Source organism: Miscanthus floridulus, chromosome 11, assembly GCF_019320115.1.
Source record: "Miscanthus floridulus cultivar M001 chromosome 11, ASM1932011v1, whole genome shotgun sequence".
Classification (NCBI taxonomy): domain Eukaryota; kingdom Viridiplantae; phylum Streptophyta; class Magnoliopsida; order Poales; family Poaceae; genus Miscanthus; species Miscanthus floridulus.
Window position 1 is genome coordinate 48,692,603 of NC_089590.1, and position 72,089 is coordinate 48,764,691.

General features: G+C 41.8%; 2 protein-coding genes, 1 long non-coding RNA gene and 1 other non-coding gene across 7 annotated transcripts; 3 read left to right on the forward strand and 1 right to left on the reverse strand.

The window, feature by feature from the left end:
- Positions 1 to 23,207: 23,207 nt before the first annotated feature.
- On the forward strand, positions 23,208 to 24,048 carry LOC136491325 (zinc finger protein 2-like). The gene has a single exon (XM_066487593.1). It carries the CDS (start codon positions 23,415 to 23,417, stop codon positions 23,967 to 23,969), a length of 555 nt encoding a protein of 184 aa, XP_066343690.1. The 5' UTR covers positions 23,208 to 23,414; the 3' UTR covers positions 23,970 to 24,048.
- A 3,702-nt stretch (positions 24,049 to 27,750) lies between these two features.
- On the forward strand, positions 27,751 to 30,334 carry LOC136493366 (uncharacterized). 2 transcript variants are annotated; one of them, XR_010768347.1, is made up of 5 exons: positions 27,751 to 28,034; positions 28,112 to 28,279; positions 29,007 to 29,086; positions 29,653 to 29,718; positions 30,035 to 30,334. It is a non-coding gene; the product is annotated as an uncharacterized lncRNA (long non-coding RNA). The 2 variants fall into 2 exon arrangements; XR_010768346.1 differs by having other exon boundaries at positions 28,142 to 28,279.
- A 5,521-nt stretch (positions 30,335 to 35,855) lies between these two features.
- LOC136490623 (calmodulin-binding protein 60 D-like) lies at positions 35,856 to 42,260 on the forward strand. Of its 3 annotated transcripts, none has more exons than XM_066486832.1 (9): positions 35,856 to 36,097; positions 36,182 to 36,352; positions 37,916 to 37,991; positions 38,075 to 38,142; positions 38,239 to 38,732; positions 38,817 to 38,977; positions 39,072 to 39,275; positions 40,702 to 40,936; positions 41,472 to 42,260. In XM_066486832.1, exons 2-9 carry the CDS (start codon positions 36,234 to 36,236, stop codon positions 42,071 to 42,073), a joined length of 1,959 nt encoding a protein of 652 aa, XP_066342929.1. In that variant the 5' UTR covers positions 35,856 to 36,097; positions 36,182 to 36,233; the 3' UTR covers positions 42,074 to 42,260. The 3 variants fall into 3 exon arrangements, with proteins under 3 accessions (XP_066342929.1, XP_066342928.1, XP_066342930.1); XM_066486831.1 differs by having other exon boundaries at positions 36,194 to 36,352; XM_066486833.1 differs by having other exon boundaries at positions 36,194 to 36,352; positions 41,475 to 42,260.
- A 14,435-nt stretch (positions 42,261 to 56,695) lies between these two features.
- Positions 56,696 to 56,805, reverse strand: LOC136494988 (small nucleolar RNA R71). Its single transcript, XR_010768778.1, has one exon. It is a non-coding gene; the product is annotated as a small nucleolar RNA R71 (small nucleolar RNA).
- Positions 56,806 to 72,089: the final 15,284 nt, after the last annotated feature.

A 72,089-nucleotide genomic window follows, 5' to 3' on the forward strand; every position in this document is an offset into this window, starting at 1 on the left:
GTTGTAAGTGGCTTTAGGGCCGTATATGTGGAACTGTCTGGTCTCACCCGACATGTTCCGTTTTGATATTTAATTGTTTTATCCCTTGTTAGTTTTCAGGTCAAACTGACTGGCACGCTTCCGGATCACGAAGCACCTGGGAACCCGATTGAAGCCACGCTTTCCGGCTTGCTGTGTGTGAGGCACAGTACGTCACATTTTGTGTCAACACACTTTTTGGCACGCTCGGTGGGACAATCTGTTAGTTCAAGATGATGTTTGAGATCAACAATGATCATGTTCTGGATGTAAGCATGACATAATTGCCAGATAATTACAGGGATTTAGTGCTACAAGCATGTGAGCAATACCAACGGAAGTGTTTGATGTCTTTTTCCAAAAACAAGAGCAATAAAGTGTTTCAAAAATAGTCAATGCCAAGGGTTCTTCTTCCGCATCAGACTGATTACACTGAAGAGGAGGATGCTCAGAAGATGGCAGCCCTGGTCTATAAAGCCATGGGAGAAACCATGACAAACCATCACACAGCTTTTCTGAATACCTTTTGGGCAATCATGATCAGTACTTTTGGCCCAATGGTTGATAAATACTTTGAAGAAAATGTTGGCCCACTCAGTGGACCGACACTTTTCAATGTTCCAAAGCATCAAGAGAAGCCTATTGGAAAAGAAATAGCGTCGACTTCAAATATAGGTGGATTGACCCACACTGAAAAGCAATCACATCCCACCTATGGCCAGGTGACATTTGGTACCACAGGAGAAGTGCCACCTTCAGCTTATAGAGTTTCTCCAGCATCAAACAGGTTGTAGAAGAATATGTATGGAGATGGGTATCAAGAATTTACTGATTACAATGCTATCAATGCTGTACCAAATCCAGGGTATAGGAGTGTTTCAGGATTGCCTTCTGGAGTGCAAGTACAAGGAAATCAGGATTCAGATATTGATGTTTTGATGCACAGGATGGCTGATATGATGCAGAATCAGTTCGGCTTGAAGCCAAAAAATCAATCCTATTCATACAAGTCTCCTTATCCAGAGTGGTACAACAGAGTTGCGTTACCTCCAAGGGTGAAGCCTCCAACGGATTTGACCAAGTTTTCTGGTCAAGATGATACTAGTACCATAGAGCACGTCAGTCGGTACTTAATGTAGCTTGGAGAAGCTGCTTCAGATGAAGCTTGGAGGATTCGATATTTTCCTTTGTCTCTTACAGGACCAGCTTTCACGTGGTTCACGTCTTTACCAGCTCATTCCATTGGTACGTGGGCAGAGCTAGAGCAGAAGTTTCATTCATATTTCTACACAGGTACTAATGAGAAGAAGTTGGTCGACCTCATGAATCTGAGGATGAGAACAAATGAGACACCATTGGAATATCTTCGCAGGTTTAGGGAGACCAAGAATATGTGTTATTCTTTGAATTTACCAGATGATCAACTACCTGGAATAGCTATAGCAGGAATGCTGTCGAATATCAGGGAGAAGTTGTTCGGCATGGAGTTTGATGATCTTGGCCAACTTGCACAGCGTTTAGCAGCTATGAGTAATCAGGCCCAAGGATTCAGGAGAGATAACCGCTTTCAGAAGAACAATGCCACTAATGAGGTGTATCAAGGTTTTCTGGATGAAGCGACTGAGTATATTGATGAAGATGAGATAGCTGCAGCTGAGTTGAATTGGGCAAAGGAGCCTACTCAAGTTAGTCAACATTGGTTGAAACAACAAAAGGGAACCTATGATTTTGATGTTACTAAGGTAGACAGGCTTTTTGCATTATTGATGAAGGAAGGACGCATCAAGCTGCCAGAAGGACATCCCATGTTACGTCCTGAAGGAGTGAAAGACAAAAGGTATTGTGGCTTCCATAACACTAATTCTCACTCTATCAATGATTGCCGAGTGTTCAGAATACGAATCCAGAAAGCTATCCAAGAGGGACATTTGAAGTTTGATGGCAAGATGAAAATTGATGATCAGCCTTTTCCACAAAATATGATTTCTTTCTCTGTGAATATGGTCTCTGCCAATGATCTCAAAGGTAAAGGCAAGGTGAAGGTGTTGACTTCTGATAGAGCAAAGGAAAGTGGTGCTGTTGACCCGGATCGGCAAATCACCAGTAGAGAGCTGCAGCAACGAGTTCGGTTTCAAAATAGCCGAACCGAGAAAGGTCAAACTTCCAAACCCAGAGTTACATCACGTATTTTGCTAAACAAGTGGCAAAGAGAGCAAGAGAAGGAATACTATAAGAAGCAATGGTTTATGGAAGAATGCCGGAGGTATGAAGAAGAGGTACACCGAAGGGAGCAAGAAGAATACATGACAGAACAGGAGCAGTCTCATTGGGGTTGTTCGTTCTTTAGACATTGTTGGAATGAAGGCTTGAGGTTGCCTGCAAGAAATAATTGTCCGGAGTGTAGTGCTCAGTACTCCGAATATAGGCAATCTCGAGTCAACCGCCGTCCCGTCTATGAAAGACTTGGAACGAAGGTTCTTGAAGATGATCGGCGCCTAAAAATAGATGATTTTGAGAATCAGCAAAGGAAAAGATTTGCAAGTCAAGGTTGGATACATGATAGGGTGCATGATGAAGAAGCTGATTCCTATAGATACGTATGGCAAAAAGAACAGTGGTGTCCTCCAGGCCTGAAGAAAAGTTAGAAAAGAAGAGTTCAACGGCTGAGGAATAGGGAGTTGGAAAAGGAAGTTACTGAGACAAAGCAAATATGGCGTCCTAAGAAGAAGCCTGATGGATGTGGTCCTTCGGCTGATGCTTGCATGGCTTTCTTCCTCCCATCAGAGTTTATAGCTCCCGAAAGCCAAGATGTCCAAGAAGAGGTGTACTCTGATTTTGATGAAAGTGAATGTCAGGATTTGATGGCTCAGCTTGTATTAACGCAGCAGGCTATTTTTGACAAACCAATCAAGAATCGTCACTTGAGACCACTCTATTTAAAAGGATATGTCAATGGAAAGCCTTTAACCAAGATGTTTGTTGATGGAGGGGCTGCTATCAATATCATGCCTTATACTACCTTCAGAAAGCTTGGGATGGCTAATGAAGAATTGTTGAAAACTGACATGGTGCTTAGGGACTTTGCTGGCAATCCTTCCGATACCCGAGGTGCTATCCATGTCGAGCTGACTATTGGGTTGAAAACTCTGATTACTACCTTTTTTGTCATTGATGGCAAGGGGGCATATAGTCTACTCTTGGGCAGAGATTGGATCCATGCTAATTGCTACATTCCTTCAACCATGCATCAAATTCTCATTCAATGGATTGGAGATGATGTTGAAATTGTACATGCTGATGATTCGATAAGTGTTGCTGCCACAGAGTCTACCTACTGGGAATATGAAGGCATTGATTGTTTCTCTAGGAAAGTGTGGAAAGAAGGTCCTGTAAATGTTTTCAGCGAGGGCCAACAGCCGATCCAAGCAGTTGGCTCTCATAGTAATTTTTAATGGGAAATCCTGTCGATGGCAACAAAGGAAAGTTGGGACGTGGTTTTATGTCGGCTGATAAGTTGGAAGAAATTGATGTTGGTGATGGTTCTAAGCCAAGGCCGATGTATATTAGTATGAAGTTAGACCCAGAATATAAATCAAAGTTGATAAATCTGTTGAAAGAGTTTAAAGATTGTTTTGCTTGGGATTACACGGAAATGCCTGGATTGGATCGTTCCATTGTTGAGCATCGATTACCCATTAAACCTAGATTTCGTCCTTACAAACAACCTCCATGGAAGATATACAAAGAGGAGGTATTAGCCGATGTGAAGAAGGAGGTTGAAAGATTAATAGAAGCAAACTTTATTCGGCCATGCAAGTATGCAGAGTGGATTTCAAATATAGTACCAGTATACAAGAAAAATGGAAAAATGAGAGTTTGCATAGATTTCAGAAATCTTAATAAGGCAACTCCCATGGATGGTTACCCAATGCCAGTTGCTGATTTACTAGTAGATGCAGCAGCAGGTTATGAAGTCATTAGTTTTATGGATGGTAATGCTGGCTATAATCAAATTTTTATGGCAATGGAAGATATTTCAAAAACAGCTTTCAGATGTCCTGGTCATATTGGTTTGTTTGAATGGATAGTCATGACGTTTGGGTTAAAGAATGCTGGTGCAACTTATCAAAGAGCTATGAACTATATTTTTCACGAGCTGATCGGCAAGATTGTAGAAATCTACATCGATGATGTAGTAGTCAAGTCTAGAAATCATGAAAGACATTGAAGTTGGGAAAAAGAGCATGGAAGCAATAGACAAAGTTGTGCCGCCAACTAATCTCACAGAATTACAATCATTGTTAGGCAAAATCAACTTTGTAAGAAGATTCATATCCAATCTATCAGAGAGAGTTTTACCCTTTTCTCCTTTATTAAAGCTCAAGAAGGATCAAAAATTTGTATGGGGTGACATACAACAAAAGGCTTTTGATGAGATCAAGCAATATATGAAGGCACCACCTGTGTTGGTACCTCCACAACTTGACAAGCCTTTTAAGTTGTATGTGGCGGCCGATAGCCTAACGATAGGGTCGGCCCTTATGCAAGAATTTGAAGGAAAAGAAAGAGTCATAGCTTATCTTAGCCGAAAGCTGCTAGACCCGGAAACAAGGTATTCGGCTACAGAAAAACTTTGCTTGTGTGTGTATTACTCCTGTATCAAATCTCGAAACTATTTGTTGAATGCCGAATGCGTGGTAGTTTCTAGTTTTGATGTAATCAAACATATGCTATCGATGCCAATTTTGAATGGAAGAATTGGCAAATGGATTTTAGCATTGTCAGAATTTAATTTAAGGTACGAATCGGCAAAGGCGGTAAAGGGTCAAATTATTGCCGATTTTATTACCCAACATCGGGATCTTTCTGTTGAGGCGATAAGCATTGTGCCTTGGGCCTTGTTCTTCGATGGATCATCTTGTAACAAAGGTGGTGGTGCTGGTATTCTCTTGATTTCCCCACAAGGAAAAACTTTTGAGTATGCGGTTCCTATTGAATTTCATGTTACTAATAATCAGGCAGAGTATGAGGCGTTGCTTAGAGGGCTTCGGCTTCTTATAGAAGTGAAGGCCGCTGCTGTTGAAATCTTTGGGGGTTCTGAGTTGGTGATTAATCAATTGAATGGTCAGTATGAATGCAAGAACAATGTGTTAAGAGAATATTATGAGGAGTGTAGAGAACTTTTGAAGAATTTTCTGGTAGTAACCTTGCATCATATCCCTAGAGAGTGCAATGAAGAAGCAAATAAGTTAGCTCAAGCTGCTACTGGATATCGAGAGAGTCGGGAAGTTTTTGCTATAGAAGAAGGTGTTTTAAATACTGATCAAGTAGATGGTGATTGGAGACATGAAATTACCAATTATCTGAAAGGTCTATCTCAAAAAGTTTCCCAAAAACTCAGGTACAAAGCTCTCAAATTTGTGTTTCTTGATGATCAATTATTTTACAAGTCCATCGATGGAGTATTGCTAAAATGTTTAAGTCAAGAAGAGGCCAAGAAGGTGATGTATGAGGTTCACGAAGGATTGTGTGGTGCACACCAGTCAGCTTATCGGATGAAGTGGATAATTAGGAGAATTGGTTATTTTTGGCCGACTATGTTGGAGGATTGTTTTGAATATTACAAAGGGTGTCATAATTGTCAAAAATTCGGCAATATTCAAAAGGTTCCAGCATCTGCTATGAATCCCATAATCAAACCTTGGCCGTTCAGAGGATGGGGTATAGATTTAATTGGTTAGATCAATTCTTCTTCTAGTAAGGGACACAAATTTATACTCTTGCCCACGGATTATTTCACCAAGTGGGTTGAAGCTATCCCTTTGAAGAAAGTAACATCAGAAAATATGATCAGTTTTGTTAAGGAACATATAATTCATAGATTCGGGATTCCTCAAACTATAACAACTGATCAAGGAACTCAGTTTACTTCTTTGGAATTCTGTGATTTTGCCAAAGATATGGGGATTAAGTTGTATAATTCTTCTCCTTATTATGCACAAGCTAATGGTCAGGCAGAAGCATCAAATAAAATTATGATTAAAATCATCCAGAAGAAGATTGATGAAAGACCAAGGAGATGGCACTTGGTTCTTAATGAAGCATTGTGGGCTTACCGAATGGCTTGTCATGGGTCCACTCGAATGTCTCCCTATGAACTGGTTTATGGGCATCATGCTGTATTACCATGGGAATTACGGTCAGGTTCAAGGCGAGTTGTGTTACAGAAAGAATTGGTAAAAGAAGATTATAAGGATCTGATGATGGATGAATTGGAAGATTTACATTTGATTCGTCTCAAGGCGTTGGAAAATATTGAGAAAAATAAAATACGCGTTGCCAAGTATTATAACAAAAGGGTTAGGCTGAAGCAATTCGCAGAAGGAGATTTGGTTTGGAAAACTATATTGCCAGTTGGAACAAAGGATAGAGCGTTCGGCAAATGGTCTCCAAATTGGGAAGGTCCTTTCCGAATAGTAGAATGTGTACCTGGCAATGCATACATATTGAAGACTTTATTTGGGGAGGAGTTTACCAGAGCTATCAATGGAAGATTTCTTAAGAAATACTACCCCAGTGTTGAGGTTGGTTCATGAATGTAGATCAGAAAAGCCGATAAAGAGAAAATCGCCTTTAGCCTAAAAATCAGATATAAGACTGAGAATAGCCGATATTGTTCATATCGCCTTTAGCACAAAATAGCCGATGCAGTTTGCATCGCCTCTAGCACAAGAATGTTTATTCAAGACTGGGTTGTTTTCAGCATTTTTCTGACAGTCGCAGGCAGAATTTTACCGAAAAAAAATCAAAGAAATAAGTATTCTTCCAAAAGACGAGATTATTCATAAAAGTCCATCCTAATACAAACTACTCCTCAAATAACTTGTTGAGGACGGACTGGGGGTTTGTGATTTCGGCAAGGGCAGCGGCATGATCATCGTAGGCCTCCAGACGCTCATCGATGTCGTCGATCTCGTCCGGGCGTCCTCCAACGAAGCCAACTGGCTGGAAGGAGTAGTCCTCGTTGGTTTGGGAGGTCATTGCCGCCAGCCCGAGAGAAGCGCCAAGGTGCACACCTTGGATGACGGCCTGATCAATACGGCCATCCACAGCATCAAGGTGTGCCTCGGATGTCTCCCCCTGGGCATTCACCTTGTCGGCAATCTTGTTCGCCGCCGCCTTCAGACGGTCATTCTCCGTAGAAAGAGCTGGGCAGAAAAGAAAAAAATGGATCGGCAAGCAAGGGAAGCCAGAATGATAGAACCAAATGAAGATATCAAACCGGTGATGGCGTCGCAGAGTTGCTTCCGCTGGTCCTCCCATTCGGCTTGATCGATGCCGAATTTCTTAGAGACGTCGCCTAGCTCCTCCCGGGCTTCGTCCCTCTCCTGGCGAAACTTGAGCGCCTCCTCGTGAGAGTATGGATGGTGTGCGTCTGCTGGTTCTGCCGGGCCCCAAGGATTGGAATGATAGGAGCTTGAAGAGCTGGAAGAGCTGGATGATGGAGTTCCCGGTTGAGCTGCTGTTGCCGAAGGAAGGAGATGATATTGGCTGGAGCTGATGACCCTTATCCTGATGAATGAGGAAGAAAAAATCGAAACTAAGAGATGAACAAGAAAATTGCAAGGGGGCAAAAAGCCGAATCGTACCCACGACGCCGGCAGCTCGATGCTCTGCTTCCTTCAGCCTCCCCGTCGGCAGGACGCTTGCCACGGTCGCCACTATTCGCCATTTGCTTTGGTGGAGGTTAGGGTTTTTCTTCTGGAATGAATCAGACGAAGGAAGTGGAGGAGACGGATGTGAGAACGCTAAAGCGAAGATAGCGATGAAGGCTAATGGAAGGGTCTATTTATAAGCCGGAGCGAAGAGTCGTGGCGAATTCTACGGAATCGTGGGGCGAGAATGCCGAGCGGTGGAGTAGGGTTTTTCCCTTTCAGCTGGACCGCTACTGGGCTGGGCCAGGCATGGGTTCAATCGGACGTCGCTCGACTGTCTCCCTGATTTGTTGGAGCCAGCATTGTTCGGCTATACCCTCATAACATTTAAATTAGGATTCGTTCGGCTATTGGAAGAATGGAGACAATCGGCTACATTCTAATCGAGTAATTTAAGGGAAAATGGCCGATTGCTTTTGTCGAATGAATAAAAATAAGTAAACATAAAGTTGGTTGATCAAGGGAAAGAGGATATCACACTTAAGTTTATTACAAACCCAATGTCTACTTGTTCAGAAGATGATTGATTGCCTCTATGGCTTCAGTCCTGATTCGGCTAACATTATCTAGCACTTTTTGATCTTCATCTTCAGAACTCTGGATGCTGGATAGCTTGGTTTTGATTTGATGGTCTTCTTTGATGGTCAAAGTTATCTTTAGTGAAGCTGCTTCTATGTCCTTCGGCAAATTGGCTATATGGGCCCTGTGAGACTGAATTTTGGCATTCAGCTCGGCTAGTTGAGCTTCCAGTATGCTTTTTTCATCCTCCATGGCTTTAGTTCAGGCTCCAAGGTTGTCAAGGAATTTCTTGTAGTCTAGATATGAGAGTGAAGATCTTTGATCTCCAGTTTTTTCAAAGATCTATCCTTCTGCAGAGTAGCCCTCGAAGATATGTTCTTGGTTGCCCTTCTCACCATAGCAAAGTGGTCATCAAGATGGGCTGTAGATTCTAGGGGGGCCTTGAGAGCAGAGGGGATATCTTGATCAATGAGTTCAAGGAGGTCTTTTATCTGGTCTGCATCCTGAACCAGACTAATGGTATCCTTGTTCAGCAGAATGATCACCTCTTCTAGCCGAGCCTAATTTTCTAGTGATAAGTTTGATGAGAAGTGATCTCTTCACCTTTCTCAATGATGTAGTCCTTAATAGAGAAGGAGTAACTGGTGGTCGGTTTAGTGATGTTCTTCTAATGAAAAGAGAGGAAAGAAGGTGTTAGCTGATTGGGTAATTTTGCTAAAATATAGTGTAAGACAAGGCATTACCTGCTGAGCTGATTGATCATCAGGATGGGTTATACCCTGGCTTGCTGGAGAACTTGGCTGAAGGTTCGAAAGGGACGGGTTTGGAGCTTGATCAGGAGAAGTCTCCCTTGCCAGTTCATCTAAGATTTCATCTATTCTCAATAAAGTAAATGATAATGAGCATAAGAGATAGATGTTATTAAAAAGAAAAAAAAGAGAAAGGAGAAAAAGAGAATTGGTTGAACAATGTTACCTATAGTCTCATCAGATTTATGAGCCTTTGAACCTTCAGTTTCATGAGTCTCTGAAGTTTTGCTATCATGGATTTCTTTATCTTCAGTAGAAACTTCAGAGGTTGGTTCTATAGGTGCTGAGGTATTGCCTAGTGTGGGAATTTCGACTTGTGGCTGCAATGGAAGTAATGAATGTAGAGGTGGTCAGGTTTACTGCTAAGTGAGGTTGGTAATCTGATAGAGAATAAAAGGTTCATACCTTAAGAGATAATTTGGCTTTCTTGGTCCTTGGTTTCTTGGGTAAAAGAAAACTTTCAGGTGTTTTCCTTTTGTTTTTTCCTCTTGGAGATGCAGCAGCTGAAGTAGCAGGAGTTCTCATGAATGCCTTTAAAGGTGCTGAATCCAAAGTTACAGGGGTTTTCATGAATTCCTTTAAGTTTGGAGCATCAAACCCCAAAGCAGGCTTGGGACCAGCCGAATAGTACTGGATTGCTTTGGCTAGGGGAGTAAACTCGAGATCCTGTGCATAACCAGATGTTAAAATAAGAAGTGGATTCAAGAGCAAGAAATGATGAGCATAATGAAATTACCTCACTATCAGAAGCAAAATCAGGTTGCAAGTTTTTGCATAAAGAATGTACTGATATATTAAAGATATGAGCATGCCATTCTTGCCACCAAGAGACAAAGAAGGGATGAGCAACATCTATTAGCCCAAATGGAGATGGTTCGTATGTTGGCAACTCCCATCCTAATTCAAAGATTTTCTTGGCTTCCATTCTTTCTGTTATTACTTCCCTTGACTTTATGATTGTTGAGAAGAGGAATCTTGGAGGCAGTTGGCCACATCCTAATTGTCTGGCCACCATATTTGGGTAATAGAATTCATAGGTGGATTGCACTAACCTCCCATGATGAAATTCGGCTGGCAGAGTGCAAGGTTTGATAAAGGAGTTGAAAATCTCTGTGGATTCTTGACCTGAACAACCAATTTCATAGCTGAACTTGCAGGGCAAAGTCAAATTTTCATTTTCTCTATAAGGAAACCAGAGCACATTGCCGAATCCTTTGAAAAACAGCTTGAAGAAATGACCGACGTCTATGTCAATGCTTATAGATGATGCTGCTTCTCCATAAGTCTGACAAGCTTTAACCTTTGCTGTACTACCTTCAGCATAGTTAACTGAAGGAAAACTTAGATTAAAGAGGCTCACAGAGGTTATCTGATGCATATATAGCTGGAGCCACATTTGAACTAGCCACCAGGGACCATTCACACAAGAGATTTCTCCACCTTGGCGCATCTGAAGAGTAATCTGATGCATCATATGATAAACAGACCCTAAAAGATATTTGCCTAGTGGGATCTGAGTGCCTGCAGCTAAGTCTTCAGCCATCACCATGTGATTCAGGGTTGGTTCATTGGATTTTCCACAGAAGATGAATCTGTATAGCCACATATTCATAAAGGCTTTCAACTCTTTGTCAGAGATAGTGCCAGATGCATTCATGTAGTTCTGGATGTGTTTGATCCATCCACATCCAGAGCTGACGGCTCTTTGATTACTTTTGCTCTTGTACTTATAGGGGTATACTAGCAGTGACACGTTCAAGCCAGTCATTATGAACACGTCGGCTAGAGTGATGGTCATCATGCCATGACCAAAGATGAAGGCATTGATAGTGTCAGACCAAAAATGGGAAGCTGATATCAAAAGGGAATCATTTCTGGGTGTTTCTTGCTAAGGATAATTCCAGACAATGACTGATGTCTTGACTTTCTCAGTGGCTGCTGCTTTTCTCCAACATTCTCCTGTACCAATTCCGCCATCCTGTGATTGGGGGAAATGGCTAATTCTTGAATGTGTTGGGCCATCGGTTTGGCGAGGTGATCCCAGATTTGAAAGGGATTCTTTGGGTTTCCTTCTCGATAATTTCGGAAGGGTCAGGATTTCCCATTGGACCGAGGAAATAGGAGTCGAGGTTGGCAGCATAGGGGATCAAAATCTGGTTCTTGTATTCCTTTAGAAGGTGATTGAAATCAAAGAGGATTAAGCCAAAAGAGGAACGGGAGGATCAAATGAAAATTGCCGAATATAAGTAAAGTTTACCTCTGGGATTTCATCCTGGGTCGCCATTGAAGATTCAAAGTAGGTCCGAGGTTGCGCTGAAAACTTGAATTTTTGGGCAGCGGCTGCGGTGATGAACGGTGCTGACCTAGGAGGAAGAAGGAGCTTGTGGTCAATTTCAGAATAAAACAACTTTTATCCCGAAATTGAGGGGGCATGTGTTAACACTAGATTTTGGTCAATTCTGGAGGATGACAGGTGGACCCACATGCGGGAAGAAGGGTGTTCGGCAAACAAAACAAGCGGTCGGCTAAATGCTTGTGCGGTCGGTTACTCTAGAAGGCGGTGACTCCGTTCGGGAAAGCAGAAGATGGCAGGCAAGGCCGATCGAAAAGATGAAAGTTGTAATAATAAAGGACTCTGAGAGTTTAGAGTAAGGAATCGTAAGTTTCCAAGTTTGTTTAAAAGTTCCTTTGTAAATCGTAGTCTTCTAGGACTCGTGTTTTGTCTAGGGTATAAATATTGACCCTCGACCATTGTAATAGGGGTTCACAACCAAATCAATACAACCGGCCCCGTGCCAACTTTCGAGTCCTTTTGTCATGTCGTCGAGTTCTTCGAGAGGAGTCATCGATCCGTCGACCTCCGTAAGTTCCGACAACCTTGTTATCATGTTTAGTATCATGCAGTGGATTTAGACGTCATGCAAGTAGTCTTGTTTGTTTTCAATGATCGTGCGGCGGATCTTTGCTTGACAATCAAGAAGTCTTTGCTTATGCTTTGTTTATGAGTAGACACCGTGCGGCAGGCGTTTGCTCAATATGCTTAGTGAAAGCAAGATAGTTATCGGCTCTATTAGATATGGCAAATCTAAGTAGATTCATTAAGTTATCCAGTGTTGCATGTTTTAAATATTTTATATATTTGTAACACACTTTTGCCCAATCTAGATTGATATTGTTCGGCCCTCTCTTATGGTTTTATTCATGCTTCGACGATCATTGCTTTTTATATTACCTTTGCAAATAGATAACGCGCTCATAATGGCTGAATTATTTTAATCTAGATTGTCACATGTCGCGGGTTCATGCATGTTAATCATGTTTAAGCTTTAACGAAATCAGGTGTCGTGCGGCAGATGCAGGTTTTAGATTAGTTTAATCATGTTTATTTGCACGTTCCTTCTTCATGGACCCCAATTCGGCTGGACTGCCGAGCTTGGTTATGCGTTAACTCATAATTAATTTCACTTGTTCAAACATGTCTTCCCATGCACGTGCATTCGGCAATTAGGTCTTTACGTGCATTCATCTTACGATTAGCTGAATGGTTTATGAACTTGTTGGCAGACGGCTCTCTATAGCCGTATGTCGTTGTAAGTGGCTTCAGGGCCGTATATGTGGAACTGTCTGGTCTCACCCGACATGTTCTGTTTTGATATTTAATTGTTTTATCCCTTGTTAGTTTTCAGGTCAAACTGACTGGCACGCTTCCGGATCACGAAGCACCCGGGAACCCGATTGAAGCCACGCTTTCCGGCTTACTGTGTGTGAGGCACAGTGTGTCACATTTTGTGTCAACAAATACCATGCTTAAAATGTTTGTTCAGAAATAAAGACCATGCAAAGTTGTTGCGGTGGTATAAAGAAGACCGTAAGGTAGACAATATGCTGAGACACCCAGCTGATGGGTCCCAGTGGAGAGCGATAGACAGGGAATTTCCAGAGTTTGCAAATGAGGCTAGAAACTTAAGGTTCGCCTTAAGTACAGATGGTATGAATCCTTTTGGAGAGCAAAGCACTAGTCATAGCACTTGGCCAATTACTCTATGTATCTACAACCTTCCTCCATGGTTATGCATGAAGCGGAAGTTCATTATGATGCCAATCCTCATCCAAGGTCCGAGGCAACCTGGCAACGATATTGATGTCTATCTGAAGCCATTAGTTGAAGAACTTCTAGTTTTATGGAACAAACCAGGTGTACGTGTCTGGGATGAGTACAAACAAGAACACTTTGATCTACGAGCAATGTTGTTCGTAACAATCAATGATTGGCCTACTTTAAGTAATCTTTTAGGTCAGACAAACAAAGGATATAATGTATGCACACATTGTTTTGATGACCTTGACAATATATATTTGAAAAGATGTCGAAAGGTCGTGTACCTTGGCCATCGTCGATTCCTTCCGTTGAATCACCAAGTAAGAAAGAAAGGGAAGCATTTTAAAGGTAAGCCAGACCATTAGAAGAAGCCTCATAACCGAACCGTGGAAGATGTACTCGCAATGGTCAAGGATGTGAAAGTAGTATTTGGAAAGGGACAAGGCAGTGAATCTATTCCCAAAGATGCTAAGGGACACGCACCCATGTGGAAGAAGAAGTCCATCTTTTGGGAGCTACCCTATTGGCAAGTCCTAGAGGTCCGCAACGCAATCGACGTGATGCACCTAACAAAGAATCTTTGTGTGAACCTATTAGGATTCATGGGTGTGTACGGGAAGCCAAAGGATTCACTTGAAGCACGCCAGGACTTGCAGGGCATGAAAGAACGAGACAACCTTCATCCAGAGAAGACAGATGATGGACGTCATTACTTAAGTCCTGCTAGCTATACGCTTAGCAAAGAAGAGAGGGATAGCATGTTCGAATGTCTAAGCAGCATCAAGGTCCCATCAGGATTCTCCTCCAATATAAAGGGTATAATAAATGTGCCAGATAAGAAATTCCTAAACTTAAAGTCCCATGACTGCCATGTTCTTATGATGCAATTGCTTCCAGTTGCTTTAAGAGGAATTCTACCTCTACATGTACGTCTAGCCACCGTGAAGCTATGTGCATTCCTCAATGCAATTTCTCAGAAGACAATCAATCCAGTGGAACTAGCTACTCTACAGAATGATGTGGTTCAATGTCTTGTCAGCTTTGAGTTGGTGTTCCCTCCATCCTTCTTTAATATCATGACACACATCCTAGTTCATTTGGTGAAGGAGATTAGTATTCTTGGACCTGTGTTCTTACATAACATGTTCCCCTTCGAGAGGTTTATGGGAGTCTTAAAGAAATATGTGAAAGTCTGTTCTAAGCCTGAAGGAAGCATCGCCCAGGGCTATGGAACAGAGGAGGTCATTGAGTTATGTGTTGACTTTATTCCTGTCCTTGCCCCGATTGGCGTTCTCGAATCACGACACGAGGGGCGACATAGTGGTAAAGGAACTTTAGGGAAGAAAACATATATCGGCATGGAAGACGATTATTTCAATAAAGCACACTACACAGTTCTTCAGAACTCATCATTGGTGCATCCGTACATCGAGATACATAAGGAGTTCTTGCGATCCAAATTTCTAGGGAAGACTGAAGCTTGGATTAGGCGTCAGCACATGAAAAGTTTCAGTGGTTGGTTGCGAAAAGAATGTCAAGGCGATGACAATATTAATAAGCAACTGTATTTGTTGGCTAGGTAGCCATCATGGCATATCCTCACGTACCAAGGGTATGAGATAAATGGGAATACATTTTACACAGTTGCCCAAAATAAAAGGAGCACCAATCAAAATAGTGGTGTTCGCATAGATGGAATAGATCCAAATGGGAATATACAAACATATTATGGCCGCATAGAAGAGATATGGGAACTAGACTACGCACCTAATTTTAAAGTCCCTTTGTTCCGATGCCAATGGGTGAAGCTGACCGGAGGAGGGGTAACAGTCGACAAAGAGTATGGAATGACAACAGTGGACCTCAATAATATTGGGTACAAAGAGGAACCATTCATCCTTGCTGCCGATGTGAGTCAGGTGTTCTATGTGAAAGACATGTCTACAAAATCAAAGAGAGGAAAAAACGAAGACATCAACTCAATGATCAATGAGCCAAAGCGCCATATAATTCTTTCTGGGAAAATAAATATAGTGGGAATTGAAGACAAGTCAGACATGTCAGAAGATTACGAAAGAAATGTCCGAATTCCACCCTTCATAGTGAAGAAAGATCCAAGCATCATGTTAAATGATGAAGACACTCCATGGTTACTACAAGATCATAACCAAGGGTCATACGTCAAGAAGAAATTCACTGTTGTACCCGCATGATACAACGATGCATGTTTAATATATTATGTTTTAGAGACGGATATTATGTAATATGTTATGACTTCACAATTGTAGATCTTGCTGAGATGATCAAACTAGGTATTCAGAGTTTTTTCATCTGAGGTCATTTAGTGTCTCATTTGAGCAAGTTTGACCAAGTCAAATTTGGTCAAATACAAAAACAACACTTTGACTCTAGTATTATGAACTCTAAATGACTTCAAATTGAAAAGTTTTGAATACCAAGTTTGTTAAACTCAAAAAGATCTACAATTGTTGTTTTCGTCAACTTTCCATTTGAGAAAGTTTGGACGGTTCAAATTTGTGATTTTTAAATTTCGACGTCTACAAACTAGTTTTCGGGACCCTAGATTGTCTCAAATTGAAAAGTTTTGAATACCGAGTTTGTTAAGCTCATCAATATATACAATCCTTATATAGGCCATTTTTTTATTTGAGAAAGCTTGAACAAAATGTAGTTTAAATTTCACAAGTGTGTGACATAGTTTTAGAAAGTATATATGAGATTCAAGAAGTTGTGACTAGTGTTTGATAAAAATTTCTCAAATGGGAAAATGAGCTATGTAACAATTGTAGATCTTGCTGAGATGATCAAACTTGGTATTCAGAGTTTTTTCATCTGAGGTCATTTAGTGTCTCATTTGAGCAAGTTTGACCAAGTCAAATTTGGTCAAATAAAAAAACAACACTTTGACTCTAGTATTATGAACTCTAAATGACTTCAAATTGAAAAGTTTTGAATACCAAGTTTGTTAAACTCAAAAAGATCTACAATTGTTGTTTTGGTCAACTTTCCATTTGAGAAAGTTTGGATGGTTCAAATTTGTGATTTTTAAATTTCAACGCCTACAAACTAGTTTTTGAGACCCTAGATTGTCTCAAATTGAAAAGTTTTGAATACCGAGTTTGTTAAGCTCATCAATATATACAATCCTTATATAGGCCATTTTTTCATTTGAGAAAGTTGTAGAACAAAAAATACTACATTTTCTCTATTTTTATAGGTTCAACAAAAAATTCCTGTCAATTTTGGTCAAAAACCGAGAAAAAATTGAAACATTGACGTTACAATAATGTGATAATAAATTTCCTATCGAATAATATTAGTTTTATTAATTTTAAGTTAGAAATATATTTTTGCATTAACAAAATACTTAGTATTAGTAACATTTATATTCTATATTCATAAAAGAAATTAAAAACTTTAGGTTACAAAATTTTCCTATTTACAATAAATAATTAGTTAATCAATAGTATTTTTTAAAATAAATATTGCAAAGTATTGAAGTTGCTATGGAATTAATTGATTAACCTAGTATTAAACAAAAATAAAATCCCAGGCCTTTCCAATTACGCTGGCGGGTTGGCAAATTTTTCAGGGCTTCAGTCCCGGCCCAGACCAAGAACCGGGACTAAAGGGTGGGCGGCAATTTCGGTGCCCGCCAAAAAAATACCTTTAGTCCCGGCTGGTAACACGAGCCGGGACTAAAGGCCATTTAGTCCCGGCTGGTAAGACCAACCGGGACTAAAGGGTTGGACCTTTAGTCCCGGTTGGTATTACCAGCCGGGACTAAATGTCCTTTAGTCCCGGCTGGTGTTACCAGCCGGGACTAAAGGGTCGCGGGCTATATATATCGAACGTCTGTTCTGTTCATCTTCGATCTCGTCTCCGTCGCTCAGCCCCGCCTGGCCGCGCCATCCGCCGTCGTCGAGCTCGTCTCTGCCGCGTCGCCGTCGTCGTGTACCCCCGCCCGGCCGCGCCATTCTCTAGGCCCGCATCGCCGCATCCCGTCTCCGCCGCCGCACCCGACCCCCACCCTCCGTCGCCGACGCTTCCCGCGCGCCCATGCCGTACGGCCTCCGTCGAACTCGCGATCTTGATCTGCTACTCTCGATCGGCCAAGTTTTTTAGATTTTTTTACAAAGTCTCGGCTGTACGTTAGATTAAAATGTATTCAATTTTAATTAGTAGTTTATTGTTAGTTTTTAGTTATTTTTAGATAGTTTTTGATATATTAGATTTAAATGTATTAAAATTTAATTAGTATTTTATTTAGATAGTTTTTTTAGATAGTTTTTTATTATAGTTTTTGATATATGTTAGATTAAAATGTATTATCTTACTAGTTTATCTAATTTCATGTTAGATTTATTTAATTGGATTTAGTAATTATATATTCTATCTCTCTATATATATTATATCTAGAGAGAGATTCTATATATATGTATACATATGTACTTAATTATTTCTATATGTATATATACATGTACTTATTTTCATGTGTTGAGAGAGAGAAAATTGTATCTAGAGAGACATATATTCTATGTGTATCACATGCATATCTAGAGATATAGACATATGCACTTATTTCTATGGGTTGAGAGAGAGAGAAAATATATTGTATCATTCTATGTGTATATATATACATGTACTTATTTCCATGTTGATGAAATATTATATGTTATTATATTTAATTGGATTTAGTAATTCTATATATGTTGTCACATGTACTTATGTTATGTACCATAGTAATTCTATCTATGTGTTATCTTGAAGATACAAATGGCTGCTCCGAATGATAACTTGAGTGATGACATAATGGCGGATATTATCAACGCCGGCACCAATGTGGATGTAGATGACACGAGTCAGTACTTTGCTGATTATGAGGATATCCTGAATATGCCGGTGCTTGAAGATCAACAAATTGTCGCGCAAGAAAATACTGGCGAGGTATATTCGATTATCTATCATCTCTTATAGATGCATGCGTACGTATATTTGTTGTTAATCGTTGTGTTTCTACTCATGTAGCCGGTCTCTAGATCTACATCAACCACCGACAAAAGTAGGAAAGTCTGAGGGCCAAAAAAGCCATTAGAGGGCCGTTTCATAATATCAGAATTCGACACCGACACCGGCAAACCATTGGGACCCCATGCTCAGACATATGTCAATCAATGTGGGTTCGTTGTAAGGGATAGGATCCCAGTTAGTGCTCGTGAATGGAAGCAGAAGATATCCGCTCCTAATGTTAGTTTTGTATCTGATCGTGACAAGAACCTAGCTTAGAGAGATATCACTCAGCATTTCACATTACAAGCAGATGATGCTTTGAAGGAGCTAGTGAGGGATTGGACAATGAAGAAGATGGCAACATTGTTCCAGAGTTAGAAGAAGACATTGTATAAAAAGTTTATCTTGAAGAATGCTACACCGAATTTCAATGCTAAGGCGTTTGTCAAGTTGGAGTCCCATTGGGATGCCTTCGTAGAATACAAGACATCCCAAGACAGTGAGGAACGTGTGATGAGGAATCGGCAGAATGCTCGACAGAAGCAATACCATCATCGCATGGGATCAGGTGGTTATAAGAGTGCTATTCCCAAGTGGCAGAACCTAGAAGCAGAGATTACTGCCAAGGGAATCATACCTGAAACAATAAAGAAGAACTGGCCTCAACGCGCGAAGAATTGGTTCTACGCTCATGGGGAAAGCCTAGACCCAGACACTGGCAAGCTAATTTTTGGCCAAAAAATTGAGAGAGCAACACAGAGACTAGCTCGTGCTAGGGAAGAAGCTGATAGTGGTGTTTTCAAGCCCAACAGAGAGAAGGATGAATTGACATATGCCCTAGAGAATCCCGAACATGGTGGTCGAACAAGAGGCTATGGGGCGGTTCCGTGGCTACACGCATTCCCAGCAGACAAGGATACCTACAGAAGCCGCCAAAGAAAGAAGGATGAGGAGGCAGAACGAATCCGTGCATTGGAGCAATTTGTTGATGAGTCACGACAAGCATTGCTTGAATCACTGTGAACGAGAAAAATCTCTTGAGGCAAGAATGCAGGAGGAGATCAAGAGGCAAGTGCAGCTAGCAATGAGTCAAATGCAATCGCAATCAACGCCGAGAGTCACCATTAGCCCCGTTGGTCAGATGAAAAGCAGTTGTGCTTCTACGGAGCTGCCAGTTATTCAAGACGACGCTGGGTTGCACTTCCCTGTTGATGACATTACCAAGCCTCTAACAACATGTGAGCTGCACATTCCAGATGGTAATAATGCATCAATCATGGTGGCTGTCGGGGTTGTATCTCCAATAGACCGAACGAAGACACCAAGAATCCATGGGTTAGTTATTCAACCTGGATATGCTAGCATCTCGGTCGATAGAGTGCTCAAAGGTTACAGCAATGTTCCTCTTGACATTGAAGGCGGTGATGGGGAGAAGACACTAGGAGAAGCAGAAAAGACATTTATTCAATGGCGCAAACGCTTCATCATCATTCCTGGGGTGCCACCGCTTCCCCTACCTCACCCTAGGTACGAATGAAAGTGAATGAAATATTATTTTCCATTAATTTTCTATTGGCTTAAAAAATAATTGACATACAACTTGTTTTTGTAGCAGGGTCTCCCTCCAACCTAGCCTAATCATTCATTCCCCATCTCATCATAGCGTCGCGGGGGGCGAGACGACTTCATCCCCACGGCGATCGCCAACTCCTACACCAGCCCCATCGCCTCCACAATGATCTCCAACTCCTACACCGGCCCCACCGCGGCAAAGAAGACCCCGAGAAAAAGAGTTATTTCTCAAGAAATACTTTCTAAAAAGACTGATGAGCAAATAGCAGCTGAAGAAAACAAAAAAGTGAAAGATTTTTTTATAGATACCAAAAAGAAGAGTCAAGCGAAGCTTAAGGAGAAGCCGTACTTTTACCTACCACAAGAGGTGCTGAGGCAGAAGGTCGATGCTCACAAGAAAAAGATGATTGAACTTCGTAAGCCTTCGCCACTATCAGACTATGACCGCTCCCTCGTGAAGTCACATGATGCAGATAAGAAAAGAAAAGAGCATCAGGGAAGGATGTCCCACAGCTCGGACAACAGAAGCAACCAATGCAAAATCTTGTTGTTGCTAATCAATATGGTTCCAACATAGAAGTCTATCGACCAGACAACTCTGGAGAAGTGTCGGTTCAAGCCCTTAATGCTTTTTTTCAAGATACTAGTTTAACCTTGGATCAATTGACGGGCAAAGCTCCAATCCAGAACCTGGAAGTTGATACCTGGAAGACTTATAAATATGGCAAAAGTCTGTACAACCCTGCGGCTCTGAATGAATTGGGTACGCAAATGTACTTGCTCAACAAGTGGTACATGCAGGCGTGTGGCAGGGGTGAGCAGTGGATCTTTGTCAGATTTAGAGACCATCATTACTTTCGTGGCGATGACATCTTACATATTAGTTTCGAAGAATTGCATCAACTATACCACATGGACGCTCTGGACAAATCAATCATTAGCTCCTTTTGTTTGTAAGTGATTCTTACTTTTATTTAATAAACTCACTTCCATGCATACGTGTATATAATTATCCTCACATGTAACTTATATTTATATACAGATTCCAGATGTTAGAGCTCCAAAGAATACAAGACACCAGTGTTGGCTTCATTGATCCTTATATCGTATTCAAAACCGGTATTATTGTCAAGGAGCGATGGGTATCTGAAGCACACGAGAATATCATGATGTTCTTCGTGAAGCAGCACGACAAGAAAACAATACTTTTCCCATACAACTTTGAGTAAGTGTTAATAATAATGTAGTCTACATATTTTATGTAATATCAATACAACTTATATGCATGTACGTGTGTATAAACTAATGCAGTTTTCACTGGATACTCATTGTCATTGAGTTAAACTCAAGTCGGTTACTAATCTTTGACTCGTTGAGAAAAGAACGGGCACTATACCAAGATATGATAGACATTATCCAGGGGTAATTTCGATCTCTCGCACACAACTATTATTGAATAGACTTTGCCATAATTTATTAACGATCGTACATTATTGGTCGCACAGGGTTTGGAAAGAGTTTATTCGGCAACATCGCAAGGATTGCAAGGCACCACTTAATGTAGTTGAAATACCAGTAAGTTATACTATATACACTTCTCCACGTGTTTAATTATTATATCGTACTTCAATTTACGTGTGAGATGATGAGAATAATCTTCTTCTCGTACAGTGGTGTTTGCGGCAGGAACCAGGTAATAACTTGTGTGGATACTACGTTTGTGAATTTATCACTGCGCACATAAGAAGAACTCCTGAAGATGTCCTCAGAGTACGTATATATCAATTTTTATTTATTTTTAAATGAATATATATACATATATGTGTATTAATACTTTTCCTTTTATTTCAAATGCAAGATTGAATGGTTGAAACGAAGGGTCATACAAAAAGACCATCTGAAAGCAGTTCAAGAGTCAATAGCAGGATATCTTCTAGAAAAAGTGCTAAATCCCAACGGCGAGTTCTACTTGATCCTAAGGAATAAATGATGTAAATTAAATGTTTATTGACATCGTTATTTTCGAGAACAAGATTATGAAAGTGTTGTATATATACATATATATATCTATAATATATATAGTTTCATACTTTATTCGAATATAATAATGCTCAAGATGAGAATTAGATGTAATTATACGCATGCGTGTATTTATATTAGCAGCGTAGAATACGTACATAAAAACATATTATATATTAAACAAATACGTGTAACTGAACTGAAAACAAATTAAACAAAAAAAATGAAAAAGAAAAGGAACCTTTAGTCCCGGTTGGGGTTACCAACCGGGACTAAAGGGTGAACCGTTAGTCCCGGTTGGTGTTACCAACCGGGACTAAAGGGTACGCCAGGTTGCTCGGCTGGAGGGCCTTTAGTCCTGGTTGGTGTTACCAACCGGGACTAAAGGTCCCTCTTTAGTCCCGGCTCGATGACCCGGGACTGAAGGTTCCACCGGCTGTTACCGCCCGGGACAACAAGTCTATTATGTTGTAGTGCATGCATGAAATGAAATTAATCAGTGCATGTCGCATGTGTGCGCGCGCGCGCACGACTCAGATCAAGCCCCGGCCGGTACGCACACGTACGGTGGAGCTCGCTCGAGCGAGCCTGCAGTACTCCAGATGACAAGCTGCTTGGATCTCGGCTTCGTTCCAGCGCCTTCCTCCTAGCAGCTAGCTAATAATGGAGGGAGCCTGCTGGCCGATCGATTGGAGCGACGTCCGCCCTGGCTCTGGCGGTAGCCTAGCTAGCTGGTACGTACGCGCGCGCGAATTGAACCCTAGGTAGCTAGCCCGGCCATTGGGCGTGGTCCTCTCGTCCTCCCCCGGCCCGTCCCCGTGCGAGCGAGCACAGTGCCATGCACATACGCGCCAACAGTTGAGAGGGCGAAAGCGCGCGCCCGCAGACAGACGACGGCACGAGTCGATCGAGATGCATGAGAGATCGACCGAGTAACATAGCCCTAGCCTAGCTATCTAGGAGTACCAGCCTAGTCTTGGCCTAGGCACGCGCACCCTGAGGGATTCCCCTGCCGGCCTCGGCCTGGCACAGTCAGCCAGCAGCCTCACGCTCGCTCACGCACTTAGCGATATGCGCTCGGTTCGTTTGGACCTGTTTGGCCAACGAGTAGTATTTTTTTTCATATTAAATTAATTAACGGTACTTTCACTCATGTCTTGTAAGCCACACACGAAGCTAATGATTTTACTGCAAGCGTTTCGTGCGGCATCGTCAACTGTTGTGTTCAGGCAGCGGTTCAGTTTCCCGACAGGGACAGGCCAAAGGCCGAACCCCACCATGCGGCCGGCCGTCCAGTCCAGTGCGCCAGGGCCCGCCCCGCCCGCGCGCCCATCCCATGATATCATATCATGGCGCAGCCCGCGCCTCCCTCGATCGCTCGGCTCCTTCCTCCAGTGGGGAGCTGCCACATTTCCTCCACCAGGATCACCTCGCGTGTCCGGCCGGCAGCTGCCGCCTGCTTCCCCTCCCCGCCCGTTGCATTGGCTAGCTCCGATCCGATCCATCCTGCTGGTTCTGGTTGGTTGCCGTGAGACCCTGACCTCCTGAGGCGCGGTACGTACGGCAGCCAGCAGCAGCAGGTGAATTAGTTAGCCAGCCGGCCAGCCGCCTAGCTAGCCCCAGCTAGCGCCAATGGACAGGGGGATGGCGGACAGGCTCCTCGCCTCCTGTATACCGGGCGGCATGGAGGCGACGGCGGCGGCGGAAAGGGAGGACGGCGAGGGGCTGGAGCTCAGCCTCTCGCTGCACCCGTCGCCGTCGTCGCCGCCCAGGTTCCAGGCGGTCTTCGCCTGCTGCTACTGCCCCAGGAAGTTCCGCAGCTCGCAGGCGCTCGGCGGCCACCAGAACGCACACAAGCTGCAGCGCAACCTGGCAAGGCGAGGCCGGGAGGCCGCATCCGCGCCACCCGCGCCGCCGCCGCCGCCGCCGCCACCGGTACCCGACCAGCAGGGCACCAGGGCGTCCGGCGGCAGCGAGAGCGCGCCGACGCCGCGCTCCAGGCCGGAGCCGCCCCCGGGCGCCGATGCGTGGGGGGAGGGGAGGCACCACCGCCGTCATCAGCACCACCACCTTTATCTGCAGCGCCCGGCCCCGGCGGGGGCTGCGGAAGCCTCGTCCGGTGCATCAAGCAGGGGCGGCGGAGAGGATGCGGCGGAGGAGATTATTGACCTGTCCCTCAAGCTATGAACTGATGATCCATCCATCCATGAGCTAGCTAGCAGCCCTGCAGCACTACTAGCAGCAGCTCCTCCTATCCTCTTCGTTCTCTTCGATCCATTAGCTTATTGCTTAGTCGTTTCTTCATCACGTCATTATTTCTTGTTTGATGATCTACCGTACGCGTGTTATTCCTTTTGCCTCAGCTTTGTGGACTCATATGCATGATTGGGAATTTGGGATGTTCTAGTGTTCAGTTCAGGGAGCACACGCAGGGACATAATTGGGTGCACGCATCAGAAGCTTCTTCACCGAACTCTTGTAGTACTACTAGTGCTGATCGCTCTGTAAAAATAATGTTCTGTCCTAGAATTGCTACCTTTGGACTTAGCTTTCCGCAGGTTTCAGGTAACTAACTAACTACTTTTAGCTTATTGCTTTAGAGATTTTTTTTTTATTCTTCGGATCCATGGCCATGGTCTCTCCCGCCCACTAGCTAGCAAGGTTCTAAATCTCCCGCTATAGTTATCGCTATCTCCGGATATAGCCATTTGCACAAGGTAAAGCTATTTGCTTCTATGGACAATTTAGCCGCTATAGCCCGATTTAGCCCGCTATTAGCTGTTTAAGGAGGGAGATTGTTAAATGTCTTAACCCGCTATTTAGAACACCGCTAGCTAGTCCTAGTAGTCAATTTGTGCCATATACCTTATGCCTAATGCTGTGTTGAGTTAAGAACGACTTAAATAAACCCATGTTGCCATGCTTTTTAGGATTGTAGTTACTGAAAAAATATTATAGACAAACACTATCATATATATATACATTCATGCTAGATGTTCTTTTATTCCCTGATAAAAAAATGCTTCTTTCTTAACAGCGTATCCTCCCTTCATCAGAATGTGCTCTTTGAGTCCATATACTTTGCTATTGGTGAATTTATTAGTTCATTCTTCATTATTGGGCACAGACATATATCCTCTCATGTCTCATCAGCTAGCACTAGAAGCCTAGAAGGTGCTATTGTAGTAGTCACATGTGATGGCCAGATGCCCAGATATACACATTTATGCATTCCTGCCTATTAATTATTTCCTGACCACATATGAATGACAAGTACGTGGAACCACAACTTCAGGTGAAAAAACACTAGCTTGCACTGCATCTCTAGAGTATCTACATAGATTGCCGCAGCCAGCATACAATTGGTCGAGTAACCCGTGTTATATGTGCATCCTGAGAAATAGTGAGAGGGAAGCTGACAGAACCACTAAGAAACAACAGCACCAGCATAGATGTTTCATGTTTCTCACTGCTCATGCACTCTTCTGTTTTTCAAACGTTTAATTTGATCTTTCTTGATGTCATACCACTAATTACAGTTTGAAAGACTGAATTGAATGCTGATATTTTATTATGCTGGAGATCGATAACAAGAGCTGATTTAGTTAATTTAATTTGATGATGCAAAATAGCTCTTCAACTAGCAGATGCATATGAACTTTTTTTTTGCTTAGGTTTAGAAACAAATATAAGTGATCAGAGCTAGTTAACAAGTGCAATCTCCATTCTCTCAAATATAAGGCATTCTATATTTGTTTTAAGTCAAAGTATCATAAATTTTACAAAGTTTACATATAAGAGTAGAGAGTATTGACATCTATCACATCAAAGAGAGATCAAGTATGAAAGTATATATTTCCTAATGTATCAAATTATGCTTATTTAATATCATAGATATCATAGTTCTTTTTCTTATAAACTTGATCAAACTTAGGGTAGTTTGACCTAGAACAAATAAACTCATAATCCCTTGTATTTCAGGACAATAGTGTACTACTTACTACTTACTGGGTTATTTCTTCATTGAGTGTTTAGATTTTGAAGGTGCAGAGAGAGGTTAGACTCGGCGGTTCTTATGACCACATGTTTCTCTATTTTAAAATATATGATGTTTAAGACAAGCTAATTGATTTAAAAACAAAGTGAATAGCCTGTCCTAAAAGCATTTTTCAAGGAAAAAACAGTAGATGATTTGTTTTCATCTAGTGGACCATCATAGATTTAAATGTATTGCATGTTATTTATTTTCAAAATAACATTATTCCACACTCCATCCTTAAAGAAAAGGGGCGAAATGAGATATTATTAGGCCATCTATTTGTTTTTTCCCATTATATTTGCCTTTTTTGGAAGAAAATTAACCAAAGGTTTGAACATCGTCGTTTGATCAAGCTACTGGGAAAAAAAAGGTTCTGCCAAAAATGGGGTTACAAACTAGTAGCTCTACACACTAGTTACTAGTACATTGTAAAAGATTCTCTTGTACGGGTTGCTACTAGGAACTAGGGATGAAAACGGTACGGATATTTTCCGACCGTATTCGAAACCGAATCCATTTAGAGGGGTTGAGATCTGTCCGTATCCGAGTCCGGATATCCAACATCCGATACTGTATCCGTATCCGAATACTCAAATCGCATATTTATGATGTCGATATCCAATCGTATCCTATCCGACATGGTTGACACTATCCGTATTCGAATTCGAATCCGGACAGAAATACGAAAACAAATGTAATATCGGTGATATCCGTCTGTATCCGATCCGTTTTCATCCCTACTAGGAACAAAAGGTTAGCTAGCGAGTGTGTGATTGATGGACGAAAGATGCATGATGATATGCCTTTTTGTGCTGCTGCTCTGAGCAACCAATCAATAGCCCTTACTTTTAATTTACAGGATATATATCCTGCAAATAATTTGAACTGGCTGAGCTAGGCAAGGTGCACAAATTAAATGATCCAAGCGCATGTGTTACAACCTTGTTGATTTGAAAATTAAACTAGTCGATTGGCTTTGTAAAAGTTTTTAGTGTTGTTCAAGCATCAGTAAAGAAGTGGAAAAAGTGTAAAGCAGGATGGATTGTATATACTCCCACATCTTATTAATCACTTTTCTTAATGAAAGATAGCAAGACTACTATTTACACCCCGGACGTAATTTATGACATTTAGGGCAAGTTAACAGTTATTAGTTAAATTTTAGACTAATTAGCTTATGTCAAACGTCATTTGAAAACAAAGCAAGTGTAATATATAATTAATGAGGTAGTTCTCAGGCAAGCTCAACTCCATCAGTGCATGACCTTATCGAAGACATGCCCCTCTCTAATTTCTCAACTTGTGTATACTTTTTGTTTCTCTTGAATAGGAGTTAACTTTATAGTTTTTTTTCCTGAAGGGATGGCAAAAGCTTTGCCGCGATTTTTATTAGAATGAGAAAATAAAAATACAAGTGTTGGGCCTAGTTTTTTGAGTGGAAACCAGGCCAAAAACCACCAACTACGAGAGTTAGGCCATTATATTATAGGGAGTTCCCAAATACATGTGTCGTTCCTTGTTGGCACCAAGAGCCTATTTCTCTAGCAAAGCTCATGCAGTGACTACTGGAAACTGCATTTTTCCTGTGTGCTGGACATTTTTTCTGTCGAGTGCAGCAGAACTCACAAGGAAATTAATATTTAACCTGTGAGTTCACATGCCTCACAGGGAAAAAGAAATATCCCTGTAGGTTTTGATGGAACACACAGGAAAATTGGCTCACAGGATAATCAAAGCAATTTTTTATGTGTGCTTTATGATTTTTCTGTGCAATTTTTTGATACATGTGCAATTTGACAGAGTAATTAGTGGTGCCGAAAATTTTGGCTGCGCGCGCATTATTTTTGATGGTTGGCGCCTCCAAAGCCAAAAATCCCTTCGAAAGCCCCCCGTCCTTATCCTTTCCTTCCCAATCCACCATCTGCCGCTACCCCCTCACATCCCCACCCGAACCCATGCTCACGAACGCGGCGGCTCCAACTCATGGGTGTTAGTGTTGATCTCCTCCAGCCCTAGCCCAACGGGCGCCTCCGGTGGTCTGGTCGCATCCTCCTGGCCACCGTCGGCCGCGTCCTCATCGCCACCGCCACCTCCTGCCTACACGTCGCCGACCGGCCCCCAAGGATCCACGCCTCTCCCGCTGGCTCGTGTAGCGGTTCATCACGGGAGGTGGCCTCCACGGCACCGGGTCGCCTGGAACGTCCTCGCCATAGGTAGCTCCCCTCCCGCACTCTGCCAACCGCCTCCATCCCTCCAAGATCCGACTGCTTCTTTCTGGTTCCCCTCTCAGATTCGCGTGCTTCCTTCGCTCCCCTCTCAGATCCAGTTGTTGTGGATTCGGGGCAAGTTCAACAAATGGCGGCTATGAACATCTGATGCTCTAGGGCGAGGTCGAGCTGCACAATTTGTTGCTGCTCTGGGGAGATTTTAGGCAACGCGGCGGCTGCTGGGAGTTCAGGCAAGTTTTCCCCAATGTCATGCCTCTTGCCTCCCCAGCTGTAGTTGTTGTCTATGCTTGATTGGTAAAATTCCATATGTAGTATGCATGGGTGTAGAATTTTGTCTCGATTTCACTATATTAGTTTAGACCTTGTCCATGCAGATCTGCTCGAAATTGAATCTGAAGTACTTAGATGCTAGGCCATAATTCTTTTTTGATCGAATACAACATGCTGGTAATTTCTAATCTAGGACAAGTTAAAATAGTGTTGTTTTTTTTTGACTGGTTGATTCTTGTGTTCAATTTTTTAACCAAATTAAGCCTAGGATTGATTACTTTCTATACTACGAAGGTATGTACTGCATGTCTTGTTTGGTAGGTAGGTCTAGCATGACTTGGTTCAGTAGCAAAATCATCATAACCATAATTCCTTTTATTTATGGTGCATGCTGAGGTTGCTATCTATGAATTTGTCTATATGATACATGATGTGATGTGTCTCTTATAGTAGAAGCTTGAAGGATATGAATTTGTGATCCATGGATTTTTATCCCCCTACTTCACATATATTTTCTCTCGAAAACACAGAAGAGCTATGCATCATTATATTAAGAAGATAAAAATGGGACAAGAACCCATACAAAACAACACAAAGCCACACACACAACTCTAAACCCCCACACACACTACACTGCCATTGCACATATATCTTGGTATCTGATTTCTCCTCATGATGATTTTGCAGGTACCTTGCTGAGTTCAAGTCAGGTGCAGAGATGATGGATTGCTGTAGAGAGCACCATGAATGCTTAAAAAGCTGCTCAGGTTTGATCTTTGTGTATGTCATGTATTTTCAGTGTAATGAATTTTTTATTTTCAAAGAAGGAGATACGATCTTCTCTGTACCTATTCTAAGTGATCAATTTTAGTATGGTAGTGTTGTCCAAGCATGTCACCTTGAGTCTACTACTATATTACCATATCTTGTTCTTGCAATGATGAGTTGGTAAGTTGAGTTTCATTCTAGTTTAAATTAAAGCTAAAACTGATTTTCCATTATGGAAAAAATGAAGTCCTTAAATTATAATACATTCCAATCAGCTATGCCTCATTATCTTTTGCATACTACTGTCTTCTTTTTTAACTCTAATGATTGCTCGTCAGTTCCTGTAAATGATCGAGTTTTACAGAGGAAAATGCAAAGATGAGATCCTGCATGACTTGGTTAAATAGTAGGTCCTGCATAATTTGGTTCAGTAGCTAGTATTGTACAGAACATTAGGATTAGTAAGAAATTTCCTGTGGAGTTTTTCCACTAGGATTGTACTTCATGAGCTGATAATACACATTCTGTTTAAGTATTCTCATGCTTGATAAGCGTGATGCTACAGAATTGCTAACGAGACGGCTTATGGTGAGGACATCCAGCCCCTTGTCAGTGACAATGGCATCACAAGGTGCTAAAACATTCTCATGTATTTGCTCTTTACCCTTCTTTGTAATCAGTTCATTTAGTAATATTTCATACTTTTTTATTGACCTATCATGGTACCTACATAGTGACCTATCAAGGTACTTATATAGTATTTACCAAAGGAAGATTAGTGTTTTATAGATACACTAGATCAGATCACTCAAATAGCACTCAGTTCAGTCAAAACAGTTACAGAGAACAATTCCATAAGCAATGCTACGGAATGAGTAGGTTACCCTTTTAATCTATAGAAAATTTAAAGTCCAACTCATACTTACATAGTACTATCTGTTTTGCAGCTACCCACTAGTTCATCTCATGTTGATGGGGACACCTATGGTGCGACATGGACGGCGAGGACTTGTCTTTTGAACAGCTTATGTGTTAGTAGCTGTCTTTTATCTTCTGAACATGTATGGTTGAGCTTAGATAACTTATTAGTACAATGTTAGATGGTCTTAGCTAAAACCAGGACGTGGCATGTAACATGGCTGTACATGAATAACTTAGGAAGCATGTGCTGGTGGTAGGATGGTGGTACAATGATTTGGTGGAAATTCTAATCTATATGCTATAAATGTGTCTTATGCTGTTTGGTACATTTGTGCTTCTTGAAATCAGCTGGAAATCAATGAGAATGGTGTCAATTTTCTGTCAACAACCAGTTTTCTTTGATGGTTCTATTGTGACAGAAAAATTACAAATACCTTGAAGGCCAACCTACAGAGAAATAGTGTGGCGGCGACAAAAAAAGCTATACACTTCCTGAGGGCTGTCTGACAGAGTATTGTATGAAACCCACAGAGAAAATACTTATATCTTTGATGGGAAAACATTTAACTTGACGGTTTCCTAAACCCAAGGACGCACAAATTTTCTGTGAGCTTGCTGTCAAAATATTACCGTCAAAGATATCTTTCTGACGGGAAACTCAAAGGCAAAAAGAATTTCTTTGTCGAGCTATCCTTGACGGGATTTGCCTGTTGGTTGCCCAACAGAATTTATTTCCCTGACGGTTTTTTCAGCTTCCTTGACGGTTTTTGAGCACACAGGGATAATGTGGTTTCCAGTGGTGATACTCCCACATCTTATTAATCACTTTTCTTAATGAAAGATAGCAAGACTACTATTTACACCCCGGACGTAATTTATGACATTTAGGGCAAGTTAACAGTTATTAGTTAAATTTTAGACTAATTAGCTTATGTCAAACGTCATTTGAAAACAAAGCGAGTGTAATATATAATTAATGAGGTAGTTCTCGGCAAGCTCAACTCCATCGGTGCATGACCTTATCGAAGACATGCCCCTCTCTAATTTCTCAACTTGTGTATACTTTTTGTTTCTCTTGAATAGGAGTTAACTTTATAGTTTTTTTCCCGAAGGGACGACAAAAGCTTTGCCGCGATTTTTATTAGAATGAGAAAATAAAAATACAAGTGTTGGGCCTAGTTTTTTGAGTGGAAACCAGGCCAAAAACCACCAACTACAAAAGAGTTAGGCCATTATATTATAGGGAGTTCGAGTTCCCAAATACATGTGTCGTTCCTTGTTGGCACCAAGAGCCTATTTCTCTAGCAAAGCTCATGCAGTGACTAAATGGTCAGTTTGGCATGGCTCTAGCTCAATCTGGCTTTGGCAACAGCTTCACAAAGGAGTCGGAGAAGCCATCCAAATACCCCAGGAGAATGAGCCTTTTTTTATGTAGGAAAGAGGAGCCAAAGTCTTTTTATGTATAAAGGAGGAGTAGCAATTTGTGACTCCTTCCTTTGGCCCAGGCTCTTCCAGATGAACACCTAGAGGAGAAGCTGTACCAAACAAGCATTAAATAATACCAAGAGTTCTCTCCCCATACGAGCTCATTCGGTTTGCTAAAACTTGGCTGAAACTGACTAAAAAACGCTTGTTCTGACTGAATTGTTGTAAGAGAAAAGCACTGTTTCGACTGAAAAAACAAGCCGAACAAGCCAGTTTCTGGGTAAGCCGAACGGGACCAATATGTTCCCCTTCACCTATGTGGCTATGTATCATCCCAAAAGTGAATAGGGGTCAGCATGAGCTAACCACCTTCTTTGGTGGTTACTGTAGGGTAATTTCTATAGCCCTTCTCCTTTTCTATTCTAGTACAAAACTCTTTCTACTTTCTAGCAACTCACTGCTGTACTACTTCACAACTCGTTTGCTCTCTAGCTAGCGGTTAAAAGAGGCGATTTCAATCTAGCTTTGTGGCCTCGATCTTGTCTCGATTCACTTATATAGCTCGGCACAAAGGTAGGCACGGGATAGATATGTCACAATGTCATCTAGTCTAGGTTATTAGGCAGTGAATCGCTGTTCCTGCCAGTGCATCTTCGCTCCGGATGTTGACGGCTGGCGTGAGGTCCTGGCGCAGGGGTCGTCATGTGGCGCCGACGGGGCACGACTTGCCCACACTGCATCTTCGGTGAACCGTTGGCCCCCTACCCGCAACCGGCAGGACCTGCGTGGGAAGTGCTTTAATTGTCTCTCCACCACGCACAGGCTGGCAACCTGCTGGCTGCCTTCGATGCAAGGGGTTTCGACACCTCGCGCAGGACTGCAAGCGGCGACGAATGGTGCCTCCTTCTACCTCCAGCACATCTGGTGCCACAGAAGGCCGACCACAATGACCTGACCCAGAGCGTACCTTAGGCACCCAACCGCCCGTTGGACGCTTTGCCCAAGGCCGCCGCGACACCTCATGCACTCAGGGCGACATGCCAGGCTCAGTTGGAGTTGCGCCGAGCGGCTGGGTGTGGCGGTGGAGGACGTCGACGTCGTAGACGACGGCGACGGCCGAGGCGGGACGACACCGCTGCGGCAACGACCTCCTCTGCCGCCACTGATAGTGCTGGCCGGGAAGGTCACGGCGAGCTGACCAGCGAGACGCGCCATATAAGGGGCCTCTCCGAGCTTGATCCATTGTTGCTCTCACCATACCCAGATGCCATGCACGCCACACGTGAAGTATCGTAGGACCTAATGCGGGAGGAGGTTGCATCCTCGTTCGCAACCACCAGTGTGTGCACTTGCGCCACTTCGACGATGGCCTCCCACCCTCTCAGTTGGCAGCGGACTCGGTTCCGCGGCCTCTCGAGCGCGTTCAGTCTCAGGTCACGCCGCCTCAGGCCGCGTAGACCACCTTAGGAGCTGAAGCGCCTATGCAGGACGAGGTGGGCGGCCTGCCTAGCTTCGGTCCGGCCGAGCCTGCGGTGGTTGCAGACATGTTTAGTACGCCGCCTCGGGAGGACCGCATGGTCGACATCAGCGACAGCTCCATCGCACGCTGCCTCAAGAGATTCACCAGGCGCGTGCTGAAGAAGGCCGACTCTCCGCTTATTCGGGAGCCTCCCAAGCAGACTCCTGCTAAGCCGGTGCTGCCGCTGCGGAGCAGGTGATTGGTGGCTCAGAGCCTCTCTCGAGTACCTGCTTCCAAGCGAGCTGAGGTGCTGATCCTACAACGTATGTGCTACACCAAGGGTCCATCAGTGCCATCCGCGTCGGAATTGGAGGCATTTGATAAGATCTTTGACGGCAACCTGACTACGTCCAACGCCGAAGCTGGAATCGCTCTTCCCGAACGGTGGAAAGGGCTCGTCTAGGCATCTGCGAAGGCGCAAGGCCACCTCCTAGGTCGTACCGATGCATCGGTTTTAGTTGTTTTCTATTTATATAATATGGAAACTAGAGATCTTTTACTAGGATAGTTTAGGTACGATGTTTTTATGTCGATCTCCTTCAGCGTTCGATAGAGACGTGTTGCTTGTATATTTAAACTCTTCCTCTTAATACAATAATACGTAAATCTTTTACGTATTCGAGCAATTCCAATTTAAATAAATTTAATTCAAATGATGCAAGGGTCTCTCGTGTAAGTTCCCTTGAAAACTCACACGAATGGGACAGCATTAACAGTTCCACCCACAGACGATCCTCGCTAGGAGTACGTCAGACACAGCTATCTGGCTCTGCCATTTGCGACTGCTGTGGTGCAATCACCGACTCTGGCACTCTGCCATTAATCGGCCTGTTCGTTGGTTGGTTTCTGGGCTAGTTTGGGCTGGTTGGTGCTGGTTTATTGTGAGAGAAAAACACTGTTGGCTGGCTGGTTTGGGCTGGCTGAAACCAACAAGCGAACATGCTGAATGACCAAAACATGTCACAGACGTAGGCCCGTTTGGCAGGGCTCCTCCTCGACTCCGGCTTATTCAAAGGAGCTCTACCAAATATTTTATTGGAGGAGCTGTTTTCAGTGAAAAATAGAAGAGCCAGAACCGTTTTGGAAGAGATATAATTTGTGCCTTCTCCAAAACAGATCTAGCTCGTCCGAAGGAGCCCTGCCAAACGCCCCGTAGTAATTCGTAGAGTCCACCTACGGTTCGGCCCACTAGTCAGCGAAACCACATGTTACTCCAATTAAACCTTTCTGACTGGTGGGTCCCATAAACTTCGTCCCACTTGCCAGCGGTAATGGGCTAAGGGAAGCTCCATTGTGCAGTTCGATTCTCACAGAGCTTGGGGCCTATAAAATCGATGTTTGTATAGTCGGTCAACGGGCCGGTCCAGCCCGGCCCGGCCCGGACACGGGCACGGGCCAAGCACGGCCTGTAGGGGGTCGGGCCGGCACGGCACGTCGTGCCTCCCGTGTCGTGCCCCTTCGGGTCTCGTGCTGGTCTTCAGCCCAAGCACAGCCCTACGGACCAAAATCCGTGCCGTGCCGGTCTGGTAAGCACAGCTAAATCCGCAGGCCATGCCAGCCCACAGCCCGATGCCATTAAAATAGCTCAAACTGCTTCTCTCATCCAACACTTCTCTATTTTCACAATCACATTTCATAAATTCATTCACATTTCGGTATTTCACATTCACAAGTAATAAATTGATCACAGTCACAAATTTTTAATTCTAACAAAAGCTACCAAAGGAGACAAGAGAATTAAAATAACTAAGTTGTTTGTGCAATGCTGCCTCATTAAAAACCTTTCTATGAAAGAACATATTAGAATAGGATCAATCATCATTCATCAATGGAAGAAGAGGAGGGTTAGGGTTAGGGTTGGGGTTAGAGTTGTACCTGCGCAACCGGAGCCCGGTGCCGGAGAAGACGAGAGCCACCCAGAGAAGATGACACACCGGTTAGAAGGATGGCGAGCGGCGAAGGAGGGGCAGACGGGGACACGGACTCATATAATCACTGAGATCTAGAGGGGAGATAGGGATTGGAAGAAGGAAGAGGCGGAGAGGGAGGGGATCAGGTAGGAGGAGTAGGGAGCTGCTCACCGACGGCATGCGGATCGTCGAGGCCACCTCACCGGAGTCGGGGAGGACGGAGCCAAGAGCCCGAGACAGCGAGGGCGAGACTGCGACAGCGAGGCGAGACGAGGCGCAGCGGGATGAAATGAGCTAGGGTTCAAAATGAGGGAGAGCCGTCGCGGCGTACCGGCTTATATACGAGGGGGAGGCGAGGACGCGGGGGAGCGCGTGGGTCGTGTGGGCGCCAGGCCTTGGGGAGGAGAGGAGAACTGAGGAGGGGGAGTGGGGAGGCCTGACCGTTGGCGGGCCGTATGTTGAAGGTAAGCCGTGTCATGCCACCCAGCGCCCAGCCACCATCTCCACTTCTACTGACGAAGGGTCCCGCACAGTCCTCAGCGTATCCCGCCGCTTCCGTGGGCCACGCCCATCAGCGACTACGCACAGTCAAGACACCTCGTACGCGGACCAAAAGCAGTAAATATTGGGCATGTTTGGTTTCTACTGGACCTCCTAAAATTCCTGTCACATCGAATGTTTGGACACATGCATGGAGTATTAAATATAGACTAATTACAAAACTAATTACACAACCGCGACTAATTCACGAGACGAATCTTTTAAGCCTAACTAGTCCATGATTTGACAACGTGGTTCTACAGTAACATGTGCTGATGACGGATTAATTAGTTTAAAAAATTCATCTCGTAAATTAGCCTTTATCTATATAATTAATTTTATAATTAATCTATATTTAATGCTTCTTATAAGTACATAAATATTCGATATGACATTAATTTTTGGAGCCGCTGAATAACCAAACACCCTCGTAAACCGGTGGCCAAAGGCGAAAGCCGGGCATGCACACCCACCCCACAGATCTCCCAGCTCTCTCTCTCTGCCCTTGCTGTCACCGTCGCTCGCGCTCGCCCAAGTCGTCGTCGCCCAGTCGCTGCGCCGCTCAGCTCCGACGCGAGCAGAACCGCGCAACCTCGCGCGTCTCCCTCCTCCGCACCGTTCCACTCCGCGCCGCGCCGCTGGGACGCGTCGCTATTCAGTGCGGACTCCTCGCTTGCGCCGGCTCCTGCGGCGGGGTAAGCAGTTGTTCCTTGCGCGGGACCGCGCTCCGGTGATGGATTTTTTTGGGCGGGGGATTTTTTTTTAATCCGGGTTTGCAGCGGTGTGCGCAGATCTGACTGGCGGCTCCGGGCCGGGGGAGGCGTCGAGGCGATGCAGAGGCAGGGGCGGCACCTGGAGCGGAACAACTCGAAGCGAGCGCTCGACCATGGCGGCGGTGGTGACGACGACGACCGCCCGTCTAAGCGCCCGCGCGTCCCCGCCCTCGCCAGGTGACTGCGTTGAACCCGTCTAAGTGACTCTGTTTGGATTGTTGACTCTGTTTGGGAAGAGTGGTTCGTGTTAGCTAGCACCTGCTACCATGTATGTAGCCTCACTGAGGAAACGCTGATTCGTGATACTGTGATCGTAAATGTTACAGTACACTTGAAAGTTAACTCAATCACTAATGGTGGTTTTAGTTTCGTGTGACAGAACATGGAACGAGTCTGGGATTAATCATTTGAGCTGAAACATGTGCTTAAAAGAAGGGGATATCAGCTCTACACTGTAGTTTCTTGCACATAGAATCTGTGCCTTTGTTTGAGATTGTGAAAGAGCGGAGAGCACTCCCTGGTCCCCGCACCCTTCCAGACATCCTTGATCTTACCTATTTACCTTTAAGGCCCCCTTTGGACTGCGGTTCATTTTTCCGTGTTTTCTGCATCTTTCTGTGAAGATGAACTGATTCCTGTGTACGATTACTGTGAAGTTTCTACGTTCCAAAGGGACCCTAAATGTACAATCAAACTATATCTGCATGCACTCTAATGTATAGTTACTTTATTTCTAATATAAAGTATACATGCACATGCACTTGAGGAGCACATAAACCATGTTCCTTTCTGTTTAAAGTGGCATTTTACCATTACTAATTTGACGCTCATTTTGGAACCTCCGCCTTAATCCTCATCATATGCACTAGAAAAGAGATAAATTCTAGAAACATCTATCCATAAAATCGGCATACTATAACAACCATTGACAATAATAGACATTGTATCTATTCCGCATTTCTAATAAAAATAATTAGCCACCTCCACAACTTTTAGATAGAAATAGTCTAAAGTAATTTTCCTAAATTTATATATTTATATATGAATTACCACCTCTGCCATTTTGAAAAATAATCTAAAGTTACCCCCCCTAAATCTTCATTTAATTATCCACCTATGCCATTATAAAGAAATAATCTCCTAAATTTACATCTAAATTATCCACCTCTACCATTATTAAGACTGAATTAAACCAAGCCCTAAGCCTGCATCTAAATTAACTACCCATGCCATTATAAAAAAAATCCCAAAGTATTCCTATATATGCTTCTAAATTACCCTTTCTTCTATTGTTAACGTAAAAAAATCAAGGTATATATGCATGATGTGTGTCACCATGCAGGAAGCGATGGCCATGAGATAAATTTCCATGTCAAACACATATATAGCCAAAACTAAGGGTTCAAATAAATACATGTCAAACACACATGAAATCATTTGAAATTACTTTCCTGTGCAGGAGGCAGGAGCATAATCTATGATCTAGCCAATTCCTAGAAATGGTGTCATTTTTTATTATATAAAGTTCTAATTGCCGAATGATGTTCTTAAAAAGCATTTGCAGCTTTGTAGTTTCTACGAGTCATTGAATATCCATTTCTACAGAACCATGTGAAAACAGTGAAATATGCCTCAACAAATATCTGTAAATCAAGATGAACAATTATTTCAGTTGTGTTTTGTGGTGAGAATTGAAGTTCGTCCCTACCATGCCTTAATATATTTTCCTGATGGTTGCAGTGTCATTGTAGAAGCACTCAAGGTAGACAGTTTACAGAAGCTTTGCTCATCACTGGAGCCAATTCTGCGCAGAGTTGTGAGTTGAAGCCCTTGGACAACTTTTTATATAACCATCTGATTGCTTTTCTTGTCATTAGCCAACCAACGTTTGCTGTGTAGGTCAGTGAAGAAGTAGAGCGTGCTTTAGCCAAATTGGGTCCTGCAGGTCCTGCTAGGATCCAAGGAAGGTACAAAATCTGGAACTTGATCTTTATGATTGTTTCTGTAGTTTTACCTGAATATGCTGCAATAAATTGTGAACTTCATATACCAAATAAAAACAGGAGCTCTCCCAAACGAATTGAAGGCCCTGATGGTAGAAACCTCCAGCTTCAGTTTAGGACTAGGTTATCCCTTCCACTTTTTACTGGAGGGAAAGTAGAAGGTGAGCAGGGAGCAGCAATTCATGTTGTGCTGCTTGATGTGAACAATGGACATGTTGTCACTTCAGGACCTGAGTCATCTGTGAAACTCGACATTCTGGTACTTGAGGGTGATTTTAATAAAGAGGAAGATGAGGGTTGGACTGAAGAAGACTTTGAAAGTCACATTGTTAAAGAACGAGAAGGGAAGAGGCCTCTTTTAACTGGTGACCTGCAGATAACCCTTAAAGAAGGTGTTGGGACTATAGGAGAGCTTATTTTCACTGACAATTCCAGCTGGATAAGAAGCCGAAAATTTAGACTTGGGTTGAGAGTCTCCTCAGGGTTCTGTGAAGGAATTCGTGTTATGGAAGCAAAAACAGAGGCTTTTACTGTTAAAGATCACAGAGGCGAATGTATGTTTATTTACTGTGGTGTCATTATTAAATGATCTAACATATAGTTTTTAAACTTGAATATGTTACCTGATTCTTTTTTAGTGTATAAGAAGCACTATCCTCCTGCACTAAAGGATGAGGTATGGAGATTAGAAAAGATTGGAAAGGATGGTTCATTCCACAAGAGATTAAACTCAAGTGGAATCTATACAGTTGAACACTTTCTTCAATTCCTTGTTAGAGACCAACAGAAATTAAGAAGTGTAAGTTTAGCATCTCTACTTTTAACTATGGTTCATCCACTTGGTAGTCTTGTGGCCCATACTATTTTATTTCTTCTTTCTGGTTACTCTGCAGATTCTTGGCAGTAACATGTCAAATAGGATGTGGGAAAGTCTTATTGAGCACGCAAAGACATGTGTTTTGAGTGGCAACCATTATATATATTACTCAAGTGATGCAAGAAGTGTGGGTGCAATATTCAACAACATATATGAGTTCACTGGTTTGATTGCTGATGATCAATTCATTTCAGCTGAAAATCTCACTGAAAACCAGAGGGTTAGTGTCTTTTCAATGCCTTTTACAATGCTACTGTTGGAATCTCATAAATTTTCGGCACTCGGTAATCTATGGATTGAGATTATTCAGGCTATAAATTCATTTCTCTGATACGTAATTTTCACTGCATCCATAATCTGTATCACCCACTATAATTTCACTTTTCACAATCTGTGAGATTCTGTTGTCAGTCTTGCCTAGAGTGGTCTGCTATGCTCGTTTTTGACTTAGGCACAGCATCATTACAAACTTGCACACTTCTTCTTTAAGTTTGGCCATTGCCTAAATTAACTGCATTTAGGTGTTTATTACCAACAGGAAAGTTGGAAACAAGCAACGACAACCGCAAACACATTGCCTAAATTAACTGCATTTAGGTGTTTATTACCAACAGGAAAGTTGGAAACAAGCAACGACAACCGCAAACATTTTAAATATCACAGTATAAGAACACATGCATATATTTGTTTATAAACCACCACCCATGCTTCTGATACAAGTTCCATGAATGATGTCTACAAATCCTTTAGAAAATATTATATATCTTTTGCAATTTATTAATGGTGTCATTGGAATATGCCTTTTTCATGACGGAAAATGCATTAAATTCCCATTCTAAAAGAAAATGCATTTGTTTTTACAAACTTCCATTTTAGTTAGAAGATGTATAACCATCTCTTCTATTTATGATATATTTCTTGTTAATTAATATGCTGATTGAGTTAGATATGCTGGCCCTATTTTTATACTCCCTCCGTTCCAAATTATAAGATATTTTTGCTTTTTTAGATACATTGCTTTTACTATGTATCTAGACATAGTGTATATCTAAGTGCATAGCAAAACTATATATCTAGAGAAGTCAAAACGTCTTATAATTTGGAATAGAGGGAGTAGATGACATACTATGGATGCTACAATATGAATCAGTTTTAGTGTAGAGAAGGATGGTAGGGTGCTTGGGTTGTCACCATTTTTGTTTGAGAAAACAATATACTCCCTCTGTTCCAAATTATAAGTCACTTTGACTTTTTTGGTACATCCATTTTGCTATGCATCTAGATATAATATATGTCTAGATACATAGCAAATTCTACATACCAAAGAAGTCAAAGCGATTTATAATTTGGAATGGAGGGAGTATATATCTTTTTGCAGATGCTCTTAGTTAAAGTTGGCATGCAGCTTTGTGCAACATAAAAAATTAAAGAAGTTAGTATGTTTTTTTTACAGATTCTTTCAGTGATCTAATGATATATCAGGAGTCTTTTTTTCATGTTGCCTTGAACTTTTAGTTTTATTTCCCCTGTTCACTTGCCTCAATTGCTATCATTAAGATGTCAAGCGTTTGGCCCTTTTTATGATAATAAATTAAATATTAAATCATTTGTTGCAAAAGTCACGATCTCACTCTACCTGGTCACAGGTGTTTGCTGACACATTGGTTAAGCAAGCATATGATGATTGGATCAATGTTGTAGAATATGATGGCAAGGCGCTGTTGAGTTTCAAGCAGAAAAAGAAATCTGTTACAACTAGAAGTGAAACAGCGAAAGCTTCAGCAAGCTACCCTGCATCAAACGGTTTAGTGAACTCACAGAAACAACTGGCTGGAGGTCCTGTAAATGCTGAGCAATCTTCCCTGAACAATACCAGCGAAGGTATCTGGATTTGTTCTCTAGTAGCATAACATTCATATCCTGTATGTTTCTTGGGTACTCTTTTCTTTCAACTATTCCTGAGCTGCTATTAATTAATTTTGGAACAAAAAAATAATGAACTTCCTTTTTTTGATGCACTTTCTTACACTGTTTTGAACCTGTGGAGTTATATTGTTTATAGGACCCATTTTTGTAACAAAACATGGATTTTTTTTTTTGTGTCTGAGAAGTCGTTCTTGATTGAATTTAGCTTAATCCTTCTAAATCAAGGCTAACTCTATTATTACTTTAGTGAAAATTAACTACTCCCTCTGTTCCAAATTGTAAGTCGTTCTGGCTATTCTAGATAAGTAACTTTTGCTAACGTAGTATGTCTAGATACATAGTAAAAGCTATGTGTCTAGAAAAGTCAGAAGGACTTGCAGTTTGGAATCGAGGGGGTAGTTACCTGCTGACCATAATCCTGCATCTATATGCTCGTATTGGTCGCTAACTACTGCTAGCTTGAACTTATAAGCTTATTTTCTCTGTTCAGCAGGTGGAACTAGAATCCCATCCATGGGGAACCAGGTAGCAAGAGAATATGCAGGCAATCCTCAGCACATGGCACCTAGTATTACTATGCAATACGACATGAGTTCACTGGTCCCGGGAGGCCAGTTCAGTGGTTCCTCTGTGCAAACTCAAACTTCACGAAGCTCCAACATGCTTGCATTGCGGCCAATGCAGCAGCCTCAAAACTTCGAGTTCTCTGGGCTTGGTCAGTCCACACAACCTTCAGGGATCAACCCTTTCGATGACTGGTCCCGATTGCAGGAGAACCGCGGAGGCGGCGTTGATGACTACTTGATGGATGAGATAAGGGCGAGGAGCCACGAGATATTGGAGAACGATGAGATGCAGCAGATGCTGCGCATCCTGAGCATGGGCGGGGCACCACCCGGCCTGAATAATGTTGACGGCTTCCCTTCATACCCGTCTCCTGCCCCAGCCTTCAGCTTTGAGGGCGACCGCGCTCGGTCGTCGGGCAAAGCTGTTGTCGGGTGGCTGAAGATCAAGGCTGCGATGCGGTGGGGCATCTTTGTCAGGAGGAAAGCGGCTGAGAGACGAGCTCAACTTGTTGAGCTGGAAGACTAGCAGGTGCTTGGTCTCAGTGTTGCGCATATTTATGCGGCGGGGCTAGTAGAACTGCAAAATGTTGTATGTATAATACGCTTCCTCCCTTTTGGCTGCCCTTGCACAATAGCTCCATTGATATTGTTGTATATTGATGGGTACATGGACTCACGTTGGTTGTATTAATCTCTGATGACGCTTGACCTTACCTGTGCGTTGAAATATTCTTGTCGGAGGCTTCAGAATGACAGAATGAAAGGGAAAGTTCAGAAGGTCATTTGATCTGTAGCAATTGAAGGCAAAGTTCGGAGTTTCGGGTGTCCTGGAGTGCATCGGAAAATTTGGAATAGAGCTTTTTAGTGGATATTAGAGCTGTGCTTTGTACTATTTGATGGCGATGTCCACTAGCAGTTGTAGCACAGTAATTGTGGAACGGATCATTAGTGTTTCCCATGTGACTCACGTGGAGCATGAGTAAATCGAGGCTTCTGTAATGTGGTTGTGGGAAGGTAACATCAAGAAAGTTGTTGTTCTTGTGTAACAAGCGAGTGTAGGACGTCAACTTTTTTTGTTCAAAAAAGGACATCAGCTTTTCATACCTTAAGAAAGCTGCGACTTAATCCTTGTTGAGTAGAGGTACAATGAGCACCGCTAGCAAGTATATGCTTGGTTGCTTGCTATGTTTCGGGAGAAGGGTATGCTTTGCTAGTCTAATTAGTTGACGTGCTGGTGAAGTGATGATATCTTGTTATATTAGCCTTATGTTTTCTGGCCAATATTTACGAAACCACCTGCTAGACTGTGGAGCTCTACATGACTCTTGACCTAAGCACACAGTCCTTGGAGACACGAAGAGCCGAGCATGCATAGATGCTATTTGTGTTAGAGGCTAAAATTAACCTTGGTGGATCCAAATATCCTAACTAACAATCCAACTAATAATAACTTAAATGAACAACTCAGCTAATGAAAAGAAATTAACTGGGTTTTCTAAATTAAATATTACTCCCTCCATCCCAAATTACATGTCATTCCAACCTTTTTGATAGTCAAAACATCTTATGTTTGATCAAATTTATGTAATAAAATAATAACATTTATGATACCAAATAAGTATCATTAAATTCTTTATTAATTATATTTTCATACTATACCTATTTGATGTCATAATATTTGTGATTCTTTCTATAATTTTGGTCAAACTTGAGATGCTTTGGCTCTCCAAAAAAATTAGAATGATTTAAAATTTGGAATTGAGGGAGTACTAACTATTAGCTGAAGAATTTAAACAGACTTAGCTAATAGGTTAGTTTTGCTAACAGAATGCCATTAGTTGGCTTTTAATTCCTGCTATCAGCTAATATTCTAATTAATTGAATCAGGTTCAATTCTAGTGCTCATATTGAAATGAATCAAGATTGATAAGGGTGGTAATAGGTATCTTTATTACATTGACTAAAGCTTATTTATTTCTCTTCATTTCTATCATAATAAGATGGACTTTACCCAAGATGAGAATGGATCGGTTATTAAATCTTGGATAGAAATTTCTTTTACCTATTTCTCTGGGCAATTCCTTATTAACTTCTTCCCAACGAGTTTCACTATAAATAAGAATACTGTTGGGAAATCGGTTCCCAGCAAGGTGGAGCAGTAAAGGCCTTCGCCTGGTCGGAGGCTCTAGGCGAACGGGATCGGACAGGTGGGTCAGACACAATTAGGGTTTTATAAATGTATTCATCAACCTCTCCATTTTACATAGGTTCTGGCTCCCCTTTTTATAGGGATCTGTTTACTACCAGTCTATTGTACATCTTTACCCTATGACAGCTATAGTACATTCCTGGAATATCCCTAAGCTAGTTCAAGTCTCCAAGGGCATCCTAGGTCTTTTCTTCTTGCACCGCCTTTGCTTCTTGGGCCTTAGCCGCAAGCCCGTGGGAGGCCCATCTCCGGTCCCTAGATCGTGGTGCTGCAGGAGTTATGTTCTCCATAGCGGAAATCACATGGCCTGCGCCCCGGGCTGCCACAGCCTCCACCTTCGCCTTGAGGCCTCTGTCTTGGATCTCCTCCGGACATCTTCAAGGCAGTTCTCGGGCCTCCGCCACAGTGGCGGTCGGAAGCAAAGCTCCTCTTGGTGTCCCCGCGCTTGGGCCTCCACTTTGCCATCGGTCCAAAGCGAAGGCTCCTCTTAGTACCCCTACATGTCATCGGTCCAAAGCGAAGGCTCCTCTTAGTACCCCTGCATGTCATCACACATGTGAACAGTTGTTGTTAATTTGTATAAGCCTCCGCTACTCATATGTCTATGTCCCAACAGTTCCCCTTTGAGGGTATGGATCTGATGTGAGCGGGCCGTGTCCTCAAAACCTCTCGTTGATATTGGGTTGCGGAGTCTTTTGCGAAGGTTTCCCCCCTTTTCCCCCCTAGGCCACCCATATCGGACCATTCTAGTGCACGAGAGTGAGAAGACTCGTGTTGATCAAGTTTCGAAAGAAGGTCCATTCCACCAGTGGTGTTGGTGCCAATTCTGACTTCTAGATCTCTCTGAGGAAACTAACCTTCTCTGCAACGCAGGCAAGCCCCGGTGCATACCACCCATCTATAATATTTACAAATCTTTATTACACTTTAAGTCTTGTGAGATGTGCATTAAGTAATAAGGATTTGGTCGAATACCGTTGCTGCATGATTACCTTGATATTCAGGTATCCTTAGTTCTACCATGTTAGTCTATATAGGTCGATACCTCTTATGCTTAGTAATGCTTAGACTTCGATAGAAGTCGAATGATGGTTTTATCGTTCGAGAGAAACATGTTTTTCTTTCTCTTCTTGACTTAGGTTATGAGTTGTGAAATACCATGGTTATGATAATGTTAAATTGAGACCGGGCGGGTAGCTTGCATTAAGAATGGAGTCTCAATGTAGTGCTCTGCCTGTGTCGATTAAGGACCATACGTTGTAGGCCTATGTGTGGTTGAGACTTTTTAGTACTGGCCACATACTCTAGTAAGCCAGATACCCTAGCTATTCCATTGTGTGAAAGGCCAACCGCACATTAGGAGTGGAGAGATGGTGAGAAGTAGCATGTACACATCCTATGAATCCATCGTTGAATGGTGCAGGGAGGTGGAGTACTGTGCTCTCAGGTAGCGCTGGACCCGTTCACATTTTGGAGGATCCGAGTGAAGGTTGCTATATGTAGGTCTAGGAGCTGCATATGGCGTGTGGTAAGGAAACCCCATCTAGGACTAATCAATTCGAATCGTTGTGCTCCTTGGATATGGAGACTCGACCCTCTAACCATACATCGTAGTTAATCAATTGAAACATGGTTACTTATGGTTATGAATATGAGAAGAAATGAGATGCTTAATGAAGCGATTGATGTAGAACAGGTGCAAATTGGATAGTGATAATAACTTAATACAAAGCTAAAACATGGAAAATAAGGTTCCACTCATAGTAAGCTTTTCTACAAAAGCTACTCTTGATTCTAACTTTCCTTAAGCCTACATATCCTTGGAGTCTTTTCTTTTAGTCGGGTAAGACTTGTTGAGTACCATCAAGTACTCATGGTTTGTAAACCCCTGTTGCAGGTGCTTACTTGTGCTGCTAATTGACTTCATGTCAGTGGGCTCGACATGATCTGGTCATCTCTCCTACCTTAGATGCTTTACCTAAGTCGCTTCCACAATTCTACTCACCATTTGAACTTACGTTAAGTTTTTACTGAAACATGTTTTGTAACCAAATATTGTAAATCTTCCGCACTATGATGTAAGTTATTTTTGTACCAAATATTGTAATGTTGTGGTAACTCCATATTGATCCTGTATGAGTTATAAAATGTGGATGATTCAGGTTCCTCGAGGACACCCGACAGACTACCAGAGTTATCTGACTCTCGTGTGCAGCAGTTAGAGGTCTTTAGGACAATGACAGGTGCATGTGGGCCATATAATTTGGGTGGTTCTACCACAGCTAGTATCAGAGCTCATACATGGATATGCAAGAACATTACTTTTGAAAACTTCAAAAGGAATTTACAAATTAAAAGTTTTTAATGGTAACAAGCTAAAAAATGCTCTTTAATCTCCCTTATGCTTGCTATCCAAGTTCTGTGAAGACTTTCTGCTGTCTTAAGTAGAAGACGCCAAAAAGATTTCAACTGTTCCTCAACAAATCAAGTGAAGAATTGGACTTCTCCGATAACATCTGTCAACATCCGTTTGAACCAGAGTAAAGCTAATGCATAAAATATTGCCCTATATAAGTAAGTCATGTCCTGACTAACTGTGGTGAAGATGTATAGGCCGAGCATGCATCATATCATCCATATAAGGTTGCAATATAATGATGATTTAGATTCCCCTTTTATTCGAGGAAGGCTATTCTACTTTATAGCTGTTTTGCTCCAATAAATCTCGTTATGTATCAGATTTTTGTCAATTAACCCCTTTGACAATTTTTGCTCCTTAAGTTTCTAATCCTTGGGAACTTCTGGATGCACATTATTTACCACTCCCCCTCAATACATAAACCTGGACTACTCCTTGACTTCTCAAATTATGCATGTGTCGTGTATTGACTTGCAAAACTGACACATGCTATTCACTTGACCTTGGTGGCTTGACATGCATTGGTCGAGAGTTACTAGCAATTGCGCTCTATAGTGGCACCATGATCAGTGACCATGGTACAGCGTCGAACCAGGGGTCTCTTGTGGATCGCGACCATCAAGAAATACCGCTAGCACTCGCTGTTATTGAGGTCTATGATCATGATTCATTATAGCCCATAATTAATGTGCTTTTGCTCTCCTTGAAACCGCTTTTGGAAATTCATGGTTGTGCTTATCTTGGATTTCCTAAATCCCTTGTTACTTGCAACCATCTTTTGATCTCGATTGTAATGTCTGAACCAACCCTATTGCTTTATGAACTTCTTACAAGTTAATGTGCTTGACACATTTCCTTTTCCATTACTTAACCCAAGCCCCTTGGCACTCTGTAATCTCGGGACTGAGATTTCTTTAAGGGGGGATGATTGTAACATCCCAGATGTTAAAAGCAATTATAACTTGATCATGAGCATCATCAAGCATAAGCATCAAGTGTCATGTCATAAATGCATTTCATGTTGCAAGTAAAGCTTTCACATGTTGCATATATAGTGTTTCACTGTGTTTCATGAAATGATATCAATAGTAGTGTTTAAGGTTCTTTGTGATTTTATATATGTGAATTTGCTTAAACAAATAAAATTTTGTTAAAATAAACTTTGTAGTACAAGATGTGTGCTTTCATATGGAATCAAAATGTGATGATGTTTCTAAGTCAAACATGTTTAAAATTGAGCCCAAAGATTGGATTTAATGTTGAAAATCACACAGCAAATTTTGCCTAAGTCCCTGAAAACAACATTTAGTTCAATTTTTTGGGAGTTATAAAATGAAATTCCATGAATAAAATTTGTCCAAACTTTCTTCCGTTGCTTGGTATGATGTTTAAACTATGATAATGTGAAATTGGTTGAAATGTTTGATAGATGATTGTTCCTTAATTAAATCCCAAAGTTTTCTAATCTAATTGTTTTCAAAACCCTAACTGAAGTCTGAAGTTCAGTTTCATCCTACCCTTGTTCTTGACCTTGGATCTCCCAATCCAGTAAGAATTAGAACTCGAGCCTGTAATCAATGTTGGAACCCTCACCAAGTTGAACAACTTTTATTCTTGGAGATTTTTGAGTTGTCACATGAAATCGAGAGAACCAACATGAAGAACATGGCCGGTTCAGTCGCTACTATAGCATCGGAGGCAGCTGCCTCCGAGCTACTTGCCATCGTTGACCGCCATCGCCTTAGCACCGCCCTACGTGCGCGCGACACGTAGCTATTCACATGGCCATGTTCAATCAGCTGCTGGCTTGTTCAGACACTTCGCCCTCACCGATAAAAGCGCAGCGTCGTCGACTGTCCTTCCTTTCCCTCCTTTGCTCGCCGTCGTGCTCCATGGCTCATTGGCGGAATTCATCACCATAGCATAGCCAGCGCCCAATTCATCCTACCTACAACTTCACATCGCTCATGCGCATCCGCCAAGCCTAGTCACAGTCACCTCTACCGGTCGGAGTCCTCGACAAGATTGTTTCCCACCACCGGTGCTCTGCCGTGCCGCCAAGAGCACCCTCGCCGTGGCCAGGCTCCCCTGGAGCACCTTCTGTTCCCTTTCTTCTTATTCTAGTTTCCTTGTAAGGGCATGATGCTCATCGGCTTCTGATTTTCATCTCTACCGCACAGGTTCCACCGGAACACGCCGTCACCGCTTGATCGCGCCGCTGCCTTCGCTCTCGATGCTGGTGATCTAGCCCCACCATGTTCTCGACTCGATCAGCATGCGCAATAGAATCACGGTGAGCTCCTAAGCCTAACCCCATTGCCCGTTTTGACTCTACCACGCTGGAGTAGCTAGAACACCGCCATACCAGTGAGCTCTACGCTGTCATCCGTCATGGACACGGGCAAGCTCGCTGCTAACCTCAGCTCGATCAACCAGAAGCGTAGATAGGTGCGTAGGGTTGCTGTGAGTCTGCTGGTGCCAACCTTGTCACCAGTGAATTCACCATTGGCAGGTTCCATGGTGCCATGCGTTGCTGTGCCACCGTGGCCTACATCGGGCGTGCCATGAAACCCTAACTGCTCAACCATCACCGTAGGGTGATGCGCGAGGTTGTCCTTGAGCGTGTACGTGTCCTCGCCGTCGTCGGCAAGGAAACACCGATCAATGACCGTGCACCCATGGCCACGCGCGGGGGCACTGTACCGCTGACTCTGGCCTTGCCTGTCAGCCATTGCAGCTGGCTAGGTGTGGGTGCAGATGGGTTTTTAGCCCTTTTTTATTTTTAGAAAGTGTTTTCTTATGCAGTTTCTTGTTTAAATCATAACTAAATATTGGAGCATGATAAAAATGTGAAATTTGTTGTGTAGTCTTATTATGAGATGTTCTATCATGGAAAATATGAAATGGTCATTTCCAGTAGTTTTTATATGCTTTAAAATTACCTCTTTTAATTAATAAATGGACCTTGCATGATTTTTATAAATAAAAATATTAATCCTATGATCATGAAACTTCTTGTGTATATGATATGTGATAATTAATTTAAGTGTTTATAAATGTCTTTTCCATGTTTAATAAATATTAAAATGAATTAGAATAAATCATAAAATGGCTTTGGTGCATTTTGATATTGATTGTGGACCTTGGAACACTACTCACTTGGTTGTTCCTTGGCAACTTAATCATGTCGATGTTATGCTCATAATTAACTTGTCAATTAATAAATAACATCTTTTACTCAATTAATTAGTTAGTGGATGTATGTGTGTAGGAGTTTTGATTGATAAGAGGTTTAAGGATGGTGTGGTGAAGGTGAGAAGGCAAGGGGATAGGATCATCTTAGTTAAACTTGTCATTAGTGATATGGTCTTAAACGTAATTGGTGCATATACCCCCAAGTAGGCCATGATGAGAGTGCTAAGCGGCTTTTCTGGGAAGACTTAGATCGCTTGGTTAGAGCTGTCTCTAGTAGCGAGAAGCTCTTTATAGGAGGTGATCTTAATGGCCATGTAGGTACATCAAGTGTAGGTTTTGAGGCAGTTTATGGGGGTTTCAGATATGGTAGTAGGAACCAGGAGGGAGAGAAAGTCTTAGACTTCGCCATAGCTTTTGATCTGATGATAGCTAACACTTTCTTCTGTAAGAGACAATCCTATTTAGTGACCTTTAGTAGTGGCCAATACTCTAGTCAAATCGACTTTGTCCTTACAAGAAGGAGGGATAAATGAACATGCGTGGACTGTAAGGTGATACCTAGAGAGTGTGTGGTCGCTCAACATAAGCTAGTGGTGGCTGACTTCCGCTTTCTGGTGCAAGCTCATGGGAATAAACAAGCTAGGGTTGCTAGAACAAAGTGGTGGAAATTAGAAAGGGATGTATCAAAGGTCTTTAAGGAAAATGTCATTGAAGAGGGCACTTGGAATGATGAAGGCGATGCAAACAACATATGGGAGAAGATGGCAACATGCATTCGGAAGGTTGCTTTAGAGGTGCTTAGAGTGACCAAAGGAAGCGGATGCGACTCAAAAGACACTTGGTGGTGGAATGAAGATGTGCAAAAGGCTATTAAGGTAAAGGAGTGCTATAAGTGCTTGTATCATGACAGGTGTGCAAACAACATAGAGAAGTACAAGGTGGCAAAGAAGACTACAAAATGAGCAGTGAGTGAGGCAAAGGGGCGGGCCTATGAGGACCTTTACCGACGTTTGAGTACGAAGGAAGGAGAGAATGATATTTATAGGATGGCTAGGGCTCACGATAGGAAGACAAGGGACTTCAACCAAGTTAAGTGCATAAAGGATGAGAGGGAGCAGCTCTTGGTGAAGGAGGATGAGATCAGACATAGATGGCAAGAGCATTTTGATAAATTGTTCAATGGTGAGAACAAGAACACCACTATTTAGCTGGATGACTCGTTTGATGACACTAACTAGGCGCTTTGTGTGGATGATTCAAGAATCGGAGGTCAGAGAAGCCTTGAAAAGGATGAAAGGGGGCAAAGTGATGGGCCCTGATGGTATCCCAATCAAGGTGTGGAGATGTCTCGGGGATATAGCTATAGTATGGCTAACCAAGATGTTTAACAATATCTTTCGATCGAACAAGATGCCTGAGGAGTGGAGAAGAAGCACATTGGTACCAATCTATAAGAACAAGGGAGATATCCAAAGTTGTACTAATTATCGGGGAATTAAGTTGATGAGCCACACTATGAAGTTATGGGAGAGAGTCATCGAGCAGCGCCTACGAGGAATGACTTAGATATCAACAAACCAATTTGGTTTCATGCTCAGAAGGTCAACCATAGAAGCAATCTTCTTAATAAGACAGGTTATGGAGCGGTTTAGAGAGCAGAATGACCTCTACTTGGTTTTCATTGACTTGGAGAGAGCTTATGACAAGATACCAATAAATGTTATGTGGTGGTCTTTGGACAAACATAATGCCCCATCAAAGTACGTGACCCTCATCAAGGACATATACAACAATGTTGTGACTAGTGTTCGAACAAACGATGGTAACATATATTACTTCCTAATTAAAATTGGACTTCATCAAGGGTCAGCCTTAAGCCCGTATCTCTTTGCCTTGGTAATGGATGAGGTTACCAGGAACATACAAGGGGATATCCCTTGGTGTATGTTGTTCACTGATGATGTAGTGTTAGTGGACAAAAGCTAGACGAGAGTAAATAGGAAACTAGAGTTATGGCGGTAGACCCTTGAGTCTAAAGGCTTTAGATTGAGTAGAACTAAAACCGAATACATGAGATGTGACTTTGGTGGAGTTGTAAAGGAGGAGGGAGATGCGAGTTTGGAAGGTCAAGTAGTGCCTAAGAAGGACCCCTTTTGGTATCTAGGATCGATGCTACAGAGGGATAGATATATTGATGCAGACGTTAGCCATAGAATCAAAGCAGGGTGGATCAAGTGATGACAAGCTTCTAGCATTCTCTGTGACAAGAGGGTACCACAAAAAGCTAAAAGGCAAGTTCTATAGAACGGAGATTAGATCGGCTATGTTGTATGGAGTAGAATGTTGGCCTACAAAGATTCAACATGTTCAACAACTGAGTGTTGTAGAAATGCGTATGTTGTGATGGATTTGCGGTCACACAATAATGGACTGAGTTCGGAACGATGATATATGTGATCGCCTAAAGGTAGCACCAATTGAAGAAAAGCTTGTCAAACATCGGTTGGGGTGGTTTGGCCATGTGCAATGGAGACCTCCAGAGGCACCAGTGCATTATGAAGTCCTAAGCCAAGCTAATAATATGAGGAGAGGTAGAGGAAGACCGAAATTGACATGGGGGAGGCAATAAAAAGAGATTTGAAAGCTTAGGATATACCTAGATATCTATGTTTGAATAGGAGTACTTGGAAAATAGCTATTGAAGTGCTTGAACTATGACTTGGGGCTCTTGGCGGGTTTCAACTCTAGCCTACCCCAACTTGCTTGGGACTAAAAGGCTATGTTGTTGTTGTTGTTGTTGCTATGTATGTATGTGTGTAGATCAAGTAATGATCATTGCTTGCCCTCATGGTTAATCTTGATATAATGTTAGTCAAATACCTTGTTTTGCTTGACTAGTATAATATAATAAGTGTTGCTTTCATGATTTGATTGTAATCTACCTATTTATGTAATAATTAAAATGGCTTAATTAAATATTTAGTTATATGAGTTCTTTATAATGATCAAGAGTTAAATTGAATGTTAATCACTTCTTGCTGGACCATGTTAGTGTAATTAATTTCCTGGTGGACAACTAATTAAGTTGTTAATTAAATAACTAAAATGCTTTTGTAATAATAAACCTAGTTTCTTGGTGAAGGAAAGTTGTACTCAACTTTCTTAACTTTATTTATCTTCTGTTATGCATTTGAATGTCTTTCATCATGCATCATGGCATGTAGTCCATCATGTTAAGCAAAGCATCATTTACTACGTGTAGTGCACGAGAGTGAGAAGACTCATGTTGATCAAGTTTCGGAGAAGGTCCATTCCACCAGTGGTGTTGGTGCCAATTCAGACTTCTAGATCTCTCTAAGGAAACTAACCTTCTCTGCAACGTAGGCAAGCCCCGATGCATACTACCCTTCTATAGTATTTACAAATCTTTATTACACTTTAAATCTTGTGAGATGTGCATTAAGTAGTAAGGATTTGGTCGAATACCGTTGCTTCATGATTACCTTGATATTCAGGTATCCTTAGTTCTACCATGTTAGTCTATATAGGTCGATACCTCTTATGCTTAGTAATGCTTAGACTTCAATAGAAGTCGAATGATGGTTTTATCATTCGAGAGAAACATGTTTTTCTTTCTCTTCTTGACTTAGGTTATGAGTTGTGAAATACCATGGTTATGATAATGTTAAATTGAGACCGGGCGGGTAGCTTGCATTAAGAATGGAGTCTCAATGTAGTGCTCTGCCTGTGTCGATTAAGGACCATACGTTGTAGGCCTATGTGTGGTTGAGACTTTTTAGTACTGGCCACATACTCTAGTAAGCCAGATACCCTAGCTATTCCATTGTGTGAAAGGCCAACCGCACATTAGGAGTGGAGAGATGGTGAGAGTAGCATGTACACATCCTATGAATCCATCGTCGAATGCCGTAGGGAGGTGGAGTACTGTGCTCTCAGGTAGCACTAGACCCGTTCACATTTTGGAGGATCTGAGTGAAGGTTGATATATGTAGGTCTAGGACCTTCATATGTCATATGGTAAGGAAACCCCAGCTAGGCCTAATTGATTTCGAATCATAGTGCTCCTCGGATATGAAGACTCGACCCTCTAACCATACATCATAGTTAATCAATTGAAACATGGTTACTTATGGTTATGAATATGAGAAGAAATGAGATGCTTAATGAAGTGATTGATGTAGAATAGGTGCAAATTGGATAGTGATAATAACTTAATACAAAGCTAAAACATGGAAAATATGGATCCACTTATAGTAAGCTTTTCTGCAAAAGCTACTCTTGATTCTAAGTTTCCTTGAGCCTGCATACCCTTGGAGTCTTTTCTTTTAGTCGGGTAAGACTTGTTGAGTACCCTCAAGTACTCAGGGTTTGTTAACCCCTGTTGCAGGTGCTAACTTATGCTGCTAATTGAGGTCATGTTAGTGGGCTTGACATGATCTAGGTCATCTCTCCTACCTTAGATGCTTTACCTAAGTTGCTTCCGCAATTCTACTCACCATTTGAACATAAGTTAAGTTTTTACTAAAACATGTTTTGTAACCTAATATTGTAAATCTTCCACACTCTGATGTAAGTTATTTTTGTACCAAATGTTGTAATGTTGTGGTAACTCCATGTTGATCCTATATGACTTGTAAAATGTGGATGATTTCGGGGTTTCCTGAGGACACCCTACAGACTACCAGAATTATCTGCCTCTCGTGTGCAGCAATCAAAGGTCTTTAGGACAATGACAGGTGCATATGGGCCATATAATTTGGGTGGTTCTGCCACATACTGGAGGAGTTTGATATGCAGATTCACCAGCCTACTCCTAATGGCTTTCTTGCTTTGTGCAAGTTTTGCTATTCTTGTGTGTCCTACAACACTGAGCCGGATCTAGGGCACTTTCTAGTGAATACTACGAGCTTCAGCGCTAGCCTAAGAAGGTCAGGTGAAGATGAGCTTATAGCTCAGTATGGTAGTTGTGCGTTCATGGTGAAGAGGCAGCATGGGGAGTTTTTGTTGGAGATCTCATATTGCTAGAAGAATAAGTGGGATAAGGATTGGATGCTGTTGACAATAGATAACAAACATTATAAACCATCAATATAACATGTATAAGGACATAAATATAATCACCAACATAGGTTTAGGAGTTTAAACTAACAAATTCTATGAGTTTTGGTGAATCTGTATTTTCTACAGAGTTTATCTAGAAAAGCGGCAAGGTAGACCTAGGTGTTAGAATTAATCACGCTTAATCATCGCATAAACAGCTCTAGAAGGTTCTAGAGGACCCTAGAGGATAATACACCAAAACCGAGGGCGAGGGCCCGCTAGGTGGGACTAGTCGGTGCGACCTATAGGCCAGCCTGGTCTAGGCCCCACCTGTCAGCCTCTGTCTCGTTATGTCGGTTCTCCACCACCTCCTAGATTGCATCTATGCTGTTTATTTAAGTTGGCTTGATCTGAGGGCTCAGGATTGACGCTCTGCCTATATATATATCAGCCCATGCCACCCCCTATATCATCAAGAATCAAAACTCTAATCAAGTAATTTGAGAAGATAGAAACCCTAATCATCCTCAGAGCTCCAACATATTCTAGGGTATAGCTAGCTAGGCTAGGTCTAGAGGGAGGCAAGCTTCGCTTGGATTTCTGATCGTGTCAAGAGCGTGGCTTGGTATAGCTTTTGTACCCCCTCTCTTTTATATCCTCTCATTACTTTTATATGTTTGCTACAATTGTTAAGACATTGTTCTTCATGTCATTCATGTTCCTAGTTATAATGTTCATCATCTACTTTGATTATATGCTTAGTATAGTTAAATTATCATCATGTTCATGCATAAGTTCATATAGCGCTCACTCTTTAGATCCAGGGGTGAGTGGTCGACATTGTGTAAGCGTGGTGCTTATACATTGTTTACCTACTGGATCATCCTATATTCCGAGCCATGTGGTAGATCACTGATGTGACACTCCCGTTGAGTCCTTTGTACTCCACTCCCTGAATATAGGATAAGTAGGATCTAGTTATGAAGGAAGATAAGCTATGTTCTTAATCTTCCTTAGTAATATCCGTTATATGTAGATATGAAGTTGATCTTAACCATGATTACTAAGTGTAATTGGCACTAATCAACGTATGCTTTGACTTGTAATTAAGAATGACTTAGGAATTATTCCTCTAATATTCTACTTAGCCATGCTAATGCCATAGAAAGGAGTACTCTGAGTGATCAATGATTAGTTATTATTTACCATTCATATATATTTATATCTTGACTTACCCCTGTTATGAGTAGAATTTGGTTATGGTTAGTCCATCATGTGTATAAGTTATCAATATATTCCAACTGCCCATCCTTCCCTAGTGGTAAAAATATAAATAACGATATCTGGAATACTCTCGGGTGAAGTGCCACAATGGTATATTATCTGTGCGCTTGCAGATTCCTTTCATTTATATATATTCTTTCAAGTCACACGAAATACTAAAGTACTTCTTAGTGTCATTCTAGAAGTGGCATTAGGTAGTACCAACAAGCATTTCTGGCATCATCGCTAGGGATGATAATGTAGTAAAAGTGATGCTAAGGAATGTCAATAACATTAGGTGGCTACTAAAACAAGTGACAAGTTAATAAATACCAACAAGCATTTCTAGTGCCATTGCCTAGGAAGGTAGCTAGGCAAGAAAGAAATATTGATAAACTTATACCTATTGATGTGATCGAGATAACCATTGACCTCTGCTCAAACATGCTTACACTTGTTTTGTCTACTTTTATATCTAATGCAGGGTAATGTATGATCGGTTTTGACCTTCCGACAAACTACGTTGAAGATCCAGAAGCATTAATCAGGAGAACTAGAGCCAAACTCAAGAAAGTCTCAGCTTTAGAATCGGAAGACAACCAGATAAGGCAAAGCTTAACACCTGATTTTGAAGCCATGGCTGACAAGACCCTCCGTGAGTTCTCTACTCCAACTACGGCTAACATCCGTACTAGACCGGTGGTCAATGTCGGAGACAATGGCTTTGAACTCAAACCAACTCTCATCAACATGGTGTAAGCTAGCCAGTTTTATGGAAAGGCACACGAAGATGCAAGTGATCATCTCCAACACTTCCTAGAGGTTTGTAGCACTTTCACCATCAAAGGAGTTACTAGAGATGCCATATTACTTTGCCTCTTCCTATTCTCACTCTTGGAGAAGGTGAAGCAATGGTTCTATGCCATCAAAGATTGAAACACTACATGGGATAAGTGCTCCACTGCCTTCCTAGCGAATGTTCTTTCCCATAGGCAAGACCAATGCTCTACTGTGGAAGAATTTCAAGCTTTCCACAACAACATGATGAATCTATCCCTAAGGCATGGGAACACTTCCAAGACTACATTTTAGAATGTCCTCATCACGGGATGGAGAATTGGCACCTCATGTAGACTTTTTACCATGGGTTGACCAACAGTACTTGTGATAACATGGATGCTGCTGCTAGAGGTGCTTTTCTATCACTCACAATCCTAGGTGCAATAGCTCTTGTAGAGAAGATGGCCTCCAACCAAGGTTGGAATGAAGAACATCTTTAGACCCACAAGAGAGGTGGAGGTATGCATCAACTTAAGGAGGTAGACATGCTGTCTACCAGGATGGACTTGCTGATGAAGAAGCTCAAAGACTGAGCCATAGAGAAGCAAGAAGTCATGCACATTTATGATTCCCGCATGACGTGTGAAGAGTGTGGAAACACTAGGAATTCATGGAATAACTGCCCTAAAATCCACGAGGATATGAACTTCATCAACAATAACTACTTTCGTCCTCAACAGAATCAAGGATGGAATCAGCAATAGAGGCCGAACTACCAAGGTAATTATCAAGGTAATAATAATTTCAATAATCAACCACCCTTGAGAGAGTTAATTTCTAGCCAAGCTAAAATAATAGAGGGCTTATCTAGAAAGTTAGCTTCTAATGATAGAATCCTAGAAAACATAAATAATAGAATGGATAACTTTTCCTCTGCTGTTAAAAACCAGCATAACTTCAATAAAATGATAGAATCATAAATAGCTCAGCTGACAGCTGCTTATCCTTCGACCGACAAAGGTAAGATTCCAGGGCAATCAGAAGATCTAGAAACTACAAATCTTATCGATATTCACAATGCAGCTTACTATTGCACGGAGCCATCGACGAGAAGGTGGATAGATTATTCGTTGCCTAAAAAGAAGAGCGATCCAAGGAGACCTACCATTCCCATCACTATTGGACCTCATATATTCCAAGCAGCTGTCTGTGACTTCGGAGCCAGTGTCAACATCATCCCTAAGGTAATTTATGATAAAATTAATGGAGATACTTGTTGTAAATAAATATATGTTTGCAGCTTGCAGATCAGTCACTCTGCTACCCCAAAGGAGTTCTTGAAGATGCCATTGTTCGGGTGGGACAATCATATGTTCCCGTAGACTTTGTGGTTTTGGAAATAGGTGGAGATGAAAGGGCACCCATTATCTTGAGCTGACCTTTCCTGAGCACCGCAAAAGCCATCATTTACATGGACAGTGCTAAGATTTGCTTCACAATCAAGGATAAAAAGGAGAAGTTTTCTTTTAAGAATCGTATCCTACAATCTCCTACACATCCACAAACATCAGTACCTGCCTGAAGAGACAACAATGACCAAGAAGAAAAACAACTGAAGAAGGAGGAAGAATAGGACTAGGCAGCCACAAGAAGAGTCAGTCAACACTGATCAACACACTCTGATCAGAGTATGACCACCTCCTTCGCTTCACCACACTTTGCTAAGAAGGATGACCCTAGTGTGCCTATGATCGAGTGTACCATTGGACAAAGAATCTTCCATAAGACCTTCTGTGACATTGGATCAGGTGTCAATGTAATGTCCAAGGTAACATATGAATACTTATTCAGTGATGAACCTTTGTTCCCTACATATATACAATTGCAGATGGTGGACCAATCAATCTGATTTTCAAAAGGAATAGCTAAAGATGTCATAGTAAGAATACATGATCAATATGACCCTACTGACTTCATGGTTTTGTACATGGGAGAAGAAGAAGATGATACACCCATCATCCTTGGAAGGCCATTCCTCAACACCACAAACGTGATCATCTACGTCGGATCTAGGACAAGTCCACTTCCAATTCCCTAGAGAAAATGTATGATGCTATTTCAATAGTTATACCACTTATGAACAGCCAAAGAAGACCCACTCTAGGAGAAGACATCGATCATCCCAATGTCAAGGGAATCAACACCCAAAGAATGAATGGAAAGAAGATGAAGAAGTTATGAAAGATGAACCTACTCCGACTAAATCAAATGCACAGACCAAGCAAGTGTGGAAGGAAAAGGTAACAACATCAGAGTCATCATCACAAGAGGTGCAACCATTAAGGTCTCCATCTTCGAGACCGATAGGTGCACCCAAATAATAAACAAGACTGGAGGTTGTCCTATCCGGAGGACTTAAAATTCTGAAACCCTTGCCAGGGAGGTAACATCGGTAGTTATCCATATTTACTTTCTCGCATTACAAGGGTTATTTTTCACTTTAGCATATTTACATTGCTGCATTAGCATTACATTTAGAAAAGAAAATAAAATAAAAATTGCATCATTGCATTATAAATCTTAAGCCCCATGTGAATAATTCCTCAGAGTGTAAAAACCCGTAAGAACATTCACCGTGGAGGCATAAAAATAAATAAAAATACCATGCATACAGTTATATAAGAAAATCCAAAAATATATTAGATAGATGTCCTACTAAAAGTCTGCCAATTCAAGAATATTTATAAATCCCAAGAACAACTAATCTCCGAATGGCTGACCGCTAACCCTTTATCCTAATCCGTTCCACGAGTTTTGGTGTTCTTGTTGGTACTTTACAGGATGGTGCACAAAGCTTAAGAAGAGCATTCACTAGCAAAGACTGGTCTGAGAAGGATCACTCAACTTCAACATTTGATCATGACAACATCCAGCTTGGGGGAAGAGCATCCCCCATGTATCTAGCTAAGTATTTCTTTCCTTTTATTATTCTTAAGTTTGCTTCATATTAAAAAAAGAAAAAAAGAGATGCATAACAAACTAAAACAAAATAAAAAATTATCTTGGCTAGTTATATATATTAGTAATAAGGTGTGATCTTAAAAGTGAGAAAACAAAATAAAAAGTATGAGTGTTTAGTTTTATGTTTTAAGAGCTGAATAAAATAAAAAGGACTCTGAAGATGATCTCTTGAAATGGAAATGATGAATAGTTGCTCTGTTGTAATTCGTTTCAAGTACCTAGTTTTCAGCCTTGAATTCTCCTGAGTTTTAGATAAGACTGCTTTGATATAAGAATTTACACTGAATTGGAAACTCATGGGTAGCATATGCTTGATTTAAGTCTAGGTAAATTGACGGATATGATATGAGAAGGTCTGAGCTGCTGTTTATCTTGTTCCAAGTGATACTAAAGTTATGAAGATTTATCATTTGAAAACATAAAATTGTTACATAATGAGCTCATGTATGACAAAGCTTGAATTCCTACCAAGAGCCATATATGATATTTAGACTAGGAAAACTACCACATATATGCTGCTTGTTTTGCATTAAGTTTAGTCAAGCTTTGTTGACCCTTATGAGAGGTTTGTCATGCTCTGAAAATCAATGATCACGTATACACCACCCACTTATGCACTACTCCTACTCTAGGGGGTAGGCACAAAAACATGTCATTCCATTTAGATCCACCCAAAAATGCTTTACTCCAACACTAGGAGTGAACACCAAAAAATATGTTTAATAGGTTTATCCACCAAATAAATGCTCCAAGTTCTTGTTGCTATCTCTCAAAAGTTTTTGTTGCAGAAAAGAAACATGTGGCTATGCAAAAGTTATTCATAAAAAAGAAGAAAAAGAGTTGGAAAAATGGGCAAGTGTCCGAGATATCTAAAACAATGGGTACTCAGATGCTCGCCTGAAAAAAGAAGAAGAGATGAATAAGATAGCCCATGTTCTCTTGCAAAGTTGTTTCTAAATTCCAAAAAGAAAGATATGTTTTTAAGGAGCATAGTAGAATTAGGTCAGCCACATATATATCCACCATACATCCATACACATGCACATCTTGATTTGATTATATAATTCAACTCTCTTTGGATCCAAGGTTTGACTTTACAATATATGTATTGCAAGTATGCTCTTTCATACTTTCTCCACTCCTATAAGCTCCACATAAGCCTTAGTAGTAGTAAAAGAAAGCCATAACATCACTATTGTCTTGGTGAGAATCCACAAATACCACATATAGGGCTGGACAAAATACTCATGGCTCACCAACTCACTCAACTCATGTCCAGCTCGGCTTGGCTCGACTCATTTTAACTTTTTCATGAGCTAAGCTAGAAGTCTAGCTCGCTGTTTTAACGAGCAAGCTCGAGAGCTACTCATGAGCTTAAATGAGCTGAGGCCTATCAACCCATGACCATAAATCTAGAAGATGATGAAGCTAACCTAGAAGTGTACTCCTATTCCATTGATATGTAATCCTTACTTTCAGTTGTTTCATATGAATTTTAATTTTATAATTGTTGTGGTACTTAAATGTTGATTTATGGATTGTTTTCCAGGGAGAAGATAATGATGCTAACATTGAATTTATGAACTTTCCTAAGTCTGTGGTGGCAAGCAACTAGTAAGTACGTTGAAATTTCATGAATCATGGATGGACCAGCTATATTGCATGGTTGATACTTTTGATGAATCCAGATATGTATTAATCATGTATGGTTGCATAATGGTGGACGTCACCTTCTGGAAATTATTGTGGCATGAACATTATAAACATGTGTGTCCTATTTTTTAGTAGCTCGCGAGCTAAACAAGCCAGCTTGAGCTTGCTAACAAGCCGAGTTAAGATGCCCCTCTAGCTCAGTAATATTAACGAGCCAAGCCGAGCTGGCTCATTAGCCTAATGAGCTAGCTTGAGCTAGACCGAACCGAGTCGAGCTGCCTCGATATTTAGCCCTAACCACATATATTGAGAGATTTGAGAGTGTCATACAATGGAAGCTTTGAGTTTTATTTTGAAAAATTTATAAAAATTCTGTAATAATAGTTGAGCAAAGAACTTGAGACATAGTGCTGCCTTTCAATTGCTCAAGACCCAAATGAAGGCTAAGAAGCTCCATGGTTGATGGTAATATGGGTAAGTTTGAAAGTCAGATCGGTTTATTCTAATCCGGAGGAGAACTCTTGTTTGAACGCATGTGTACTTTTGAGGAGTAAAAATATCGATGCAACTCCTGATCCATTTTTTATGTTTAGCATTGCTCAGGGACAAGCAAATGTTAAGCTTGGGGGAGTTTGTTAACGGTAGATAACAAACATTATAAATCATAAATATAACATGTATAAGGCCATGAATATAATCACCAACATAGGTTTAGGGGTTTAAACTAACAAATTCCATAAGTTTTAGTGAATCTCTATTTTTTGTAGGGCTTATCCAGAAAACTGGCAAGGTAGGACCTAGATGTCAGAATTAATCGCACTTAATCATCGCATAAACAACTCTAGAAGGTTCCAGAGGACACCAAAGGACACCACACCGAAGCAGAGGGCGAGGGGCCACCAGGTGCATGCCAGCCGGTTTGGGGCCCCACCTATCAGCCTCTATATCACTATGTCAGTTCTCCACAGCCTCCTAGATTGCATCTACACTATTTATTCAAGTCGGTTTGATCTGAGGGCTTAGGATTGACTGCTCCGGCCTATGTATATTAGCCCCTTCCACCTCCCCCATATCATCAAGAATCAAAACCCTAATCAAGTAATTTGAGAAGATAGAAACCCTAATCATCCTTAGAGCTCCACTATATTCTAGGGCATAGCTAGCTAGGCTAAGTCTAGAGGGAGGCAAGCTTCACTTGGATTCCTGATCATGTCAAGGGCGTGGCTTGGAATAGCTTTTGTACCCCCTCTCTTTTGTATCTCTCATTACTTTTATTTGTTTGCTACAATTGTTATGACATTGTTCTTCATACCATTCATGTTCCTAGTTATAATGTTCATCGTCTACTTTGATTATATGCTTATTATAGTTGAATTATCATCAGGTTCATCCATAAGTTCAGTATAGCGCTCGCTCTTTGGATCCAGGGGTGAGTGGTCGACATTGTGTAAGCGTGGTGCTTATACGTTGTTTACCTATGGATGCAGCCTATATTCCGGGCCATGTGGTAGATTGCTGATGTGACACTCCCATTGAGTCCTTTGTAGTCCACTCCCCGAATATAGGATAAGTAGGGATCTAGTTATGAAGGAAGACAAGCTATGTTCTTAATCTTCCTTAGTAATATCCAGTTATGTGTAGATATGAAGTTGATCTTAACCATGATTACTAAGTGTAATTGCACTAATCAATGTATGCTTTGACTAGTAATTAAGAATGACTTAGGAATTATTCCTCTAATATTCTACTTAGCCATGCTAATGCCATAGAAAGGAGTACTCTGAGTGATCAATGATTAGTTATTATTTACCATTCATATATATTTATCTGTTGACTTACCCCTGTTATGAGTAGAAGTTGGCTATGGTTAGTCTCTCCATCATGTGTATAAGTTATCAATATATTCCAACTGCCCGTCCTTCCCTATGGTAAAAATATAAATAATGATACCTGGAATACTCCCGGGTGAAGTGCTACAATGGTATATTATCCGTGCGCTTGTAGATTCCTTTCATTTATATATATTCCTTCTAGTCACATGAAATACTAAAGTACTTCTTAGTATCATTCTAGAAGTGGCACTAGGTTGTACCATTCTAAAAATATAAACATTTCTGGCATCATCGCTAGGGATGAAAACTTAGTAAAAGTGATGCTAAGGAATGTCAACAACATTAGGTGGCTACTAAAACAAGTGACAAGTTAATAAATACCAATAGATGCGCTATTGGTTTTATGTGCAGACCTTCAGCATTACCTCTACCCATGAGGATGGGAAGAAGGTTACTTGGTATCCTCTTGCCTCCGTTATAACTAAGATGAAGCCTTTGAAGAAGGTGACTCCTAGCGACAAGATTACCCCTCATAGAGAGGCTTGTGACAAGTCCTTCGCCTTGGCCTACCAGTACTCTAGAGGCCATGATCTTGTGGAGGAGATGGTGGCTGCTAGGTTCTGGCCTATTAGTAAATCTAGGCCTTTGTTTAAGGTGGAGATGGTGAATCTCCCTTGAAAGGATCAAGATGCCCAAGAAGGGGGGGGGGGGGGTGAATTGGGCTAATTCGAAATTTCTTGCAATTATTAACCCCAACACTTAGCCCAATTCACGCCTTTGTGCATAAAAGTGTTTCTATTGTTCTACTATACAAAAGTTTTGCACCCTATGTTGTAGAACCAACCAATTTATAAGAGCACAAGTACAATGATAGCTCGTAAGCGGTCGCACTATCATACTTGAGCCCATATAAACCCGATAGTCTATCGAGTACCATGACGGGTCTCGATAAACGATCCACAAACAACCAAGATCGTACATGATTTAACATACATGTCATATGTTACATAAAGTTCACAGATATATTTCCATCATCAGAGTACGAAATAAGGTTATTACAAACCAAGTTTGATAGATAATAGCAGAAGCAAATTAAGTTTGAAAGTAACTATTTGTCAACATAGTTTAATACAGTGCCAACATATGATCACAGTCCACAAAAGCATATAGAAGGATTAATAAAGATGCCTGCCCGAGGCTTACTCCTCATCCATGGCAGGATAGAAGCAATTCTTGCAATATCCATGATATACTGTGCCATCTGCAACAATGGGAATAAAACCCTCAGTACGAGAAGGTACTCAGCTAGACTTACCCATCATAAACCAGAAATAAATTGACTCCAAGGATTATGCAAGGCTTTATAAGTGGAGGTAGCTTGACAACATTTTGCATAAAAAGCGATTAACTCAGTTATACAATTATAATTCTGTCATCAAGTTAATTATAACTATCCATCTCTAGATTAGCAACTATCCTGTGCCAAACATGTGATACATCATTTTAAGAGCATACAATAGTAACCATAGCAGGTATAGTAATTCCATGTTTATCCGAAACCATCACATTCCATAATACAATTACTACGATGTTGGGACTAGCCAAGTTTCTCACTATCCGGAAGAGATAGCTATTCAAATCCATTTCAACCAGCTGAGAATTTATTCCTAACACAAACCAAAGGTAGACCAGATCAACGGTCACCTTAGGTCACCTTTGGTACAACTCTAGTACACATTTTGCGGGTTTGCCCAGCGCTGCACAATCAAGGACAACCAGATGCCAGGACGTTCAGGACTACCCTGCCCTTGGGCTCATGCCTGACTCCCTATACATCCTTACTACCATCTAGAGTTTGCACTTTGATAGAGCGGGGCCTGGCCTGAGTTGAGCTACTTGGCTTCATGGTCGGAACAAGTTATCCGGCCAGCTAAGTGATAGTCATGCATTCAATCTTGTTAGAAGCAGCCAACAACAGTACGGTCCTTAATCAACGCAGATGAAATCACATGAGTCAACCTACCATAGACTTCATCTGGCCTCCATTTATATTACCCCATGGTTCTTTTCTACGATAGCAAATATAGTCAACCGTGCTTTGGTATCCACCTATATCTCGTAGGTGACAGGAAATCACCCGACTTCTACCGGTCTAAGCATGGCTAAGCATATATTCAATCCTGGACCTACATAGGGTTACATGTATATTTCTAGACAAGGAAATTATATGCATCATGTGGTTCTAATCAACTCTTATAATCTAATGCATCAAACATAAAGGACTCAAGTGATATTTTGTAAAACAATAGGGAGACTTAGAATGCTCTAGGGCTTGCCTTCCAGAAAAGAAGTGGGGCGGTGATCAGGGTACTCTAGGAGCTCTTCTAGATTATGCTCCTCTTCTTTGGGAGCTATGGCTTGAGGAATCTCCTGCTGGTCCTCTTCCTCTTCTTCGTTGAATTCCAGCAACATTATCTCCTCTGTCGATCCTATATGCATGAATATGACATAAGATATTGCGAATGCATAGATATCGACAAGTATAGTATGATCAAACATGATGAATGCATCCTTGTAAGAAATTTCAACTAGCATGGTGTGAAAGTAATAATAAGTGCATCATATTTTACTGAGTAGGCGCATATCTCTTCTCTATTACTTAAGCAAACACTCATGCGACACATTTACCAAACTACAAAACAAAAGCTACTTGTTTTAACCATAACTAGAGTTATATATATCGAAATCATATGATTGTGGACATTCTAGAAAGATTATGAAATTTTCTACAACTTCCTTTTAATACTCTTAAGGTTATTCAACATTTATCTAGGTCAAACAAATCTATCTAGAAAGTAAACATTTCGGACTAGCAAACTTGTAACAGCTAGAACTCTAAAACCCTAAGTCCTATGACCATGAAAATTTAACACAAGGTAGATTAGTAAGTTATCTACAACTTTGTTATTAACAAGTTTTACAGCAAAGATCATTATCCACATGAAATCATCCACACAATCAAATCTATACATGCAACCCTTTATTTGAATTATAAAGTGATAAATAGTTAGTTGCATACAATCAATTGCTTCTAAGTGTGACTATTGACATCAATAGTTACTATACATCATAAGAACCATAGAAAACATCATGGTCAATTCCAATCTATTTATTTAAATGCCTTTATTAAATTAATTAGATAATTAGGGTAAATAACAAACATACACCAAATATGCACAATAAATTCTAAAACAATTACAGTAGCTTCCTAGTGCTCACAATAGGCTACTATGAAAAGTTCATACCATTTTGTCATGTATAACATCCTATCCAAAAATGACAATCTAGCAAGGGTTATTTTAGTGAAAATAGTAAACCCTATAGAAAAGTGTCAAACAATAGACTATGTATTTTTCCTAGCTTCCTATTAGTGCCATACTATTGTACAAAAATTTGCATAGCAGTATGTTACATATTTTTATCCCTACAAATTTCCTTAGAAGATACCATTTATTAATAGATAAATAGAAAGATTATATTTCCATTAAGTTTACTACAAGCTTACTATTTTTCCTAGCTAGAGCATGTTAATACAAAATCCAACAAAATTGGAATCACAATTTTATCATTTTTCTAGCTCAAGATATCTAATTTACAAGATTGTAAACATTCAAAAAGTATTTATCTAAACACATTTAAATCCCCAATAAGAATATCATAAACTGTGCATATCATATTTTTATAAAATACTACACTTGCTAAGGAACACTACAAATTTTGGTTCACAAGGTTTGGATCTCTAGAACTCAACTTATGATTTTCCAAATCTAGCATGTAAATCTGAAATAAATGAGCTATCCTCTTCACTCTAAGCCACTGACAGCCAGGGACCCAGAGGTCAGTCAGGCCCACTGGTCAACGACACAGGAAGCAGGGGAGCGGTGTGGATCGGCCCTAGCTCATCACCGGCAAGCTCTCCGGCCAACCCAATCCCATCATCATGCTCTACACATCAAAGCGCATCGAGTGACCTAGGTAGTGGAGGCGCGGGTGCACAAGAGACACCTTATCGCTGGCCATGGCGGCATGGTGCTATGGGGCCAGGCGAGTAGTGCACAAGCATCACGGTGACCATGCAGATCTATCTAGGTGACCTAGGCGACTCAAGGTGCTCCAACGAGCTTCAGCCACGTGCGTGGTGGCTCGGAGGTGCGAGCGCGGTGGTGTGGGTTGTCGTGTTCCATGCTAGTGAAACCACTATTCATGGTAACATCATGCAACAAGAAAGAACACATCCTAGACAAGCCCTAATGCAAGGAATCAAAGGAAATGCCCAAGCGAGCAGTGCGGCGGTGAGCTCGTCGTGGAGGCGGCCATGGACGCCGTGAGTCCGATGAGGACGAAAATGGCGAATATGCTCTCACCGAAGCTCTTTCGGTGCTACAGTCACGTTGAGGAGGTAGAGGGGGATGTGGTGTAGCTGTGGGTGAGGTGGAGACAGCGATGGTGTGGTGGCGTGGGTGCTAGGCAATGGTAGAGCTGGTGCGGTGCTCGGCGGCGCTGCTCTGGTTCCATGATGAGAGAGAAAGCAGGCGATGGAGAGTGAGTGAGGGAGTGCGTGTGAGTGGGAATGAGGCACGGGGCGTGTAGATAACGAGTGCCAACATGTAGCATCGAGGGCCAGGTGTCGGCCAATGGTGGCCATGCGGCGGCCATGCTCTATCCTTGGTCGGCCATGATAGCGCGCGGCGCGACGTTCTTGAGAGCGCGAGGACGAGCCTGACAGCGTATTTTCGTGGCAATCAAACTCCTAATCAGTAGCTTATTAGTGCAAACAATCTGAACAAAACTTGTAGAGCTATGTACCAGCTACAAAACATCTTAAGAAAACAAAGCCCATTTCTCAATGGTTAGTGAGTAAAATCATCTCAAAGTTGAGCTCGTCACACTGTCGGCGTCAAACACTTAGCAAATTTTCCTAAGTGCTGGTGAGCCAATTTTCAGGCATGTTAGGAGCTGAACCAGCCCATGACCCAAAAATAAAGTTGTTCCTCACATCAAATACTACAACTTTTCTTTAGTGCACACATCCATGCAAAGTCTCTATCATATAGTTCAAACTAGGTCAAACCTACTACATTTAAATGATGACTAACACTTGAACTATGACTTAGTGACCAAATTAGCCCTAGCCATGAATACCAAAGTTGTTCATAATGACATTCTAAACATGTTTAAGCTATTCATAAGGTCACACAAACATTTCATACATTAGTTACACATTTCACTTTCTAGGTCAACATGCATAGCATCACTTAGAAGCTTAATTAGACAAAGTGGTCTACATGAACAATGTTCCATTAGTCATCCTAAGTGTAGCTAAGATGCTTTAGTAACTAACATCAACCACTTACACTTATTCACTCATGATCATAAGCATACACAAAGAAAACATGAAATAACAAGACATGTTTCATATGTTTCAATCATATGTTTCAAATGTAAAAGCTTAAATATGAATGCTTGATGCTCATGCTCATGCAATGCAAGTAAAATTATGCAAGCCTAACACCTAGGGTGTTACACCCTAGGTTCCAATGCTACTCTAGCATGGCAATTCTAAGATGTAAAGACATTAATTGAATTGCTCAAAGTAAAAAGAGGGAGATGTACGCGATGATTTTTTTCTGAGGTATCGAAGAGTCGTCACTCCCCACTAGTCCTCATTGGAGCACCTGCACAAGGGTGTAGCTCCCCCTTCATCCACACAAGGATCAAGTGCTCTCTACAAGTTGATTCTTTCACCCTCTATCATGGTGAATCGCCCACAACCGCTCACACCATGACTTGGGTCATCCACAAGCTCCGCTGGATGATCACCAAGCTTCCAATCATCACCAAGTTGTCTAGGTGATGACGATAACCAAGAGTAACAAGCATGAACTCTCACTTGACCCAACCAAGCCTAATGAGAAGAGTGGATACACACTTGCTACTCTCTATGCACTAATGAGGTCCTTAATCTTGTATTAGCAAATCTCAACAACCCCACTAGACTCTTGCTCTTCCTTGCACATCAAATGGTTTCCTCAGCTGAAGAAATGGGCAAGAGAGCCTCAATGTACTAGATGGAGGGGCATAAATAGCCCCAAGGGATGGGACTAGCCATTGGCCCTCTACTCAGCTTTTTCGAGGTCACCAGATAGCAAGGTGGCGCACTGCCACCCCATGTCCGGTGCCACCACAATGACTAGTTTTGATCTAGCCTTTACTGGGCTAGCACCACCACCCTAGTGGTGGTGCCCTGTCCGGTGCCACCAAGGCCTGGGGGTGCTCTCTAGAGAAAAGTGGTGGTGGCACCGCCATCCCAGGGGTGGTGCCTTGTCCAGTGACAACCCTAGAGTACCCAGCCTCTGGATAAAAGGGGTGGTGGCACCGCCACCCCCATGGTGGTGACCAGGGCGGTGCACACCCCCTATCCACTGCCACAAGCAGTGCAAACCTCTAATTCGATCATCATTTTGAATCGCTTTCCAATCTTCCGATGATCTTGGGCTTCCTCTGAGCTACCTAGCGCTAGATTTAACAAATGTGCACCACATTCTTCTCACTAGACACGCCTAGATCAAGCTACCCATCCATGCCCCCTTTATAGTACGGCCAAAGGAAAAACAAAGTCCTACAACTAATCTAAGTGTCTCGCAATGCCAAATGACACTTAGAACTAGTCCATCCTTAACCTTGTCGTCCATGCTTTGAAAAACTAAAACAATTTCCATTGACAGGGGTATGAAAACCATAATTACCCAATCAATCACCATTACCATGACCTAACTTTAATTGCCTCTACAAAACACATGTTAGCCACAGTAACCTTGTGTAGTCATTAATCACCGAAACCCAACTAGGGGCCTAGATGCTTTCAATCTCCCCCTTTTTGGTGATTGATGACAACACAACCTTGAGTATGTGTATAAGAGAGATTTGAGGTTTTCAACTGCTTGGTTTGCATGAACTTGTGATAATAAGATCACAAGGGTTAGAGAAAGTTCATGCATACCAAGTCCATAACATGCACTCAATATATAAGAATTTAGCGCGAGTACAAGTAAATGAAGCTCATTTCACATTGGAGTAGTGCAGAAGCATAATAAATGAGCAACAAAGAGACATGATATAGATATAACAAGAAGTCAACATGTCTCACAAACTACCACACATACAATACAATGCATATCAGAAATGTAAACATGCATGCAACAAAATATGGGAGTAGCACACAAAGATATCAAATCCCTCTCACAAGCTCTACCCCTATCTCACATACTCACTCCCTCTCTTCCTTTTGTGTCAAGCATCAAAACCTAAGGGTCCTGAGGTTGGGGTAGGAGCAATAGTGCCTTGTGCCAAGGTATGTGGAGAGATCTCAAACTGAGTGTAGTCAACGTCTAAGTTGTTAGAGCTCTGAGCTGTCTCTCCCTCTGGCTGACCAGCATACTCTATAGCTAGGACCACCTAAACTGGAGCTACCACTATGGCCAATGCAACTGACACTGTCACTATGGCCAAAGCCTCTATGGTAACAAGTGGAGGAGGCTAACTCACTAGTACTGCCTGCTGCTATTGTGGCTTAGACAAGGCAATTGAAGAAGGTATAGTGTCACCAGTGCCTATCTGAGGTGGAGCTATAGGTAACACAGGAGCTAAGGTAGAAGGTAGTGCCTATGAAGACTCTCCTATGACCTGGCTGTGTGTGGCTGAGGCTAACTGAGAAGTCTGAGCTGCTATCGTCACCACGATCACTGACTGTGTCTATGTAGCTATGAGCTATGGAAGCTGAGACACGCCGGTAATCCTTGGATCCACACCGTGTACTACTAGAGAGGAGAAGTCAAGTGTAGTGGGGTGGATCAAAGACACTGAAAGGTCCTAATGGCTAGAGGGGGGGGTGAATAGCCTAATAAAAATTTCTACAACAACACTTAACAAAATGGATAGACAATTATGAGGCGAAGCAAGTGTTGCGCTAGCCTACTCAAAAGCAAGCCACCTGCCACAATTCTAGTTTAGATAGTATCTATTCACACAATAGCTATGATACTACTCTATGTTAGTGTGCTCTCAAAGGCTAACTAAAGAGCCACACCAACCAAGCAAGCAAGCTCTCACAACTAGCTACATTAAAGAGCTTGACAACTAGTTTACGATAATGTAATGAGAGTGATCAAGAAGGTTATACCACCATGTAGATATAGGAACCAATGAATCACAAGGATGAATAACAATGAAGACCAATCACCTCAGAATCAATGATGAACACAATGATTTTTACCGAGGTTCACTTGCCTGCCGGCAAGCTAGTCCTCGTTGTGGCGATTCACTCACTTGGAGGTTCATGCGCTAATTGGCTTCACACACCAAACCCTTAATAGGGTGCCACACAACCAACACAAGACGAGGATCACACAAGCCATGAGCAATCCACTAGAGTACCTTTTGGCTCTCCGCTGGGGAAAGGTCAAGAACCCCTCACAATCACCATGATCGGAGCCAGAGGCAATCACCAACCTCCACTGATCTTTGCTGCTCGAAGCCATCTAGGTGGTGGCAACCACCAAGAGTAACAAGTGAAATCCGCAGCAAAACACGAACACCAAGTGCCACTAGATGCAATCACTCAAGCAATGCACTTGGATTCACTCCCAATCTCACAAAGATGATGAATCAATGATGGAGATGAGTGGGAGGGCTTTAGCTAAGCTCACAAGGTTGTTATGTCAATGAAAATTGCCAAAACTATGAGCTTCAACCGGTCATGGGGCTTAAATAGAAGCCCCCATGAAATAGAGCCATTGTACCCCTTCACTGGGCACAATGCGGGCTGACCGGACGCTTTGGTCATATTGACCGGACGCTGGACCTCAGCATCAGGCCGCCCGACAACCGCCACGTGTCCCAACTTCAATGGTCACTTGAGTTCACCGGATGCTATGCTATAACTGACCGGACGCTGAGCCGGCAGCATCTGGTCGTTTCTAGTAAGGTTCTAGAAATGCAATTCACCCACCGGACGCGTCTAGTCATGCACGATCGGACCCTGCCATCGTCC

Coding starts and splice junctions, on each gene's coding strand:
- LOC136490623 (XM_066486832.1), top strand. CDS start 36,234: ATGCAGAGGCAGGGGCGGCACCTGGAGCGGAACAACTCGAAGCGAGCG. Junction 39,276..40,701: donor ATCTCACTGAAAACCAGAGG/GTTAGTGTCTTT, acceptor ACCTGGTCACAG/GTGTTTGCTGACACATTGGT. Junction 40,937..41,471: donor CCTGAACAATACCAGCGAAG/GTATCTGGATTT, acceptor TTCTCTGTTCAG/CAGGTGGAACTAGAATCCCA.
- LOC136491325 (XM_066487593.1), top strand. CDS start 23,415: ATGGACAGGGGGATGGCGGACAGGCTCCTCGCCTCCTGTATACCGGGC.